Below are 72,089 nucleotides of genomic sequence, written 5' to 3' on the forward strand. Positions count from 1 at the left end.
GCACATGCTGTGTGGGCCAGAAGAGGCCCAAATGTCATAAGCCGGGCTTGACTTTAGTTAAGGCACATGCTGTGTGGGCCAGGAGAGGCCCAAATGTCATGACCTGTGGCTGAGTTGAGGCAGCCACACTCACCCTGAGTCAACGCCGTCATCCAAGGAACCGTGAGATAACTGCGGACGTGGGCCATATTTGGGCCGAAGATTGTTTGCTATCTGGTTTTAAAGGGACTAAAACGGCCGTCTCTTCTGGACTTCCGTCCTTCATCTGTGCTGGTTGTATGTAAATGTATGAAGCGCAGCATCACAGGCAGTGGCGATGAAGCCGGTTAAGAGGCCATATACGCTTTAGGAGAGACCGATGCTAAACCACTCCATCATCACTATAAGAGATTTTTTGTGAAGGTCAAACTTTAAGGTTGACACACTTAACCGGCCTCGGTGCCTTAATTTTGACTGTTCTCTGTAATATTCAAACATCATGGACTGATGACATGGATGGATTTTGAGGCGTTCGCTAACATTCAACTATTTGTCACACATTTTTGGCGACTATTCGAATTTAGAATATCCACTTTGACACAACGTATTAGATGTACATGCTGTTCGGGCATCCGTGTAGCTTGGCGGTTATTCCGTTGCCTACCAAGATGGGGACCGCCAGTTCGAATCTCCCCCAGGTAATATCCGGATGTTGGCCACTTCAGGCACTGATGGTCTTCTTCTGGCCCTGACAAAATGGATGGGAGCATAAAGTGGCCCACATGTATCATGGCAAATATGTCAAATCAAATGTGGCCTTTTTTGGCAAAGATGCGGTGCTCTGGGCAACATGTGATCTGGATGTGACCCTGAAGTGGCCCGTGTGCTAAATGGTGAATATGGCCCAAATATCACAGAACAAATATGGCCACCTTTGGAAAATATGTGGCACATGCGGTATTGGTATGGCTTGGCTCTGGCCCAGATCTGGCAAACAGGAGCAGGGCCGGCCGGCTTGGTCAGGTGTCCCTACAGACACAACTGGCCGTGCCTGCAGGTGAGAAGCCGGATGTGGGTGTGTGTCCTGGTCTAGCACCTCCTCTGGTTGGTCGGGGCGCCTGTTCGGGGAGGAGGGGGAACTGGGGGAAACGGCGTGATCCTCCCACACGCTCCGTCCCCTTGGTGAAACTCCTCACTGTCCTGGTCGCTGCACTAGCGCCTCCTCTGGTCGGTCGGGGCACCTGTTCAGGGGGGGAGGAGGAACGGGGGGGGGCAGCGTGATCCTCCCATGTGCCCCCCCCCCCCCCCCCCCCGTTGAAACTCCTCACTGTCAGGTGAAAAGAAGCGGCTGGTGACTCCACATGTATGGGAGGAGGCATGTGGTAGTCTGCAGCCCTCCCCGGATCGGCAGAGAGGGTGGAGCAGCGACCGGGACGGCCCGGAAGAGTGGGGTAATTGGCCGGATCCAGTTGAGAGAAAGGGTGAAAAAAAAAGAGATGTACATGCTATTCCTGCCCCATTCGACCATGGTCAATAAATGAAATCAGCGAGAAATTTGTCATTTCTTCCGATAGTTACTGTAAAGTAAGTTCTTTCACCCCAGCACAACCTAACCTGGGCCGAGAAGGGGAAACACATGACACTGTTCTGCTTGGTTCTCAGAGACTTTGAATGCATGTGAAGGTATGTGGATCAGAGTCTATTTTTAAAGCATCCTGGGAATTGAATTAGGCCATGAGGCTGCATGATTTCACCCATCAGAGGAAAAACATCTAAGCAGGTTGGTAACATCGGGAGGGGGGGTGAGTCAAGAGAGGGAACAGCACTCTCTTGTCAGGGAGCGGTCACAGTCACAAGTCACGACCGATGTGGCGGCAGGGTCATGTGAATGTCAATCAAGCACATTGGCTTCCTTGTTGAAGAAGTCCATCCACTACAACTTGGGTTCAGAGGGATGTGCGTCCATGCTACTGCAACAATGCACTCTGTGCATGTGCAGCTGCATTTACAGCAGGTTGCACTGCGTGCATACCGGTATAATTTGATAATGCGTGTCGTAATTTAAAGTCCTATTCAAACATGACCTAAACCTCTCGTTCAGTCAGAAGGACTGGGACCACATCTGTCAGAACTCCAAGAAAATGTCTGGGGATATTAGGATCAGACTTATTCAATTCAAAATACTTAACCGGTTCTATTGCACTCCAGCAAGGTTGCATAGACTAGGGCTGGAAGACACAGCAGACTGGGGGAGGTGCCAGAGGTCAGTGGGTACTTTTACATGAGTTATGGGCATGCCCTCTTCTCCAAGACTTCTGGCTCCAAGTTCACAAGAAGATCTGTGACATTATGAATGGTGATTTTACTTTCAGCCCTAGACTTTGTGTTGGGGGACCCTCTGCTGCTCACCCACTGTGTGGGGCCTGTTGCAGACTGGATCCAGACTAGCATCATGGTGGGGGGGCAGATCGTCATGACAGGGTGGAAGACAACAGGGGGACCTTCCGTGTAGAAATGGATCACGGAACTGGGAAGCATTGCGGCGTATGAGTGTGTCTTACGGGATGCATAACAGATCAGAGGATCGTGCATTGAAATGGGGACATTTCTAGCCTATATTAATAACTGAGGAAGTCTCGTATGGACAGCGTGGCACAGCAGTCTGTTAGAGGAGCAGACTGGACGGGCCGAGAGAGAGCTACATATAGATTTCTGACTGGTGCAAATGCAAGAGTGTGTGTTTCTATTATTATTCTGTGTATATTGTGGTGTGGTGTGTTTTTATTTTATGTTTCTTGTTGTTTTGTTTTTCTTCCGTGTCTTTTTATCGCGTGCTGTTATTTGAGTATATGTCTGTTACACTTCTGTATTGAAAAAGTTGAATAAACTATGAATCCTAAAAAAAGAAAGTCCTATTCACAGGAAGCATGCTGATGTTTTCACGATTGTGTTGGCACATTTCTTGCAGAGTGACCAAACTGTGTGTTCACTCTGACAGAGCGGAGGACTCGACACTGGCAGTAAATCACACTCAATACTCTGTATTGATCTGCTGTTCAATCCGGCACCGAGGACTGCCTCCCCACCGACCAATGAGGCTTTGGTCACCGGGAGATAAATTTCCCCCTCTCTCCTCTTCCCTGGGCAGTTTCCTCAGTGAGGTGCAAACGGAGGACTTGTGCGTATCCACCACACATCTCGTCACATAAACTTGCAGTGAAGAACAATGAGGAAGGACCACCACAACGCACGCCCCCCTGCACGTGAATATGAATGAGACGTTACAGCGTGTGAAACAGTGCAGAGCCGGGAGAGTCGGTACCTCCCCCCCCCCCTACACAAATCACACAGGGACAGCGGCTGACAGCTCTGTGCAGTGGCATGGATGGAGCGTATAGGGCGGACGGGGAGGGCTGTCTGAAAGAGGTGGGGTCTGTCCCATGTGTCTGCTCGTCTGATGGAGAAAAGAGCAGCAGCACGGCACAGTGAATATGAGAGGACGGAGAGCGCTGCGTAGAGAGACTGCAGGCATGCAGCAATGTGGAGCATCATCCGGGCTTAAAATTCTGGGACGGCTGCAGCGCAGCGGACAGTTTACGAGTTAGGGACCCCCGAAACAAGACAGACTACAAAAGAAAAGGAAAGAGAGGTTAGAAAGGTAAGAAACAGTCTTTTTTTTTACCCTCGTCTTTCTTTTTTCCCCTAGTTTAAGCGTCTGTTATGCTTGTAATGTGCGCATGTGAGTGTGTTGGACGACTGTAATGAGATTTTGGTGTCGGCGTGAAGGAGAGAGTGAAGCAAACAAGCACATCCTTCATTGTTTTCAGAAAACTTAATCAGAATCAGAATACTTTGTTCCTCCCCGAGGAGAAATTGCGTACCTGAACAACAAAGGAGGCTCGTCTGGTTGACCGTTTCATCCCCACACCATGTTCCAAGCTGCCAGAGCTTCCACATTGTTTTGTCCTTGGTATGAGAAATGCTTCTTTCTTCCAGGTGAGTCAGGAACAAAATCCTTCAAGATCTGCGGTCACAGACTTGTCAGCCATGTGACTGTCCAGTCCTCTTCACACCTACAGCATGTGACTTCGCAGAGGACCGTACAAGACCTCCGCCATGCCCTCTCTGTGGAATCTTTATCTCGTCTTCTCCCTCGCCTCGCCTCTCCCGCCTCACGTCGCTGCTTCAACCGGGGAAGATGTCAAGGGAACGCCACAGCCAGACCCAGACACAATCTCACAGGGTCTCACGAAGCCCTCACAGAGCCCTCGTGGACCCGACGTCCTGCCTTTCCATTCTACGTTGGGTCCAAAAACAGCCGAGATCCTGTCCCTGCCTCTGAGTTGGCCCACGTCGTCATCTGAGGAGGCTGACAGACAAGGAGTCATTGGGGAATACGCCGATATGCAAGACACTTCAGAGATATATTCGTCGAGAAGTGAACAAGTGTTCCCGCCACTCGGCACGACAGAGAGAGCCACGGAGGTCTCTACTTCCAAGGAGGATGCCAGACTAATAAGAGCTTCATCAGAGAAAAAAACAGGCCAAGAGCCAGCTCCTCGATATGAGCCAGCCAAGACCAGTACGTGGGACATGCATGGCCCTGCACAGCACACCACACAGACGGGAACGGGTCAGCCCACCCTCCCAGCCCCACAGAACGACACCTTTCATGGCCCAGAACACGTTCTCCTCTCTGACACACCTTCAGCATACAGGCCGACCTCCGAAACTTCAACACTCTCTACTGGATCCAGGCCACTTTCTGGAGCCTTTACTCCTCCACTAGAAAAGGACAAGTTGGGTGGCCAGACCACGGGGTCTTGGGTCACTATGCAGGGAGGGCTGCAAAAAGAGGATAACCTACAGAGAGGAAATGAAGATGGGATGCACAATTACACAAATGGTCGGTTACACGGAGGAAATGACAGCAGTAAGACGGAGAAAGGTAAGAATCACACGAATTCTTCTTCAGCAAATAAACAGAATTTGCAGTTTAATGCTTGAAACATCATTTTTTTACATAATTGATGCCATACTTAATGGTAGCAGTTTCTTGTGAATGGCAGTATACCATCCTTCTGGTTTTTGTTTGTTCATTTGTTTTGGTTTTCTTTGGCAGCACTTTGGTGGACACGGTATTGTAGTTTTGTGTCAAACCGGTTTATTACCCAAAATTGCCAGACTACGAGTCTGTAGCTGCAGTATCTGTGATATGTATTCTGCTGGCAAACACGGTCGTTTTACATTCACGGAGCGGTTTTGCATCACTCCACCCCTCCCAATCTCCCATTCTCTTTTAAAATCTCTCCCTCGCTCTCCTCTGCCCCTCTTCTCCTTTATCTTTCCCGTTCAATCATGTCATCAGACATTTTCCTGCTCAATTCCCTGCTCTCTCTCTCTCTCTCTCTCTCTCTCTCTCTCTCGATGCAGAAGAGAAATTAAAGGCATTCCCTTTGCAGTCTGTATGCATTAACTACCTCTCGAAGACCACGAGATTGATTGGACATTAGATAATGATCACACACACATGCATGTATGTACACACACACACACACAAGCACATGCACACACACGTATGCATCTGTCAAGGGTAAATAATGAGTTGTGCCCACCCACCAGCAGTGAGGATAACACTGAGAGAACAATGTCCGACACTGCCCCTTCTCCACTGCATGGTACTGGTTCTACTCTACTCTACTGGACTCTACTCGCTTTACTTTTTGGGATTTGGTTTCCCACGGCAGATAGTATCCCCTCACAGCGAAGCCCCCGCTGGTCATTTGTGAGTGTGTTGACTAGTTTTTCCTCCCTTGTCTACCAGCGCCCCACACAAGTGTTTTATCCATCCATCCATCCATCCTTTATCCAAACCGCTTATCCTGCTCTCAGGGTGGCGGGGGTGCTGGAGCCTATCCCAGCAGTCACCGGGCAGCAGGCAGGCGGGGAGACACCCTGGACAGGCCGCCAGGCCATCACAGGGCAACAGACAACTAAGCACACCTCTCTGAAATATGAGAGACCAATAGTGACATTCTCATACTTGATTCCAGAGATAAATCCCTCCCTAAACAAACTAACAACACTTTCTTAATGCATTTCCTTCTCTAGGCTGTTTTATCACAGCGTTGTGTTTTATTTTCAAGACCAACTCTAAATGTGCGCTTCAGATGAACAATATTACTGGAACTAAGAGATTCACTGACAACAAATAATTTTTTACAGGTTATCAACTATAACACAAGTTTTATAAGACTCACCTTGGCATTTCCTGGTTATAAACACAGCTGTTCAATTTTTCTCTGACCAATCGGTGTTCAGATTTGATTCATATTTAAATATAAATAAATGTTATTTATATTTTATTTTTGTTTATATTTTATTTATATTTAAATTCAAATATTTTTATTTATTTATTTTATAAGATTTTTTATATTTAAATAAATTTTATTAATTTATTTTCATTTATATTTAAATATTTTTTTATTTATTTGTTTTATAAGATTTTATTTGTATTTAAATAAATATAAATAAGCATATATATCTATATTTATTTGATTTTATTTATGTATTTATAGTGGTATTTTCATGTCACCTTTTAGTATGGGCTCAGCTCACTTGGGACCTCGACAGAGGTGGTACCAACAAAAGTACCTGGTACCGGGTACCTGGTCCCTAACTTCTGCCCAATGGAAAACCAAAAAGCAAGTTGAGTGGAGTCGAGCCGGTACCATGCAGTGGAAAAGGGGCACTACATTGGCAGTCTGATGCAGGTAGTGTTCAAATCCAGGGGTTTGACACTTTTTAAGACCAGGGCTTAAGTTAAGGTGAGTGGTTTCAGAATCACCTTGGAAAAGGAGCTCTTTAAAACACCCCTGCACCCTAGTTATTCAGGGCACATGCCAATAAACCCGCCAACCCAAAGCAGAAGGATTTCTGTGTGTTAACTGCTGCCGCTTTACTGTTGAGGTAAAGACCTTCACGACCGGCCAGACCGTGAGCACAGCTTCCCCTCTGCTGGCCATCAGCTCCCTGGTTTGGCTCCATTTGCAGTAGAAGTATATTTACTCTGGCTGTACTTTCACCTGGAGATCAGGATGCGTACATTATTCATTGGTCACACAGTCACAGCCAGATGTTGAAGTTCCACATAAACTTTATTTGCACAGTCCCAATAGAACGACACAATATGAGCGATAGCAACATACCGTTTGACCACGATTATAAATAGTCCCACCAAATGGGAGCAGCAATGAGGTCAATAGCACCTAATCACACACACATATCTCTCTCTCCGTCTCTCTCTCTCTCGCTCACTCTCCCCCTATCTCCTTCTCTCCCCCTCCCCTCTCTTTCTCTCTCTCCCCCTCCCCTATCTCTTTTTAATGAATGCTTTTTAAAAATCAAATCAAATCCCCTTTCTCTCTCTCCCCCCTATCACTTTCTCTCGCTCTCCCCTCTCTCTCCCCTATCTTTATCTCTCCCCCCTCCCCTCTCTCTCTCGCTCACTCTCCCCCTATCTCCTTCTCTCCCCCTCCCCTCTCTTTCTCTCTCTCCCCCTCCCCTATCTCTTTTTAATGAATGCTTTTTAAAAATCAAATCAAATCCCCTTTCTCTCTCTCCCCCCTATCACTTTCTCTCGCTCTCCCCTCTCTCTCCCCTATCTTTATCTCTCCCCCCTCCCCTCTCTCTCCCCTATCTTTCTCTCTCTCTCTCCCTCCCCCCCCCCACACACACACAGACACACACTCGCTCGCTCTTGCTCCCACTCTCTCTGACCCACTTACAGACTCCCAGTTACGAGCTTGTTCTGTTTTATTATAGATTAACTCATCTCACACACTGCAGACTCCCCCCTGCTCCCTATACGTCCCCGTGTGTTGACGTGGACCGCGCGCTCTGGCCAACACTAATTCTCTACAACGTCGGACATAAACGAATAAGAAGCGGTAAACTGATTTCATCATTATCATCATAGCTGATGAATTACACAACACCGCGGAAGTGTCCTTCGCTAAGATTACATTAGTCTCTACTGGGAATCCCTCTCTGTCACGCTGCAGTGCCGGTTTACTTAACAGTGGATCTTGTCAAATCTGTCGGTAACGTTAGGATGTGCCACATGGTGTTTGATGGCTTGCCCATTTCCAAGAGGCGCTGTGGTGTGGAATATCAAAAGCTTGAACAGGTTTGTTTTGTATCGTTCCCCTTGTTGCTTGACACACTTGGGTGGCACGGTGGCCCAGCGGTTAGCGCTGTCGCCTCACAGCAAGAAGGTCCTGGGTTCGAACCCAAACTTGGGGGTGGGGGGGGTCATCCCACGTCGTCCTCTGTGTGGAGTTTGCATGTTCTCCCCGTGTCCGTGGTGGGATTTCTCCGGGTGCTCCGGTTTCCCCCACCATCAAAAGAAACATGCACGTTAGGGTTAATACTCCTGTCTGTGCCTCTGACCGAGGCCGGCCATGGGGAAAGAACTGGAGTTGGTCCCCGGGTGCAGCATGAAGGCGGCAGCCCACTGCTCCTAGCTACACAGATCCCAGCTAGGAGGGGTTAATTTGCAGTAACTTAATTTCCTCAAGGGGATTAAAAAAGGAAACTTAATCTAAAAGAGATGGTTAACATGTCTTTTGACCATTTTTTTTTTTTACAGACTGGCTTCCAGCTGAAGAGGAGCAGGACTCAGAGGGCAGTGGGATGTTCTCTCACCCAGACTGTAGCACAGACCCTACCGCCAAGCCCTGCAAGACCGAAAACCAATCCTGCACTCCCACTTACCCGGATGACTTCACATCTGACGAATCCCTGCACCCTGCTACGGCCCTCAGCCCTCCACTCTTTGTCCCTCTGTACACAGACTGGAACTCTGCCCTTGCTACATGGGGACTCGCCTGGGAAGCACATATCTATGGCCTGGGCTCCATCTTCGCTGTGTTTGGCTTCATGTCTGTTATCTGCTTGTTAGGCCTGCCCCTGCGTTGCCCCCCAGGAGTCCCTTATTTCACCCTGCTGCACCTGTTCCTCCTTGCCTTCGGAGGGATGCGCGCATTCTCCCTGCTTTATGATGCCTATGGTTACCAAGACCGCCTTCCACCCCTGTGCTCCCTCCTCCTCTCTGAGCTGCCCTTCCCCTGCCTTACCTCAGCCTTCTCCCTGGCCTTCCTCCTTCTTTCCCTACACTCACGCATGTCTCTATCCCTCACCACCTCCTCGCCCGGCTTGCCCAGACCGTGCCTCCTGTTCTGCCTCTCCCTGCTGCATTTTGGGCTCTCTCTGGGCTGTGTGGGCCTCTTGGAATTCCTAAAAATCTTCCCTGTCCTCCTCCTCCTCATCCCGCAGGGCTTGTTTGTGTGCCTCTCAATCCTTCTGTCATGCTCCCACCTCATTTACTACTGCTTTGTCCGAGCGGACACGAAACACATCTACAGGCTGAATGACAGTGGCGAGGAAGGCGGGTCTCCTGAGGTGATGCGTCCTTCAGGTTGTCCCTTTGCCAAGGTGGAGGACTGGGGGAGGGCAGCAGGGGCTGGTGTAGGAGCCTCCCTGTGTTTGTTAGGGTGTGGAGGGCTGCAGCTCTATGGAATCCTTCATGCCCTTGGTCTGGGTGGAGTCAGTGATTATGGGTTCCAGCCCTGGCCATGGTGGGGCTACCAGGTGGGCTGTAGGGCCTGTGAGGCAGGGGTGTGTCTGGGTCTATTACTCATTGGTACACAGCCATTATTCTGTCACACTAAGACTTCCATCAAGGCTATGGCTCATCCTCGGCCAGGGTCTTGGTCCCGTTTGTCCTGCGGCTCTCCCTCTGGAGGGCCATCCCTGCCCCTTCAGCCAGCAGAAAAGCCTCCTGTCCTCCCTTCTAACTGTACTTGGTCCCGAGGCAAGCAGGAAAAGCTAGTTCTCTGTGAAGTGATCACTAAGGGAAAATCCGAAGTTCTTCCTCTTTGCTCAATGGTTGACCCGCCTCAAAACGGACTAGACTCTGTTCCCCGTCCTAGCCACACCATGATCTCTGTAATCCCACTACCTACACCCCCTGACCCGCCATATAGACCTAAATGTGGTGTTGAATCTCAGCTGTCCTCACTTGATAGCCTGGGTCTGGATACAGACTCTACAGTAGACCTGCGCCCCCCATCTCCCATCGATTTGTCTCGAAGCATTGACCAGGCCTTGTTCAGCGAGGCTCTTTTCGCTCAAAGCCTCTTTGGTCCATCAGGGCTGCACCAGGCCTCATCCAGCCTTTCTTTAAACTCTCCCAGCCGAGGTACTTCAAAACAAGGCTACAGCTCTTTGGAGAGCGCCTTTTACCGAACATCCTCCTGTGGGGACCTGGATCAGGACAACCCTCTGGCCAAGTCACGACCTTCCCAGCAAGGTGGCACGCTCTCATGCCAGGGCGAGCATTCCCCATCACCTGAGCGATGGAGCTGGAAGCAAAGTACCTCGGGCTCGTTGTGCCAGGCCTCTATAAACGGATCCTCCCAGGGCCTCTGCTGCAGCCCCAGGGAAACAGGGACGACGTGTTCAAATTCTCGGGTCAACAAAGGGCAGAACTTTGCCCAAAACAGTCTTCCACGAGCGATACCCCACCTGCCTTATCAAAGGCGTTACCGAACCCTGAGTTTAGCCTCCCAGGACAGCCAGGGATCTGGCAGACTGGCAGGGACTGAACAGTTGAGTGAAAGCAAACAGCTGGAACAGGACCTGGCTGTACAAGCAGAATTTATAAATGTTTGCCGACAAATTGACGCCCTGAGCGTATGCAGCGACACTATTGAACTGTAGGCAGCTACTGTAAAGGTCCAACTCTAACTGGACTGATAATGACATTGTAAAATTACACATAATCGCTGGTAGAGATTAAGTTTTGTTCAAGGACTTTGTGTATCATTTTATGCAGATGAAAATAATGAACTGAATAAGGTAAGGTAAAACATTTTAACTTAAGACGAATAATGGACAATGATATTTGTCGATCTATATATATATATATGTATATATATATATCAAACGAAACACTTCTCATTTTGCACAGATGAAACTACAGAGATTAGAAATGAGATTTTTAAGCAGACTTTGTAGCCATCACACTTTTCTCTCAACAGCAACGTCGGTTTTAAACATGGCATGACAGCCTCGCAAGAACATTTATCTTCATCGGCATCTGTCGAGGTAACATTTAAATAAATACTCACCTAAAACGAATGTTTTAAATTATCTTGAAGGGAAAAAAAAGGCAACCAAACTTCCCCAAATGCAGTCTTCTTTATCGCATTTTATTATTATAAATACAAGGTATGTTATGTCATAGTTTTGTTTTGTTTTGTTTTTTTTGGGGGGGGGGTATTCTCCCCCTTTTTCTCCCCAATTGTACCTGGCCAATTACCCCACTCTTCTGAGCCATCCCAGTTGCTGCTCCACCCCCTCCACCGATCCGGGGAGGGCTGCAGACTACCACATGCCTCCTCCCATACATGTGGAGTCACCAGCCGCTTCTTTTCACCTGACAGTGAGGAGTTTCACCAGGGGGACGTAGCGCGTGGGAGGATCACGCTATTCCCCCCAGTTCCCCCTCCCCCCTGAACAGGCGCCCCGACCAACCAGAGGAGGCGCTAGTGCAGCAACCAGGACACACACCCACATCCGGCTCCCTACACGAGGCCCAACCAAGCCGGAGGTAACACAGGGATTCGAACCGGCGATCCCCATGTTGGTAGGCAATGGAACAGACCGCCAGACGCCCGATGTCATAGTTTTTTTTATCTGTAAGGACAGTTTATGAAGAGGAAATATGAAAAGGGGCCGTGCGGTAGAAAATGGCAAAAAGACTTTACTGCCATCTGCTGGCAATATTTCTAACAACTCTCAGAGCATGCAGGACTATATATAACCAGTATTTCCCCAGGGGCAACAAAACATGTCATAATAACAGGCTGTGGTGCAGATTTTCTTTATTTACCTTCATTCAGCCATATATATATATATATATATATATATATATATATATATATATATATATATATATATATATATATAAAAAGGTAAAATAATTACGAAGCCCCGCTGTGGAAGTGATAATGACAGTACTGTAAAGGAGTTCTTCACTAAGTCACCTGTCAGATGAGAGTACTGTAAAGGAGTTCTTCACTAAGTCACCTGTCAGATGACAGTACTGTAAAGTAGTTCTTCACTAAGTCACCTGTCAGATGAGAGTACTGTAAAGGAGTTCTTCACTAAGTCACCTGTCAGATGAGAGTACTGTAAAGGAGTTCTTCACTAGGTCACCTGTCAGATGAGAGTACTGTAAAGGAGTTCTTCACTAAGTCACTTGTCAGATGACAGTACTGTAAAGGACTTCTTCACTAAGTCACCTGTCAGATGACAGTACTGTAAAGGAGTTCTTCACTAAGTCACTTGTCAGATGACAGTACTGTAAAGTAGTTCTTCACTAAGTCACCTGTAAGATGAGAGTACTGTAAAGGAGTTCTTCACTAAGTCACCTGTCAGATGAGAGTACTGTAAAGGAGTTCTTCACTAAATCACCTGTCAGATGACAGTACTGTAAAGGAGTTCTTCACTAAGTCACCTGTCAGATGAGAGTACTGTAAAGGAGTTCTTCACTAAGTCACCTGTCAGATGAGAGTACTGTAAAGGAGTTCTTCACTAGGTCACCTGTCAGATGACAGTACTGTAAAGGAGTTCTTCACTAGGTCACCTGTCAGATGAGAGTACTGTAAAGGAGTTCTTCACTAAGTCACTTGTCAGATGACAGTACTGTAAAGGAGTTCTTCACTAAGTCACCTGTCAGATGACAGTACTGTAAAGTAGTTCTTCACTAAGTCACCGGTCAGATGACATTACTGTAAAGGAGTTCTTCACTAAGTCACCTGTCAGATGACAGTACTGTAAAGGAGTTCTTCACTAAGTCACCTGTCAGCTGAGAGTACTGTAAAGGAGTTCTTCACTAAGTCACCTGTCAGATGACAGTACTGTAAAGGAGTTCTTCACTAAGTCACCTGTCAGACACTTTTCTCAACCCATTTGTAGAAAATATTTTGCAGACTTCAACCTTACTGATGAACAAATCAGTTCAGTGACTAAAAGGGCAGCCTGGATTTGACTGAATACTCCAAAAAAACAAAAACAAAACTAAATCACATGCATCCTTTGTATTATTTACAGACTTTTAACGTGTGAACACAAGTGATGTTTGTGTAAAGTAGTGTTGTGGAACAGGAACTTCATAAGGAAATGGTCCAAACAAAATAACGTGTCTTATTTGTCCTTTTAGCAGAATTGAAATTATTTAACACATTATATATATATATATATATATATATATATATATATATACACACACACACACATACACTGATAAACTTATATACGTCATATCATTATATACTGATAAACTTTATATGAAATTACATATATACAGTTTAGCAGTATATATATATATATATATGTATGTCATCCTTTTGTACAGCATACACTTCATCACACAATCGGCCCATCATCAGAAATCAGTAACAGAATAACGTTCAATTTAACACTTGTAACACAAAATGCGACATTTTGTCATCCAGAGTTTTTCTTTCTACTATGAATGAGCTGAACAGAAGTAAATCCGAACTATGAGATCACTTCTTCTTGACGTACACATAAGGCGCTCCGGTTAGATACATGAAATCTTCGATTAAGGCTAACGCTTAGGTTTGGTTTCCTCTGCACTAGTGCACCACATACCCAGAGCTCACCATAGGACATGGCGGTGATGAGCTAAACCGTCACCGGGCGCATACCTTTCAAGGGATCGTGGTTGCTGTCATATTGTAGACCTGCTGGACTACAGATGCTGAATACCCCTACCATCTACATTATGACTGTAACACGGTACAGAGATCACAGACAGAGCCAAGGCTGCCACACCATAGAAGCGAATGAGCCAACATGTACTACATTAAGGAACTAAGGAGACGTATAGGTAGATATGATCTATGACCCTCTTACACTTCCAGAGTATGCTATTTATTTGTACACACATTGTGTATACCTTTAATCCACTCTGTGCATAACTGCAGTCCACTGACTTCCGGTTTCTACTGCAGCAGTCATACCGGTTTCCTGTTTGTTGGCGTGTGCTATTGATGATGGCATATTTCTCGAGACGCCTGCAAGATTTACCATGGATAAATGTCAACCACATGCACAGAATTGTCCACAAACTTTCACCTGCACCTACCAGCAAACGGGTGCAAAGTGTAAAGTTGTACATATCAAGTTACATGTACAACTTGAAACTTTTGGTAAACCTAATGGTAAATCTTGCAGTTGGGTGGCACTGTGATGCAGTGGTTAGCATGGTTGCCTCGCAGCAAGAAGGTCCTGGGTTCGAGCCCCGGGTAGTTCAACCTTGGGGGTCGTCCCGTGTTGTCCTGTGTGGAGTTTGCATGTTCTCCCCGTGTCTGCGTGGGTTTCCTCCGGTTGCTCCAGTTTCCTCCCACAGTCCAAAGACATGTAGCTCATATGAATCGGCTGTACTAAACTGTCCCTAGGTGTGAATGTGTGTGTGTGTATGTGGTGGCCTGGCAGCCTGTCCAGGGTGTCTCCCTGCCTGCCACTCAATGACTGCTGGGATAGACTCCAGCATCCCCACACAACCCTGAGAGCAGGATAAACGGTTGGGATAATGGATGGAATCTTGCAGGCATCGTGAAAAATATGCCATTGTCAATAGCGCACACCAAGAAACAGGAAACTGGTATGACCGCTGTAGTAGAAACCAGAAGCCAGTGGACTACAGTTATGTACAGAGCTGACTGTACTCCTTAGTATGACCCTATTCAGCTTGGACTTCAAGGACAAATAATGACTCTAACTCGAGTCCCAGACGGGGCCACAGACGAGCGACTAACCAGTAGAAGAGAAGGACTGAAAGTGGCGCTGGGTCACAGCACTGCCAGTGTGTTTTCACAGTAACTTTGTGTTTACAGCTTGATCACATGCATCCGTTGTATCTGCTGGTAGCCGTGGGAGTTGGTACATCGGGTGCGGGTCGACTGCTCCCTCCCCCCATCTCAGTAAAGCCGCTTCTCGTAACTGCCGTTAGAAAAACAGAATCCATCAGTAATTCCTTCATCAGCGAATACATTTGATCGCAGCACAAGACAACGCTGGACAGAGATGAATGGGATAGGATGAATAGGATGGGGATGTGACGACAGGATGGATGTACTTACATGGCACAAAAGAATAGCTAAAATGAGAGCATGAGTAAAAGAGGAAAGAAAGAATACAATTTGCTTTGCTACCCTTCGAAACATGGAAATTCATTTGACAATAGAAAGGAAAACAAGGATAGTACAAAAAGTTTCTGCCTGGGATTGAATCCCAGATAGCATCCGGATGTGGGCCACTTCAGACAATGATGCGGCACTGATGGTCTTCTTCTGGCCCTGACAAAATGGATGTGAGCCTGAAGTGGCCCACATGTATAATAGCAAATATGGCCCAAATATACCAAATCACATGTGGGTCTTTGTTGGCAAAGATGCGGTGCTCTGGGCAACATGTGATCTGGATGTGACCCTGAAGTGGCCCGTGTGGTAAATGGTGAATATGGCCCAAATATCACAAAAAAAAATATGGGCCACCTTTGGCAAATACGTGGCACATGCAGCATTGCTATGGCTTGGTTCTGGCCCAGGAGCCGACCGCCCAAGTGCCATCATTCAGCGCAGTATGTGGGCCGGATGAAGTGTCGTGTGTGGGGCGGGTCCAGGCCATGGCAATTTTGATATCTGGGAACAGTGTACTGAACACTGCAGAAACTACAAGTGCCATGAGTTTGCAGCAGTGTCTTGGTAGTTACCATACAACACATGTCTCATCTTAAGAGAGGGTACACACAATTGGTAACAGCTTTTATTAATCCATCAATGCAATCACCAACGTAACGCACAAGCAAAAAAAGATAGTGGCAGTAGACAACGCCGAAAACAAGATCATGAGAAATAACAAGCACACAAGAAGCGAAGGAATCATAGAGGAAGTGAGGAGGTCACTGAAGTGACCAGATAGTAAAATTGCTGTAGCCCAGACCCGTCCCACACCCGACTCTTTCATCCGGCCCACATACCGCATGGAATGATGGGACTTGGGCGGTCCGTTCCTGTTTGCCAGATCTGGGCAAGAACCAAGCCATAGCAATGCCGCATGTGCCACATATTTACCAAAGGTGGTTGTGAGGGCAATTCATAGTTGATGTTTGCTTACTTGTGATCTTTCATCATGACCTTACATTGCTTAGAGAGATGCCTGAAGTCCATGTGTAACAGAACAAAGGTAGTCTTACAAAGTGTCTTCTCCAGGTGCACAAATAAGGGCCTGTTGTTAACTGTTGGCTGTATGGGAGACTCACTGAGTGTAGCAAGTGTGTACACACTAATCTCAGAAGTGGCCTTGGTGGATGAGAGCTGGAAGACATGAGATAAGGAGGGGAAGAACACACAACTGCCCTATAAGAGAGACTGTACTGTATTGATCGGTGCGCATTCAAGCACCTGGGCTTGGATGCATCTGTTCATTGAACATATATTAAAATCATGTGACAATACTTTAAGAAATTTTTGTCTCATTCCTCATGTGATGTCAGAGTGGAATTAAATAATTGCCACGATGGTGGCCCATATTTGTTCTGTGATATTTGGGCCATATTCACCATTTACCACACGGGCCACTTCAGGGTCACATCCAGATTACATGTTGCCGAGAGAACCACATGTTTGGCAGAAAAGACGCACATTTGATTTGGCATATTTGGGCCACATTTGCTATTATACACGTGGGCCACTTCAGGCTCACATACATTTTGTCAGGGCCAGAAGAAGACCATCAGTGCTGCATCACTGCCTGAAGTGGCCCACATCCGGATGCTATCTGGGGAGCCATTTAGGGGGTCAGACTTACGAGTGGAGGCCGTGAATTCCCCCCTCAACCTGAGCAGACATGGTTCTCTTCTCAAACTTCAGCTCCCCAGAGTACATCATGGACCTGGAACAAAAACAAACACAACAGGATGGATGTGCCAGTACACACACCCATAAAACAAAATGGGGACACACACGCATGCGCGTACGCACACAAACGTACATAAGGGCGTGGAAGAACGAGTCGAGAGGCAGAGATCTCTTTTTAATCGCAACTCCCGTGCCCCCATACACGGCACGACCCCGGGAGTGGTCTTTGATTCACACCGGCCAGAACGGACCAGACATCAGTCCCAGTCACGGTCCTACAGTCAGTTAGTCAGCAAACGGTCTCCTACTTGGTCTGAGTCGAACCCCCAAAACAACAACACAAGAATGACCACAACATGAACACCGCATCATTAAAACACCATTTTAAATCTAACACTAACAGTCCCATCAGCCATTGGGCTCCCCCGGTGCAGAACCGCCGACAGTCAGAGCGACCGCCTCCCCCGGGCGCTACAGCATGACGTCATTGTTTGTTTGTAAAGTGAATGGAGCCTTTACTCACTTTATGATTAAACGTGTACTTTCCACGCAGCCCCGCCCACTGTTTAAGATAAAGGTATTGTAGCGAATTCAGGGGCAGCCGGGAACCGAACCCGGGTCTCCTGCACCACGGGCGACCAATGCCCCTTTTCCACTACACGGTACCGGCTCAACTCTACTCGCTTCTGTGTCGTTTTCCATTACCGTAATCCACGGCGTGGATTTTCGGTGCTCCATTTTATTCAATTTCCAAATGTACTTTTAAGATAACTCCGCTTCGACCGCTTCGGTATTTAAAAAATGCCGGGCGGTATCCCATGCGCGCATTGATGACGCAGTGGCGCAAAATGATGTAGTGACGCGTTTCTCTGACCAATCGGAGGGCTGCATTGATTTTGGTACCCGTTCCAGTTTTTTTGGAACCTCGACAAAGGTGGTACCAGAAAAGTGGTGACGGTTACCAAAATGCCGGTACTTTCCGGTAATGGAAAACAAAAAAAGGGTGAGTTGAGTTGAGCCGGTCCCATGTAGTGGAAAGGGGGCATAAAGTTAACCAGTCGACTAAAAAGAGTCCGAGCCGTTAGCCCACCGGCTAGCGAGTCTATTCATCCGTGGTCTTTACAGTATGTTTTATTTTATTTTATTTTTTTGTATTTGTATGTTAGGAAAAGTTAAGCATACTGTTGGGTCTAAGATGTTACTCAGCCACCTGCCCCTACTGGGGGGAGCTGCACCCACCACCAGGAGGAGCTGCAGCCTCCCCAGCCCGAGCTAATACATAAGGACATTCAATTCAATAAAGCTTTATTGGCATGACCTGCTTTGGCCAAAGCAGGTGACAGTGAAACAGGTTAATAGAGTATTAAACAAAAACGAAAATTAAAATAAATGGTAAAAGGAATAGGTAGAACTGGTAGAAATATAGAATAGTATTTGAACAGTAATTGACAGTAGTTGGAACAGTAATTGACAGTAATTAAGAGTGTTTTGGTCACTCACTGACTCTTAGGCTATGGCATTCTGACACATGTTGTGCCGTAAGGTGTGACCTTTGACCCTCTCCTAAAATAAGTGGCCATTGTTCTTTCTCATCCAGGAGTAGAACATTTGGAATCTGGTTTTCAAATTTCTCCTGGAATTTCTCACAATTTAGCAGGAAGTGCATCTCTGTCTCCACCTCACCTGCCGTATAGTTACCACATATTCTTTGCTCTTTTGGTAGCCAAGATGTTTTGTGTGTCTGGCGTTTTCCATGGCCAGACTGTGGGTGGTCAGTAGCCTGACATACTCACCGCAGTATGGACAAACTCTTGGCTCCGATGTCCTGACAGCCATGCTGAATACCAGCGATGAGGTAAGGAACAAACTTATGGATGGAACCTTTATCTTGTACTGATCCTGAAACACCTTGGGCCACCTTCACCTTATCTCCTTCACTGGAAACACACACACACACACACACACACACACACACACACACACACACACACACACACACACACACACACAGCTACTATCATGCTAAAATCAGAAGACTTGTACTGTATTACATCTTAATCCGTGACAGTAATTATTTTCTGCTAATTGAAAGATTTGGAGAGAATCCCTGTTCCTTGCCCCCCCCCATCACTATCAGGCACACACACACACACACACACACATCTCTTTCTCCACCTGAAGTAGCGTTTCTGACTGTTGTTGTTTTTCTCCATTGCGTCCAAAGAGCCCATGCCGCGGTACTTTTTCAGGCGTACGCCGTCTGAAAAGAAATACTCTCCCGGAGCCTCTGTTGTTGCCGCGAGCAACGACCCCATCATCACTGAAGGTAGCAACATCAGAGGTCAAAATGTAGAAAGGAGAAAGATGTGGTGTGAAAGGCTGTGTAAAATGATGATATGCATAGCACAGATAAACTGTCATGCAGAAACTCTGGATTTGGGAAAATTCCGAGAGGTTTCCTACCGGTGGACGCTCCCAGCGCCAGGGCCTTCACCACGTGTCCAACAGTCTGAATCCCTCCATCAGCAATAACTGGGACGCCAAAACGCCGGGCATACTCTGCCACCTTATATACCGATGTACCCTGAGGCCGTCCACATGCCATCACTGAGATGCAAGAGCATGATGCAGATTGTTGGCAACATAGCACGTAACCCAACTCAAATGAGTTTGTTTCTGTCAGAGGAAATCCTCATGAATATGTCTGTAAATGTTCTCATTCATTGGATACTCATGAATATGATTTAATAAAGTTATTTTGTTTGTTATTTTTTGTCTCGTTTTGATTTTAGGTTTGTTTGTTTTTTGTTTTTGTTTTTTTGCACTTCACCCCTTTGGATGGGATGAAGTGCAGACGTTCAAAACTTCTATGGGAGGGCATCCGGGTGGCGTGGCGGTCTAGTCCGTTGCTTACCAACACGGGGATCGCCACTTTGAATCCCCATGTTACCTACAGATGCAATTGGCCGTGTCTGCGGGTGGGAAGCCGGATGTGGATATGTGTCCTGGTCTCTGCACTAGCGCCCCCTCTGGTCGGTGGGTCGGGGGTCGGGGGGGGGCTGGGGGGAATAGCGTGATCCTCCCACACACCACGTCCCCCTGGTGAAACTCCACACTGTCAGGTGAAAAGAAGCGGCTGGTGACTCCACATGTATCGGAGGAGACATGTGGTAGTCTGCAGCCCTCCCCGGATTGGCAGAGGGGGTGGAGCAGCAACTAGGGCGGCTCAGAAGAGTGGGGTAATTGGCCGGGTACAATTGAGGAAATAAGAGGGGGGGGAAATCCCCCCGCAAAAGAAAAAAAAACTTCCTATAGGAAAATCAGGCACCTGTTAACCCCTGAAAATCCTGACTTTTGGAAATAGGAGCTTTTCCTCTGCATGCAACAGCCCCTTGATGCATCTGTTTATCATACCTTCCTGGGTGATACAGATCGAGCCACAGCCCATGCCCACCCTCAGGGCATCCACACCAGCGTCTATCAGGTTCTTGGCCTGGGCCGCGGTCACCACTGCAGAGACAGAGACACAGTAAAGGAGCTGAGCCGAGGAGAGATGGCTGAAACAACACAATCCTGACAGCACAAATGTAGAAAAGAGATGCATGAAATGCAGAAAAAAAAAATACAAATGCAGAAAATCCATCGATCCATCCATCATTCAAGCCGCTTATCCTGCTCTCAGGGTCGCTGGAGCCTATCCCAGCAGTCATTGGGCGGCAGGCGGGGAGACACCCTGGACAGGGTGAAACACACACACACACACACATTCACACCTAGGGACAATTTAGTATGGCCGATTCACCTGACCTACATGTCTTTGGACTGTGGGAGGAAACCGGAGCACCCGGAGGAAACCCACGCAGACACAGACAGCACATGCAAACTCCACACAGAGGACGACCCGGGATGACCCCCAAGGCTGGACAACCCCGGGGTTCGAACCCAGGACCTTCTTGCTGTGAGGCGACCGCGCTACCCACTGCGCCACTGTACAGAAAATGGAGTAGATAAAATATGAGCTCACCGTTTCCCCCCACGACCTGAAGCTCAGGGTATTTTTGCTTGATGTAGTTGATCATGTTGATCTGATAGACAGAGTTTCCTTGCGAGGAGTCCTGAAATTCAAATACCCAGATATATGATCATTTCAATAAGAAGCCAAGCAACAGCTATCCACGAGCTTCCTGGGGGGAGGGGTCACTGGGGAGACGATTATGGGTAATACTTCCGGTGTTCGGCGGAAGCAGTATCAGAGACCGGTGGCAGATTTGGCTGAAGAAGTGTTAGCTATTGCTGTTCGTGTTGAAAAAAAGACGATAAAAGTTGCTCACCTATATATAAAATGTCATTACGGAGCTCGGGGACAACATGTGCTGTTCGTGGCACCAAGTATAGTATAGTATAGTATAAAATGTAAATACTCAAGTAACGTATAAGTACCTCAAGCACAGTACTTGACTAAATGTACGTAGTTAGTTGTGAGATTTGAGGTTGTGTGCAACAACAAAATATTAAGCAGTGAATTAATTGAAGTACAGTATAATTTTCGGTTCAGTAAATTTATTTGTAAAAAATGATATCCATTAAATCAAATTTTTCATATCTTTTCATGTCATTACTTTACTGACCTTCCACAGAACTGCTGCTGCATGACTACAAGAGCGTCCCGGCCCTGCAACACATGAGCAACCCGCTGTCTGTATGTCACCTGCCACTGACGCTCACACCCAGGGCTCATGATGAGACACGTGCAGGCTCTGACTCGGCTCTATGTCTGCTTTTAGGTAGACAAAGTCGTTTCCAACATCCTTAAATAACACCCAGCTGACTTTATTGCTGTGTAGATATTGGTACGCCTCCAAGCTTTTTAAATTGCTCATCGCCTCACCATCACAGACAATGGACTCAACAAAATAGCTAAAAATGCTACCGTATGTGATACGGGGCCACTTCTTCACGTCATCTTCCAAACCATCTATTACAGATGGCAAAGGTGTTCTTACTTCGCCTGTGTCGAGCTCAGTGAGGTGGTGTTCCCACATCATTAGCTGATGTAGCTGGCTAGATCTTCAAGAATGAGCGAGACGCCATACAAATCGTTCTAAGAAAGACGTTTAGCGTGACGTTACCATGGAAAACGCCGGTTCCGGTTCAGTGACAGGACGCGCCGGAAGTCGCGCCCATAATTCACGCAAGGTATCATGGGGGCTAGGAATAAGGTGCATTACAAAATGTGTTTCAGGTGGTTATGGTTCATTTAATATATCAGTGACCACAGACCTTACTGGGCAGACACGGGTCACACTCGACTAAAGACGTTACACACAACATGATCTTCATCAGCGGTTTGTCATCCCTTCTTGTTACACTTGTGATCTAAACCCAAACAGAGTTTGCAAGACAAGAATGAAGACCCACCAGCACTACAACATCCACACCGGCTTGCATGAGGAGGTCCAGTCTGTACTTGTTGTCGTCCCTGGTGCCGATAGCAGCCCCACACAGCAACTGTTTACGGGAGTCCTTAGAGGCCAGGGGGTAATCCCTATTCTTTTTCAGGTCAGTCCTGGCAATGATGGCCACCAGCTCATCGCTATTGTTCACTATGGGCAGTTTACCTGAAAGAGAGTCAGGGTGTAAGTCTGCACAGAGTCCCAATCCGAGGCAGGATGTGAGCAAGCATAAGTCCAGTGTAAGTAGATATCCAGGGATGTCTGAATGTGAGTCCAATAACTACCCTGTATGTGCATCCACAGGTGTCTGGTTGAGTCGGGATGGGAAGGGATGTGTGTTCCTGTTCTACAGTAGTGTGACCTCCTCGACAAACGTACCTTTTTTGCTGCGTTGCAGTATATCATTGGCCTCTTTTAGTGTGACACCAGCAGGTGCAACAACTAAATCTTCCCTTTTTGTCATTGCCTAAATCAGAGATTGAATTATTTGAGAAAAAAAATGAATTTCCTGTCACCCCAAGTGTTTACTCCACTCACTTATTTTGACAATAGAAATATAGTGTAAAAGTTTGCCTCTCGGACATACAAACACATAGAAATGTTTGCATACCCACACACATAAATACACAGGCACGCACCTCTTCAAGGGGTCTCTCGTGGTCCTTCTCAGACAGGAAGTCTATATCTCGAGAGGTGACGATGCCGACCAGCTTGCTGCCCATCTTCCCCGTCTCTGTAACAGGGATCCCAGAGAAGCCATGGCGCAACTTGGCTGAGAACACATCCCCCACCGTGTGACTGGGACTCATTACCACCGGGTCTGTGATGAAGCCCTGCTCAAATTTCTAACAATACCAATGGTTACAAAAGGGGAAGAGCGGGGTTACGACACTGTGATGTGAGGTTTTTCAGCATGACCGTAACTGTGGAAGTGCTTTTTTCCCCTATCTTTTAACCGAAGTTGTTGTGATCGTTGACTAGGTCCATCTTACCTTGACTTTGCGCACCTCATTGGCCTGAAACTCAGCTGTGCAGTTATGGTGGATTATTCCAATCCCACCCATCAGCTGAAACACATATAAACTGACCGGTCAGAGTAGGTGACCCTAGACACTAACTGATAAATAACATTCAAAAATTTCACCAGAACATGCTGAGGAGGATATAATTGTGCGTCAGTAGGCATAATAATGTCCTGAGAGATGTGTTCGGAAGAGCAGTAGGATCTAACGGAAGCCCAATATCAGACTAAGCAAGCAAAGAGGTTTGAAAAATGATGGGGGTGTGTTGCAGCAACACTTACCGCCATGGCGATGGCCATGGACGACTCAGTGACTGTGTCCATGGGAGACGAGATGAGAGGCGTTTTCAGGGTTATCTTCCGTGTCAGTGCTGATGTTAGATCCTTATCATTTGGATGGATGTAGAAAAATAAGAGACGTGATGCTGTGAGTTTCTACAGAACGTTAGATAATATTAAGTTTCCTTCATTAATCTGGGAAATTCAGTTACTGCAAATTAACCCATCCTAGCTGTGATCTGTGTAGCTAGGAGCAGCGGGTTGCTGCCTTCATGCTGCGCCCGGGGACCAACTCTAGTTCTTTTCCCATGGCCTTGGTCAGGGGCACAGGCAGGAAGGAGTATTAACCCTAACATGCATTTGATGGTGGGGGAAACCGGTGCACCCGGAGAAAACCCACCGCAGACTTGGGGAGAACATGCAAATTCCACACAGAGGACAACCTGGGATGACCCCCCCAGGTTGGACAACCCCGGGGTTCAAACCCAGGACCTTCTTGCTGTGAGGCGACAATGCTAACCACTGCGCCACCGTGCCGCCCAATATATATCCAGATAGCAGACACATTTGGGTCTAATCTGGGGCACTTTTGGTACTTACGGCTCAGTTACGGCACCGGCAACTGTTGTGTGGGCCAGATGTGGCCCAAATGTAATGAACAGGGCATGATTTGGGTTACAGCACATACTATGTGGGCCAGATTTGGGCCATATAAGGTGGACCTGTGGCTGAGTTGAGGCAGCCAAACTCACCCTGAGTCAACACTGTCATTCAAGGCCAAATGTGGGCCATAAGATAACTGCAGATGTGGGCCATATTTGGGCCAAAGATCCTTTGCTAAATGCATCGAAGACATGAACTAAAAGATTTTCATCAATGCAAAATACTCAACAGTGGGGTTTTTTTTGTTTTTCTCCAGTGGATGTGTGCAATTGAAAAAAATATATGATAAAAAAAATGTAACAAGATGTCAACTTATATTGACAATTCCTCACTTTTTCCCCCAAGGAACATCCACCACATTTACATTTCCCTGGTTCAGCTCTTTCTTCATCACGTGACTATCACTACCACTACTACTACTACTTTCAGCTGCTCCCGTTAGGGGTCGCCACAGCGGATCACCCGTTTCCATCTCTTCCTGTTCTCTGCATCTTCCTCTGTCACACCAGCTACCTGCATGTCCTCCCTCACCAGATCCATAAACCTCCTCTTTGGTCTTTCTCTTTTCCTCTTCCCTGGAAATTCTTCCCTGAACATGTTTCAAATTTTTTGAAATTTTCTGGATATTTTGGAAACTTTCCCTGGAAATTATTTACATTTCCCTGGTTCAGCTCTGTCTTTGTCATGTGACCAACTAGCAGATATACTCTTCTATCGCACATAGGCGAAGAAATTCTGAAATCTGCAGATGGGGTTTGTGTTTATCGTGCGTGCAACAAACGATTTAAAAGCCAGACTTGTTTACATTGTGTGCTGATGACCTGTTGAATTCACCCGCTGAGAGTGACGCAGGTGTTTGTCTGTTTACTGAGCACCTGCTATCCAGTAATAACGCTGTGACCTCAGCAAGAAATTAATTAAATGTACCCGCAGAGCTCACAAAGAGAAAAACAGAACAACAACGTAATAGAGCAAGCCCGAGTCCTCTCCGCAGAGAAACCCAGACATGAATTTGGGATCGACCTTTCACCAAAGACGAGACAACCCTTTGCTGAATGAGACGCGTTACGTTGTTGGTTTGACAGAATGGAGGCGGGTGGACAACTGGAGAGAGGTGTGGAGAAAAGAAGAGAAGATGTGTTTTCAGCTCTCGAAGACAGCACCGAGTTTAGGAGGTCAAGGGCGTGAATACATATGAAAATATCCATAACATGGAGACGGGGGGGGGGTACATCAGACATGCAACCCCTCACCCTATGTTCTAATCTTATAGGATGGGTGGGTTGCAGTAAATCAATTCACACAGATAAACACGTACACACACACACAAGCACACTCTATGATAAAGTGATAAAGTGCACCATTCTGGTCACGTGTGGGCTACTCACCACCTCATCAGAGGTAAAATCTATGAACCCAGGCAGAATCAGGAAGTCACTGAGGAGACAGAGAGAAAACAGATTCGTGGCTTGTAGACAGAGAGCAGAATGGGAGAACAGAGCACTGTGGTGGAAAAACAAGCAGGTTGTAAAACTGAACTGATGGTAGTGATAGTAGCAGTCGTAGTGTAACAGGGTAACAACCACGGGTGTGTGGACTCGCTAGCCCATGGCTGACGGGTCAGACCCTTTAGTTGACTGGTTAGTGTCGTCACCCGTGGTGCGGGTAACCCAGGTTCAATTCCCGCCTGCCCCCTGAATTTGCGCTACATTTGGTGGCAGCAGTGGGACGCATATGCGCTCAGAGGCATGAGCTGGTATGCAGAGAAGGAGGGTGTACTAATGTGTCGTAGGGTAGTTTACATTATTACGACAGCGACCCCCAGAGTAGTAAAAAACTATATCCTGATTTACGGCAGTGCCTAGCAGAGCATGAATAAAGCATGGTAAATGGCTTCTCTGTGTTGAGTCATTTATGGTTAGTTTAGCCAGCCAATACAGAGTATACCAGAGTATACCAGCTAGCGAGTATACCAGCTAGTGAGTATACCAAGTCCAGCTGCACTTGATTCAACTCCTTTGGATAACCATGACCTGGATGAATGAGAACATTCACAGACAGCCAATACAGAGGCAGGTACCCAGATAGCACCCGGATGTGGGCCACTTCAGGCAACGATGCGGCACTGATGGCCTTCTTCTGGCCCTGACAAAACGGATGTATGTGGGCTGGATGAAAGTGTTGGGTGTGGGACGGGTCCAGGCCACACCAATTTTGCTATCTGGGTAGTGTAACAGTGTACAACAATGGATGTGTAGACTCGCTAGCCTGTTGGCTAACAGGTCAGACCCTTTAATTGACTGGCTAGCGCAGTTCGATTCCCGCCTGCCCCCTGAACTTAAAGGTGGGAATCAAACCTGGGTTCCCCGCACCACGGGCGACTACGCTAACCAGTCAACTAAAGGGTCCAACCCGTTAGACAAGGGCTAGCGAGTCTAAACATCCATGGTCGTACACTGTTACAGTGGTAATGATAATAGTAGGTGTACCAGTCATACTCACACTCTCTGCTGTAGGTGAATCCATAGTCATTACATTAGGAATCATTTGTCATCATTTTAGTTGTCATAGTAATATTAGTAGTAATACTTATGCTGGTCATCACCGGAAGTATTAACAAGAGTAGTAATGTAGTTTTTGTAGCTGTCATCTCCATAGCTATCCCAGATAGCAAAATTGCTGTGGCCGGGACCCGTCCCAAACCCGACTCTTTCATCCAGCCCACATACCACGCGGAATGATGGCACTTAGGCGGTCCACTCCTGTTTGCCAGATCTGGGCCAGAACCAAGCCATAGCAATGCCGCATGTTCCACATATTTGCCAAAGGTGGCTCATATTTGTTTTGTGATATTAGGGCCATATTCACCATTTACCACACGGGCAACTTCAGGGTCACATCCAGATTACATGTTGCCCACAGCACCGCATCTTTGCCAGAAAAGGCCCACATCTGATTTGGCATATTTGGGCCATATTTGCTGTTATACATGTGGGCGACTTCAGGCTCACATCCATTTTGTCAGGGCCAGAAGAAGGCCGTCAGTGCTGCATCATTGCCTGAAGTGGCCCACATCCGGATGCTGTCTGGGATAACTGTAGTATTAGTGGTAATCACTGATAAAGGCTCGTTTGATGTAGGGTCCAAAGTGTGTGTGCAGTGTACATGCAAACCCGTTCCCTCCAAGCAGTGGCTCACTGACTTATCTGACCGTGAGCCGGGATAATCTGCTGACCTCTCTATTCTGAAAAGTCTACCACACTTTATCCCCCACCATCAGATAAAACCTGCACATCAGTCTCCATTAAGGAGGCCACACAGATGCCCACTGACACACCGATGCATCCACTGACGCTTATGTGTACAGATGCGCAAGCATACACAAACACACGCCCCTGGTCCACCACACTTTTAATGGCAGATGTCTGAGCAACCATTCAGAAACCTCCCGATAAAGTGGTATTACTGATACTAATCCTCCAAAGAAAGCCCCAGCACATGTGTCCTCACCGATATCACCACCAACCACTTCATGGGTGGGGGGTATAGACATTTCATAGATCAGAAATGTGTGCGTACATGCATCAACGGGCATGTGTGTATGTGTGCAACCTCGTGTGCGTGATGAGTCTGAAGAGTATGTCTCTATTTTTTTTTCCGATCAGCACATCTTACTTGTATGTGAGTCCATCGCCGATGGCAAACAGTTGTTGTGCCGTTAGTCCGTCTTCAGGGACATACCCTGTGCCTCCACTGATCAAGTAGTCAGCCATGCTGCAACACACACACACACAATGATTGCTGCAGTATATGAGTTACCAGGAATCATTACTTGCTCACTGAAAGGTTGAGTTAACTTAGCACATGTGCAGATAACTCTGCAACATTTCAAACCAAAAGTCTGCCTGCATGGTTCATTACTGCTCCTCGCTCTTACATTAAATTAATTTTAGATCATTCCATTGAACCGTCTGCATTTTAGTCCGTTATTATTGCTTTATTTTATTATTTTCCTTTTTTTTAATCTCATTAGACATTACACGCTGTTGAACCAGTGTGATTTATGTTCTCGTCATTCTGTTGTTGCATCACTCAACCCTCCAAAAACCTCCCTCACATATGCAAAAACAGCTTTAGGTGTTGCCACCTAAAGTTGGAAATGGCAGTGGACACAATCCAGCCTCGTCAATGGAAACTCGTCTCAGACGTGTGTGACGGCAGTGTGGTAGGTAGCTAAGCGGATTTGGCTGTATTCCCCTATGGTAACAGATAACCGGGCTTTTAAAAGCCCGCAGCCAGCGTCACTAGAAAGTGAAAACCACTCAGCCACCACAGGGGACGCACGTCAACTCGGTGTTAGTTCATTATGAAGGCTTTCACTCCGTGAGTTTTTAACGTTAACTGGTTCAAGGAACGTTGGGGATGTGCCAAGCTTTCAGAGCCTGTGCCGTCTAGGGTGAGATTCGCACCATGGGACTGACCTCTCGGGTTCGTATCCAGCTTGGATGCGTGTGGCGCTGTACCGCTGCGCTGCGGTCTCGTGGCCGTGGCCGTGAGGACTGCTGTGGGCCGAGGGTCCGTAGGGGTAGGTCTGTTCCCCGTCTCTTTCCGAGCTGCGAGGCCGCGCGGGTTCCGTATCCCCTACGATCCTCCGGTAGTCGATTTGGTAGTTGTCCCTCTCACCGACCCCGAACCGGTCATAACCATGACCTTCCATCTCTGGGAAATCCAGGGCTAAAACCTCCAGGGTCGCAAGTGCACACACACACACACACACACACACACACAATTTGAGCTCTTCTGGCTTCTGATGTACACACAAAAACACACTCACGGCACACTCAAACTGTTCCAACGACAATCACTCATAAACACCTGATGCTGGTAAGACTCTCAGAAAAGGAAAAAAAAAAAGAGACATTTCACACACACCTGATGTGGCAGTGAGAACCCTGAGCTATCTGTTCTTAAACCAATGCAGTGTTTCACCCAGAGTGCACAAAACTACAAATTTGCACCACCTGAAGTGGCCAGTTTCTCTCTTAGTAACGTCACAAAAAAGTCTTTCTGTACCCTCGTGATCCAGTCAAGAGCAACAGACAGCCACAGAAGCAAAAAAAAATATCCCTTTGCCTGGATGAGGGTTCCCTTTGCAGGGGTTTCACCTGCTCTAAGAACACATCCCTGAAGACGGAGGGCACCAAGGCGCCCCTGGCCTGGGCGTACGGGGCTGGAGCTTACTGGCTGACCTGGGGGTAAAGTCGGATGTCTAGGTTCGGCTCATTCACTTATTTCCTGAATGTGTCCCGGCCGAAGCCATGCAGGAAGTCACCAGCAGCCACGCAGGGGAGTCGGGGCCGGGTTAGGCGACAGTGGCGCGTCCCTCCGGAGGCTCATATAGCTGCTCCGCCTGATTATTCCTGAGGCTGGGAGCCTCTCTGCTCTCCTCTCCTGGAGCCTGCTGAGCTTAACTCTGTTTCTGACAGTAGCAGACGTCACTGTCCCACAAAGAGGATTGGGAGCATTAATACAGGAATGGGTGGGGTAGGACGGGGAGCTATACGTCGGGGTGGGGTAAAGGAGCAGGACTCAGGAAGAGAGGGAAGGGTCGGGTGACACTTTGAACCCACTTTCCCCTCGGAGGATTAGCTTAGTCAGAAGGTGTGTTTTTGTGGTGCGTGCTCCAGGAGACAGAACTTTAATTGAGGCAAACAAAGGTCAAATTCCCAGGATACTGTTCGGCATCAAGCTTTTCTCCCTCGAGACAGGCAGAGATAGAGGGAGGAAGTGTGTGCAGGTGTCCTTTTGCAATGGCGGGAGGAATAAAAACTTGAATTTACTTCTGATCTCCTATATATATATCTATATAGATATAGATATAGATATATATAGATATAGATATATATATGCACACATTTATTCACTTAATCAATTTATTCCAAATGTCCAAATGTGGCGCCCTTATATTCAGGAGGGGGGGGGTGTTTCCTAAAGTGCTCTACGGACCTGTCATATTAACAACTTAATCTCAGCATACTGATATTATATTACACTGTTGTTACTTTGTTACTGTGCAACAATGTTATTGAAATACAATTATTGCACGCTCATGTTATTTAAGTTGTTTTGTCTTTCATATTCGGATGAAGCTTTTCTCAAAAACACAGAGCTAAGAAAAGAAAAACCACACCCAAGTCTGTATAGCAGTCTATTCTGTGACTGGAAAGGGCCAGCCTTTTTCTTTTTTTACTCCTTCGTGACGGTTGAAGTAGTTTTCTTTAACGAATGGGTGTCACTTGAGTGAAAGTGAGCCCCTGAGACGTGAGAGGAAGTGTGTTGCCAGGGATGGCCTCAGCAACATCACCTGCAGGTGACTGACTGACTGCTTGTGACAGTTACTGAGGGATTGAACCAAAGCCTCTTACCCTCTTACCAGTCTCTCCCCTCTCTTTCTCTCTCTCGCTTGTGTGTCTGTGTCTCTTCCCCTCACTCTCTCATTACTGTTCTGCCATCTCCTGGTAGACCTCAGCAGCAGCACCTCGTTATCCTAACGGCAAAAACGTAGAATGAGCATGAAGGCACAGCCTGCCCAAAAGTCTAACCTGTAACACCATCATCCTACCACACGCCCGAAAAAGATGTCAGGCGACATGACTTTGTTTGGAAAGTCAATAAGTAGAACAGTTGTTACAGATCTTTGTTATTATTATTTGCATAATATCAAAAAAAATACTTCCAAAAAAAAAAACACACACAGCCAACTCACAGCAAAGGCGGCACGGTGGCGCAGTGGTTAGCACAGTGGCCTCACAGCAAGAAGGTCCTGGGTTCGAACCCCGGGGTTGTCCAACCCTTGGGGGTCACCCCAGGTTGTCCTCTGTGTGGAGTTTGCGTGTTCTCCCCATGTCTGTGTGGGTTTCCTCCAGAGGCTCCGGTTTCCCCCCACAGTCCAAAGACATGTAGGTCAGGTGAACTGGCCGTACTAAATTGTCCCTAGGTGTGAATGTGTCGGCCCTGTGATGGACTGGCGACCTGTCTAGGGTGTCTCCCTGCCTGCCGCCCAATGACTGCTGGGGGACAGGCTCCAGCATCCCATGACCCGACTTCGGATAAGCAGCTTGGATAATGGATGGATGGATGGACTTCTAAAAAAGACAAAGACACTTTATTCGGCGTTGTATATATATATACACAACGAAATTCCTCTCTGCATGTAACCATCCTGTTGTACAGGAGCAGTCGGCAGCTGCAGCACCCGGGGACCAACTCCAGTTTTTCTTTCCATCACCTTGCTCAGGGGCACAGGCAGGAGTATTAACCCAAACATGCATGTCTTTTTGATGGCGGAAGGACACCGGAGCACCCGGAGGAAACCCACGCAGACACAGGGAGAACATGCAAATTCCACACAGAAAGGACCTGGGCCGGCCTGGGGTTTGAACCCAGGACCTTCTTACTGTGAGGCAACAGTGCTAACCACTGGGCCACCGTGCCACCCAAACAGTAATTACAATTTTAATAAGCAGTAAAATTTTGTAGTGGATAAAACACATTTCTTGAGAGAGTAACAGCAACACATAATGGCACAGATGTGACTCACAACTGTCGTGTGACTTTATGGTGAACATAACGATAAGGGATCATTGACCAGTTTGTAATTGGAAGCACGCCTTGCATTGATGCACATTTACAAATGAGTAGCTAAAGTTACGTATTGGAAATGGTAAATGGACTGCATTTATTTTGTACGTTTCTAGTCTACCGACCACTCAGAGAGCTTTACAGTGGATGCCTCACATTCACACATTTACATACACATTCATACACACATTCATACACTGCTGGCGGAGGCTGCCATGCAAGGCGCTAAGCTGCTCATCAGGAGCAGTTAGGGTTCAGGGTCTTACTCAAGGACACTTCGACACGCTCTCTGGAGGATCGAACCAGCGACCTTCCGATTACTAGATGAACCGCTCTACCTCCTGAACCATGCCGCCCCTAGGAAGGACTCTGTCACCGGTTCAAGAGCTAAACTTAGCTCATCTGAATAATGCTTAAGCTAACCAACAACCCGGAAATCAAGGCAACACATCAGAAACACTTTCATCAAGAGGTTGAGGAGCTCATCTTACTTGCATTTCTGTCAATGGCGTTTCTGTGAAATCCTCACTCAGGTGAAACTGCGTGTTCAATACCAAATGATAGTATACATGGGAGAGGCTAGGAAAGAATAGGGGTGGGGATGCAGAAAGAATAAATTGCACCAATTTTCTAACCCCAAGGTGTCTCCTCGCCTGCCGTCCAATGACTGCTGGGATAGGCTCCAGCATCCCCGCAACCCTGAGAGCAGGATAAGCGGTTTGGACAATGGATGGATGGATGGATATAATATATAGCTTTCTACAGTCCAAGGTGTTTGTATAATCATCATGAATTGATCAAGTGCAGGTTTGATACCTGAAAGTCAAATGTTTTGATCCATGTAAACAAGAGGTTGAAACCCTGACATTGGGGTTTCCGGTAGGCAGAACATCTGGAATCAACAACCTGAAGGAAAAAACACAAATCCAATTAGTACCTTGTCCTCAGTCAAACTTTCATGACTGGTCATTTCAAGAGCAAAACCTACCAAGCCTGTACATTAGATCAGGCTCGTATTTCCTGCGGGGATTGTAGAAGACTGCTTTGACTGTTTCCATCTCCTCAGCCTAATGTGATTGAATGTAGCTCCCTCATTTTCTCCTAGTTTGTCTCTTTCACATCATCCCGAGAGTACCCCTCAGGGTGGACAATGTCCCTAAGGTCTTCCACTACGGCCGTGACCTCGGAAACTTCTTGAATCAATTTTGGCCAGTGATCATCGACAAAATGTGCTGCTTGCAAACGAAAAGGTAAAGGGTCAGAAGTAGATAACAGTAAATTACAGGATCTCTTTCTGATAATGACCCTGGGTGGTAATCAATAGCATGTGTATTTATTTTTCCTGTGCTCAGATAAACACTTAAATCCATTTTCACCTCATACAGGTACGGGATATTGAAGTGGACAGAGAGAGCGCCTACAAAGGATATAAATTTAAAAAAAAAAAACTCACCTTCACCTGCATCACTTAAGTTTGTAGTCAGGCTTGCCTACCAACATGGGGATCGCCTGTTCGAATCCCCGTGTTACCGCCGGCCGGCTTGGTCGGGCGTCCCTTCAGACACAATTGGCCGTGTCTACAGGTGGGAAGCCGGATGTGGGTATGTGTCCTGGTTGCTGCACTAGCCCCTCCTGTGGTCTGTCAGGGCACCTGTTCAGGGGGGAGGGGGAACTGGGGGGAATAGTGTGATCCTCCCACGCGCCACGTCCCCCTGGTGAAACTCCTCACTGTCAGGTGAAAAGAAGTGGCTGGCAACTCAACATGTATTGGAGGAGGCATGTGGTAGTCTGCAGCCCTCCCCGGATCGGCAGAGGGGGTGGAGCAGCAACTGGGGTGGCTCGTAAGGGTGGGGTGATTGGGTTGGGGAGAAAAAGGGGGAAAATTCCACAAAAAGAAAAAAGAGGTCAGTTATTCCAACATTATACAACACTATTTAAAAGTTTTGCAATGCTATGATGCTGGTTATAGGAAGTGTGTACAAAGCCCTTCTGTACGTATACCAAATCCCCTGAGATACACGTTTGACATTTTGTTGCCATCTTTTATCTGATTTACAAAAGGATATATTGTTATGGTGGGGTTAGAATAAAATCAATCCATCCAACCATTATAAAACACCGATTCTCATCAGTTGGATTTTTTTGATGTTTCCTCCAAAGCAATATCTAACTGGGTTACGTAAATGTTAACTTGAGCTATCCCCTGCATACTGAAGAGCACTGGGTTCCCCTTACAAAGAGCAGTATCAGGAGCCGTGGAATGAAACTCCAAAATCTCCCTGAAATAAACGTCAGCCTGCATCACCTGTTCTGAGTAATCTCCATATTTTCCATGATCCACTGTGTCATTTGTGTGTGCTGTCAAAATGAGTGCTTGTATCTTACACAGTAGGCAACAAAGCGTGAGATGTTTGCAGACCTCCATTCTGGCTCATAATGTTCAGAAGACGTACCTGGTGGCTGGATGGGGGAAGGGGATGACAAGGAGCTGCTTGATGGCTCACATACTTTTTTCGGATCATGAGCAGGTGATTTTATAGGAATACGAGAGGGTGACTATTTGGGAGAGAGGTAAACAACCTCAGCTAAATAAAGAGTCAGATGTATTATTCATGAATTCACGCACCGGCCCTGACAACACTTGAGTGACGGCATCGCAAATACCCTCCTTATGTTTTGAAAACACACGGCAAGTGACTTCATTGCAATCTGTAAGACAAAAAAAAAACAACAATGCAAATTACTGAATTGACCTGCAACATAACACCAAGATATTTTACATTAAAAGATAGAGCCATCCATCCATCATCCAAACCGCTTATCCTGCTCAGGGTCACGGGGATGCTGGAGCCTATCACAGCAGTCACTGGGCGGCAGGCGGGGAGACACCCTGGACAGGCTGCCAGTCCATCACAGGGCGCACACACACACACACACACACAAACAAACTCATATTCACACCTAGGGACAATTTAGTACGGCCGATTCACCTGACCTACATGTCTTTGGACTGTGGGAGAAAACCCACGCAGACACGGGGAGAACATGCAAACTCCACACAGAGGACGACCCCCAAGGTTGAACTACCCCGGGGCTCGAACCCAGGACCTTCTTGCTGTGAGGCGACTGCACTAACCACTGCGCCACCGTGCTGCCCCTAAAAGATAGATTAAAAGTTTAAAAAAAAAACAAAAAAACACTAACCCAAAAAGGAAGGCAGGTCTCTTAGTGGGCTCTGTGTCCCAGAATCTCTTCATGAGTTCAGCAAGCTCTCCTAACCCATCTGGTCTTCTCCTGATCAACCACTTCGAATTCAGGTCCGTCTCCCCTTGGGATCCGCAGCACCACCAAACTGGATTTGACATCTGTGTGAGATACAGAGAAGACGTGCACGCAGACAAAACCACATTCAAGAGCTACAAGAACACACATTCAAACTAACACATACATCCAAACCAAAAAACAAATAAATAAAAAAAATCACTGTCCAAGGGAACAAATACCGGCCAGGATGACTGTCGGAACCGCCGGTCTGCATAGGCCGTGTTTCCTCCTCGGCACAGCTCCGGGCAGGGGCCGTGGCCCCTGTGGCAACCGGATGAAGCCGACCGAGCCCTCCCAGCCGATCCAGCGCCAGGTCTCCCAGCCGATCCAGCGCCAGCCCTCCCAGCCGATCCAGCGCCAGCCCTCCCAGCCAGCCACCCTCGACACACCTCCCCGCACTCCGCACGACGACATCAAAAACGCCACAGTCAACGCCGGGTGAGGCCGCCGCCGGACCGCCCTCGGTGTAACCGGAACTGCCGGTCTGCATGGGCTAGCAGTTAGCTTAGCATGCGCCGCTTCCGCGTCCTGTCAGACCGCCCTCGGTGTTACCGGAACTGCCGGTCTGCATGGGCTAGCAGTTAGCTTAGCATGCGCCGCTTCCGCGTCCTGTCAGACCGCCCTCGGTGTTCCCTCCTCGGGTGCAGCTCCGGGCAAGGCCGCGGTCCCTGGGCCCACAGCGCAGCGGACCAAGCTCTCGCAGCCGATCCAGCGCCAGCTCTCGCAGCCAGCAAACCAAGACAAAACCTTAGACGTGGACAAAGACCACCGCATCGACGGTACTGGGTGAGGCCGCCGCAAACGTGAATTCGCGCCGCCATCTTCCCGACCCGGTACTGGGTCAGGCCGCTACGAACGTGAATTCGCGCCGCCATCTTCTCACACCGGAAGCGGTGAGCCCACACCGGAAGCGGTGAGCGTCAGCATGCGTATTCGTTGTTTTGGAGTTACTAAGGCACTCCGTCGCCTCTGCAAGGGTTTCTACTGGGGCCAGTGCAGGAGTGACATGGAAGATTTTTGCCGGCGCTGTCACCCCTGTACAGCACGTAAGCGTCCCCCCGGTCATTCCCATGCTCAACGTCAACAGTTTCCAGTGAGGGCCCCGATGGAAAGAGTGGCAGTGGATGTAGTGGGTCTGCTACCTCGCTCAGACAAGGGTAACTGCTATGTCCTTTCCACCATAGACTATTTCACAAAATGGCCAGAGGCATACGCGCTGCCAGACTAGGAGGAAGTGCGTATGGGGACGGGTGTGCTGCTTAACTATTGGACGCTGAAAGCTCAACCTCGCTCAACCATTGGTTCAGTTGAGGGAACCTCGCTCAACCATTGGTCTGGTCGAGGGCCGATAAGGACTTGGAGGAGCTTTCGCTTGAATACCGAGTTGCTGCTGGAAGTGGTGTTGATGGGCCAATAGGGGGCAGTCTTCCCCCTGGTCCTAATAAAAGAACAAAAAATCCCCATCCTCCAGTGCAGTGACGGGGACACTGTGCTGTACGAGATGCCGTCCTTCGGATGAGACGTCAAACTGAGGTCCTGACTCACTGTGGTCATTAAAGATCCCATGGCACTTATCACAAAGGGTAGGGGGTCCCCTGTTGTCCTGGCAAAATTCCCAACCTGGCTCTCTCCATCTGGCCACCTGATCATCTTCCTGTGTAATTTGCTCAGTCACTCCTCCCTCTCCACCTCAAGCTGAGGTGTGGTGAGTGTTGTGGCTGCCGTGCATCACCCAGGTGGTGCTACGCATTGGTGGCGGTTGAGGTGAGTTACCCCCTTCACTGTGAAGCGCTTTGGTGTCTAGATAAAGCACTATAAATGTAACCCATTCTTATTGTTGTTTCTTATCAAAGAGTGAAGTGATTAGTCATAATCAAATTTGTAACTAGTGCTTACTCCAATAGAACTAGCATCTAATTTTCAGCAGCTAGCGACTTTATGATAGCGACTTGTGACAGTCAGAATAGTGACGAGTGTTTAAAAAATAAGTACTTGTATCGGATTTTTAGAGATTAGTATACTAGTGATTTAGAATTAATAAGTTATAAAATGGCCTGCCATATAAAAGTAAAATATATAGGGCGGGTTAGGGTGGTGCAGTGGTTAGTGCGGTCGCCTCACAGCAAGAAGGCTCTGGGTTCGAGCCCCGGGGTAGTCCAACCTTGAGGGTCGTCCCGGGTCGTCCTCTGTGTGGAGTTTGCATGTTCTCCCCGTGTCTGTGGTGGGTTTTCTGCGGGTGCTCTGGTTTCCCCCACCATCAAAAAGACATGCATGTTAGGGTTAATACTCCTGTGGGCCTCCCACAGTCCAAAGACATGTAGGTCAGGTGAAATTGTCACTAGGTATGTGTGTGTGTTGTGTGTGGGCCCTGTGTGAGGGCCTGGCGGCCTGTCCAGGGTGTCTCCCCGCCCGCTGCCCAATGACTGCCGGGACAGGCCCCAGCATCCTCGTGACCCTGGTGGTTCGAATAATGGAGGATGGCCTGCCATATAGGTCATACTTTGATGATTAATACTAGTGCTAATGCTAATACTAATAATATCAATACTTGGGTTTTGCTCCAATGTTGTTTGCGGTTTAAGACTTAACGGTACCTCCTGCACGGCCGGGCGTCGCTGGGAAGCGTCACTGTTAGTGGCTCTGGATACAAGCCATCTGAATGTATAATGTTATATAGCACCTTACCATTTGTTTAATTCTTAAAAAAAAAATTTAATTAAAGCCAAATTCTATCCCCCACCAAGTCCACTAGATGGCAGTGTGACTTTATCAGTCAGCCCAATAACGCATGCCATATATATATATATATATATATATATATATATATATATATATAAAATCATCTTTTACTTGAGTCAGTAACGACATGTAATGAGATTGGTGTGATGACTACAAAATGCAAAATAATCAGGCTGCAGACACTAATGAAATGATGAATTTCTAGCCCAGCAATACGTATATGATATTATGAGTTCTCACTGGAACATTGTGGATACAATTGCATAAAAATCATGAAATAATAATGGTTGCAGTAACAGTTGTAAATGGTACGACAAAACAAATAACCAATTACTTCATCGGTTGAGTTACTGATCTCACATAATGATTATATGTGATAAGATTAGAGCAAATATTTACTCATCTTTGACAGAACAGCCTCTGACTGATTCAATGTGTACACACATATACACACACATAGACACACACAAGCAAATATGCAATGCAATTGCATGTAATACAATTACAAAATAGACAGAAGCTTAGTTATTGTGTTAATGTCTTCCCATATCTCCTTCTCATCATATTTCTTTTTAGTTTTTTTTTTTATTTGGGATCACATATTAACAGCATTTTTACATAATCATCTTTAGTTAGATAGTTTTACCAAGTGATCCATCTTTTCTGCATTTTACAGAGTAATTATAGAACACAAAAATAGAACATGGGGTGTTTTTCCATTTGCAATAAAAGATAAAAAAGTACAAAAGTCATACTTAACATAAACAAATTTAAACAAAAGAAGGAGGTTTTGGGAAAAAATAAAATGTCCACGGCCTGTCCAGGGTGTCTCCCTGCCTGGAGCCCAAAGACTGCTGGGATAGGCTCCAGCATCCCTGCGACCCTGAGAGCAGGATAAGCGGTTCGGATGATGGATGGATGGATGGTCCTCTATAGATGGGCTGCCTGGCTTAAGCCTTTTCTTTGTCATTGCTTTTCTAGCAGCTACACTCAGTATTCCAAACAAGTAACTTGTATTCATGTTTGTGGGTGTTGCGAGTTCATCCCAATTAAAAGTAATTTTTGTCCCAAATATAGTCCCTAATTCTATATAGATCTTACGCCAAAAGGTTTTTACTTTTGGGCAGGTCCAGGCCTGACCCATGACTAAAAAAAGCCACTCGGATGCACAGAGCCACCGTCACTGCAGCTGCAGCAGTAACCTGTAATGCAACTACAGTATAGACAGAATCTTATTTATTGTGTTAATGTCCGCCCATATCTCCTTCTCATCATAGCCCTTTGTCTCTCTCTCTCTCGCTCTCTCTCACTCTCTCTCTCTTGATCTCCACTCTCGCTCTTTCTCGCTTTCTCTCACTCTCTCTCTCTTGATCTCCACTCTCGCTCTTTCTCGCTTTCTCTCACTCTCTCTCTCGATCTGTCACTCTCGCTCTCTTGATCTCTCTCTCTCTCGCTCTCTCTCTTGATCTCTCTGTCACTCACATCCACCACTTTCTCACCCACACAACACACACAGCTGTGCTGAGACAGCGTCTGTATAAATTATTCATGTCCAAAGCTGGTTTTACGTCTCAAATCTGTAAAGTCTAGACTGGAGCTTCTACAGTATGTGTGTGTCTATCTATCTATCTATCTATCTATCTATCTATCTATCTATCTATCTATCTATCTATCTATCTATCTATCTATCTATCTATCTATCTATCTATCTATCTATCTATCTATCTATCTATCTATCTATCTATCTATCTATCTATCTATATACTATATATACACACTTATATACACGTAGCCCATCTCCACATCTGCGCACACACACCATTCATGAAGTGAGCCGTGGCTGATTTACCCACATCCCATGCTCCTCGGCTGTTGCTTAATGTGCTCCCTGTCGGCGTCAATAGGCGCGGTCTGCTCCCACTCTCTCCATTCCCCTCACCGTCTCCCCTCCCTCCCTCCTCCCCACCCACCATCGTTTACGGTCTTCACAGCGTGGATCTTTCTCACACAGTAGCGGCTCTCTCCACTGTATCTCTCTCTTTATCTCCCCTACTTGCTGCTCCTCAGCTCATCCTCACCTCCTCTGTCTCCCTCCCTTCTCTCTCTCTCCCTCTTCCCTCATTTCCTCTCCTCGTTTCAGGTGCTGATGTATGAGTCCGGGATTAGAGTGAGAGGGGACTCTCTGTGCTGCGGCAGTCTGCATCTCTGAGGGGAAGGAGGTGAGCTTCTTGTCTCGGCGTCTGCCCGGCAAGAAGCGTCTCACACTAGGGAAGCACCACGGACGCAGACCAGGTCCCAGGGAAGAACAACGAGAGAGTCCCGGACAGAGAACCACGTGCAAAACGACAACGAGTGTCTGAAAGCTTGATGCATTTTGTGTTGTGAGCAGAGCCAACCAGGAAGGGAGACAAGAGGGAAGGGGAGCACGTTTTCCAGGGTGTGCAGGAATCATAGGGGGGGGGGGTGGTTTGGGGAGGAGGTTGTGTGGGATCCGCAAGGAGTGTCAAAAGTGCAAAAAGGGAGGGTGGGGATTTTCTCCACTCTCGGATCAAAGGACTGGAAGAGAGGCGGTGATTTTTCCTCGATCTGAGAAGATTAGGGAGTTGGAAGCTCTCCAGAGGCTGTAGCACTACTGTTAAAGACTAATAGGGTGTCTGCTGCACATACACACGCACGTGCATGTGTGCACACACACAAACATACACACACACACATGCGCACAGAGAAGAAGACGGAGAGAGGAGGTAATTAACACAGAGTGGCCACACTGGTCAGGAGAATCCTCATCTGGACACCGAGAAGCTTGTGCTCTAAGTAAGGACGGAGGTGTAGGAAGCGGCGGAAAAGAGGGTTCCACCAAGATCTTGGTGTCTTCCCGTCTTGAGACCCTACAGGAGGACCCCATCATGGCCATCCAACTCATGCCAGAATCGGCCGTATGTCTGCTTATGGTGAGTAAGCCCAGTATATCCCCTCTCTATAGGTACGTGCATTGCACTGATCTCTGAATCTCGTGCCGTCTCTCTCCGTCTCTCCTCCGCTACTCCCTCTCTCCTCCTGTCTTTCTAACTTTACTGTAACTACCTAGCAGCTTAAAAGGTCGTTGCTTGTGTGCGCTGTCGTTTTGGTGTTTGTCGAGCATCCTCAGATCTTCCATTCACTTCTTCGAGAGCGGCAGCATCTTACTTCCTGCACGTGAAAAAATGTGCAGGCTATTTTCCACCGCAACTGTAGTTTCACCTTTGTCTAAATGCCCCCACATGAACAATGACACCTTACTGCGGTGGCTCACTGTCAGAGGAATTCCACACACGAGGAGGCAGGGTGGAGTGCCAGGCATGGTGTCTATAATATATACACACACATACACACACATACATATATATATATATATATATATGTATATGTATGTGTGTGTGTGAGTGTTTGAGATGGGAGCAATTAGTGTAAGGTGTATTTATTTTGAACATGAGGCATGTCCAACAGCGTGCCTGCATGCATGCACATGTGAGCGTGTGCATGCAATACATGCGATCAAGTGGCCAAAAGAAGGTGCTTTGTGTGTGTGTTTGTGTGATCAATGTGTGGTCATTTTCCCTTTTGCAGAATGGATTAGAAACAGTGTGTAGGTGGACAGAGAGCGATGGAAGGACTTGGGGTTTGACAATAAAAGCAGTAAACAGCATTATGGGGGAGCACCGGGGTAATTTCGTTATTGACTAAAGCATTTTAAAACATCTGCTAAGCATGCCGAAGCAACAAGAAGGGCAGTGTGGAGTCAAAGTATTCTTGTATTTCTAATAAAGCCTGTTATGTTAATCAGTTAGAAAGAGTGTGGTATTGAGAAGAAAAGACTTTCTCCGGGCCACAGTGGGATATTTATTGGACCTTGTCAGCATCAAATACAGCCCCTGCATGACATGACACAGATTGTCTCAGCTTGGCCTGGTTCATATCGGGCCATAGAGGGCGACCGGATAGAAACACCGAACATGCCGGAATCCGTCGGCTTTCACCGTGTCCGGTTTGAACGGTGGGGGGAAAAAATAACATAATGCCAGCGCTGCATGTTTGGGAATACAGATAAGGCACGGACTGCTCTCATGACAAGCCGTGCCGAACTGAGCACTTCGGCACACCCCCGAACGGAGAGGGGGGCTTTGCATGGGAGAGCGCGTTCTGCTCATTCTCATTCTATGGTGTTGGTTTGTTCTGCAGTCCCAGAGGGTGTCATGCATCGCCGCACTACCTGCTATTTCCACCTGTCATGACTGTCTGTTACTATGGCGATAGGCCATGCAACCCACCCAGGGCCAAGGCAGGGGAAGGGAGCGAGCTGCTTGTAAGCGGAGCGCGGAAAGATGACGGACAGGGCGAGAGCGTGGACGGAATAAAAGCAATGAATGACGGGCAAGGATAGGAATGGGAGGAAGTAGGGCAAATGGACGAGAGAGGAAGGGAGGCAGTGGGAGTTAGGCGCCTTTTGTTTTCATGGGTATTGTCCGACTAGAGGAAAACTTATTCAGATTGAGTATTAGGGCCTTTTCTCAGCCTTGTATAGTGGGGAGATATGAGCGGGCTTAGCTGCCGTGCAGAATATCCGCTGACTGGCAGACTCTATTCCCCGGAGTACATTTTACCCCGTCTCTGTGCATGTTAGCATTAGCATAGAGGGCGTTTCCTGACAATCGCTTTAACCGTCTGTGCCGACTGTCCTCAAATGTCAAGCTGTCAACACAGCCGGCGGTGCAATATGAGCTTACCGTCACAACACTTCCTGCTGCTGTTCAGGTTTGATTATCGCTCTGAATCTCATCCCTGAGTCGCTCGCCCACGAGAAACAAAATTCATTCACCCTCGCCGTATCCCCCGGGACCCACGACTGTTGTTTAGCAGGGATTTGTACGCGCTCATTAGTATACACAAGGCCACAAGAAGACATGAGTAGAGTTTGGTTTCATGTGGGACTTTCATTTAAATATAATGAAACTAGAACTAATAAACTACAGAAGCATGTCATTAATTTAAAAGCTTGGTGATTTGTGCATGAAATCCACAGCGTTGGTATTCACACCAGCAAGTCCAGAGCTTAAACAGGCTTTAATCATTCATGTGACTTTCTAGTGTGTGTGTGTGTGTGTGTATTGTGCATGCTTGTACATGTGCTATGAAAATTATTGATGGTCCCCCCCCCCCCCCCACGGAGTATGTATAAATATTTCAGGTGAAGAAGTGATTATCTCCTGTAGTAATCACAAGAAATACTTTTAATAATTCACACTGATCTGACAGCAAATAACCCATGTTCACTTCAGCCAGCGGTAAAACACACGGATCATGCAAAATAAAACAGACAGGTAGACAGATAGATAGAGAGAGGGGAGGGAGGGAGGGATGGGTGGATGGATGGATGGATGGATAGAGAGAGAGAGAGAAAGAGGGAGGATAGATAAATAGATAGATAGATAGATAGATAGATAGATAGATAGATAGATAGATAGATAGATAGATAGATAGATAGATAGATAGATAGATAGATAGATAGATAGATAGATAGATAGATAGATAGATAGACAGGTAGATAGATAGACAGGTAGAGGGATGATGGATGGCGAGAGAGAGAGGGATGATGGATGGATGAATAGCGAGAGAGGGAGGGGTGGATGGATGGATGGATGGAGAGAGAGATAGGTAGGTAGATAGATGGATAGATAGATACATAGATAGACAGATAGACATACAGTCAGCTCAACGTACATTTATTTGTGTGTGTGTGGGTGGGTGGGCCCTGTGATGGCCTGGCGGCCTGTCCAGGGTGTCTCCCTGCCTGCTGCCTATTGACTGCTGGGATAGGCTCCAGCATCCCCCGTGACCCTGAGAGCAGGATAAGCAGTTTGGATAATGAAAGGATGGATGGATGGAGTGGTCAAGGTAAACAGTGTGAAAGTGATAGCACCTATTGACCAGACAGTGATGGCGAAACAACGTAAAAGGGAAGTTTTCCTCTGAACGTGACCAGAAAACAGCACTCTCCCATGCAGTATCGTCATTCATCATTGCATATTTTCACTTTTCTTTTTTTTTTGTGGCCCCCCCCCCTCCCTTTTCTCCTCAACTGTATTCGGCCAATTACCCCGCTCTTCCGAGCCGCCCCGATCGCTGCTCCACCCCCTCTGCTGATCCGGGGAGGGCTGCAGCCTACCACATGTCTCCTCTGATACATGTGGAGTTGCCAGCCGCTTCTTTTCACCTGACAGTGAGGAGTTTCGCCAGGGGGATGTAGCGCGTGGGGGATCACGCTACTCTCCCCAGTTCCCCCTCCCCCCCTGAACAGGCGCCCTGACTGACCAGAGGAGACGCTAGTGCAGTGACCAGGACACATACCCACATCCGGTTTCCCACCCGCAGACACGGCCAATTGTGTCTGTAGGGACGCCCGACCAAGTCGGAGGTAACTAGGGGATTCAAACCAGCGATCCCCGTGTTGGTAGGCAATGGAATAGACTGCTACACTTCCCGGACATCCACATATTTTCACTTTAACCCATTTAATTGACACCATCCCTTTACACACAGAGAGAGAAAAAAGAATAGACTCAGACAGCCTCTTGCCATGTGCATATGCAATTATTTGGCAGGAAGTGACTTTATTTAATTACCACAAACAGGAAAGTGACATTTGTGCCCAGGCACAAATTGGGTAGGGGTCTGGTGTGCGGGGGTAAATAAATATGTCATTGTTTTTTTGTGTTCCTGAGGGCTTTACTGGTCTGGAACTAATGTGATTGGCCCAGACACTGAGTAGAGCAGCTATAAAACAGACTGGTCCCAGGCCTGTCGTAGAGACTAGGCCAGGTCGGGGAGAGTGCTGTCCATTATGATAGAGGATCATTGCCAACGTCTTCACATTGTTATGTATTGACTGGAACAGGACTAGATGAATGAGGGTGAGGAGATTTTATTGTGCACCCCTCTGCACTGTATCTTGAGTTATTACAATATCAGACTTAGCACCTTTTCGATATTTGATGAATTTGAGATGGTCCCTTGTTCTTGCCAAATAAGACTTGCGCTCACAAGGCTCACATTCCTGCAGAAGAATATTGGTTTGGATTTCCGAGCAGTTGTGCTGACAGGGAGACGATCTCGGAGCAGATGGGGTTTCTCTCTGTGCTGCTTAGTCTGCAGAGCTTCTGTTTTAGTCCAGGATCTGTGGATCAATAGCAAGCCTGTCTCCAGCTAACAGACACGAGCACCGAGACATGTTGTCATCTGATATTGGAACAGATAGGATCACGGCTATCTGGAATCATTTGACCTCAGCAGGACACACTGGAGCTTATCCGCTGAGATTCCTATCGCAGAGCTGTGCCTGATAGCTTTACCTTGGGACTCCCACTCAAGTTAGAAGCACATCCTTCCATCAGGGATATGCCAAAAAAATTTTTAATTTGAAACCCATGCAATTTCAGACGTTGCACTGGACTGTTGTGGTGAAGAGGGAGCTGAACTGGAAGGCAAAGCTCTCAATTTACCAGTCAATCTTCGTTCCAAACCCTCACCTATGGTCATGAGCTTTGGGTAGTGACTGAAAGGGTGAGATCATGGATACAAGTGGCTGCAATGAGTTTCCTCCATAGGGTGTCTGGGCTCAGCCTTAGAGATAGGGTGAGGAGCTCAGACATCCAGGGGGGGCTCGGAGTAGAGCCGCTGCGCCTTCGCATCGAAAGGAGCCAGTTGAGATGGTTCAGGCATCTGATCAGGATGCCTCCTGGGCACCTTCCTTTGGAGGTTTACCGGGCACGACCAACTGGGGGGAGACCCCGGGGTACACCCAGAACTCGCTGGAGGGACTACATGTCCAATCTGGCCTAAGAACTCCTTGGGATCCCCTGGGAGGAGCTGGAGGGCGTTGCTGGGGAGAGGGACGTCTGGAGTGCCCTACTTAGCTTGCTGCCACCACGAACCAACCCCGGAGAAGTGGCTGAAGATGAATGAATGAACCCATGCATGTGTGTATGCAGTTCATGTTGTACAGTTCAACGATGATGCTCATTTCTGATCAAGGTAATGCATGCCAACAAATGCCAAAGTCTTCTATAACCTTAATGGATTTGAGAGCATAAGTGGGGAAGCTGCGGGCTGCTGCCGGTCTCATCAATGGATTCGGAAACTGATTCGCTCCGCTCCTGAATGCAGAAGCAGATGGATGGAAAGCGATAGCATGGGAGTCACACTGAAATACAAAATTAAACAGAGCCACAGTACAAATTCGATATGGTCTTTGCAAGGAAAGGCTCCAAATCGTTATTTTAAAAATAAGCACAGGAGGAGGTGGAACAGCTTCCTCTGGGGTATTGACTTAACCAGGGAGATCTCACTGCTTTCAGTCAAAGGGCTTCATTTTCAGTGTTATATCAATTTCATTTTATTTGTCGATTTGTTTGTTTCTATTGGGCGAGCCTTCTTTTTGTTTCACTATGTTTCAAGAGGAAATAACCTTTTTGAATATATTTTTTTGAACTAAATACATGTTTGTATGACCCTAAGATGGTCGAACTGATTTCTCAGGTGGTAAATTCAACAAAAAACAGGAACGCATCACACGTCTGCTTTGAGGGAGAAGATTTACACTTTGTCTTTCTTCAGGGGGGTGTTACAATCAATCAATCAATCAATCAATCAATCAAGTTGCATTTTATATCACCCCCCCCCAAAAAAAACAAAAAAACCTGTGTATGGGGGCATCAGACACGCATGACACTAAGTGACGTTAGATAGCTAAACTCTCTGGGTAGACTTGTGAGAACAGGGCCGCCCATTGTGGGGGGGGCAGTTTTTGGGGCCCAGCCGTTGGAGGGGGCCATGGAGGCCAACAATATTCATGTTTATCTTAAATATAAGCAATGGCAGTGTGAACTGGCTGAACAGATGGACTTTAAAGACATTATAGGGGACTTTGCGTCCAGTAAGACGAGGAAGATGGCTGTATAAGAGGCAAAGGTGAAGCCACAAGGTAAGAAGGTAAGAAATTGCTAAGAGAAGTGTGGCGTAAGTGCAGCAGATCTTTGCTGACCTTGGTGTGTAAGTGTGTCAAAGAGTTCTGTTATGGCGTCCGGGTGGAGTAGTGGTCTGTTCCGTTGCCTACCAACACGGGGATTGCCGGTTCGATTCCCCGTGTTACCGCTGGCTTGGTCAGGTGTCCCTACAGACATAATTGGCCGTGTCTGTGGGTGGGAAGCTGGATGTGGGTGTGTGTCCTGGTCGCTGCATTAGGGCCTCCTCTGGTCGGTTGGGGTACCTGTTCGGGGGGGCTGGGGGGGAATAGTGTGAGCCTCCCATGCGCTACGTCCCCCTGGCGAAACTCCTCACTGTCAGGTGAAAAGAAGCGGCTGGTGACTCCACCTGTAACAGAGGAGGTAGTATGTGGTAGTCTGCAGCCTTCCCCGGGTCGGGAGAAGGGGTGGAGCAACGACCAGGACGGCTCCGAAGAGTGGCGTAATTGGTCAAGTGCAATTAGAGAGAAAGGGGGGGGAAATCCCCCCCCCCAAAAAAAGACTTGTATTACGGTGTGTGTGTGTGTGTGTGTGTGTACCTATGTACCCCCCCCCCCGTTAAGTAAGTCTCTCTCAGTTTACGTGTATGTGTTCAGTAGGAGAGAAAGTGCGTGTTGATATGAGTAAAGTGGAATTCGGGGGGGGGGGGTTCACTGGACCTTGTCAGGGGCCCAGACATTTCTGTACGCGGGCCTGGTGAGAAACTCAGTTGTGGCGTTCTTCTACAGCACTGCCACCTCCAGCCCCCCCCACACACACACACACCATCATCATTGTCTTACTAATCCACATCCTTCTTAATTTTCTTATCCTCTAAGTGCTAATTTAGTCTTTAACAAGCAGTTTTTAAAAATAAGGTGAACATTATTAATATTAATATTATTATTATTATTATTATTATTAGAGACTCGGGTCACTTGTGTGTTCTGTTTTGATCTAGCTTCACTGAAAATCTCCAGTGAAGTTTGAGCGGTCCTGTTTCTGCACAGGGTGGGTGTGTGGGGGGTGTGGGGGGGTGATCAGTATGTACAGTTTTGGGGTGCTGGCTGTTCCACTTGGTTCTACCGAAATAGCTGTGAGAAAGCAGGCCAAGTCAGTATCTCCACACACCGACAAGTTAAGCGGATTATCGTCACATTGCTCAAGGGCTCTGCTCTGCGTACGGAGCTGAAAGTGGGGGGACCGCAGCACGCCGCCGTTTCGCCCCAGTGGGAGAGGATCCTGCAGAGCCCCCCTCACCCCCTCACCCCCCCCCATGTTTCTTCTCTATCTTCTACCTTGAACACATGCATTCTCTGCACACCTTCCAATGCAGCAATCAGGGTGTGTGTGTGTGTGTGTGTGTGTGTGTGGCCTGCCCCTTGCTGTGAGTGTGTGTGTGTGTGTGTGTTTTTGTGGCCTGCCCCTTGCTGTGAGTGTGTGTGTGTTCGTGTGTGTGTGTGTGTGTGTGTGTGTGTGAGTGTGTGTGTGTGTGTGGCCTGCCCCTTGCTGTGTGTGTGTTTTTGTGGCCTGCCCCTTGCTGTGTGTGTGTGTGTGTGTGTGTGTGTGTGTGTGTGTGTGTTTTTGTGGCCTGCCCCTTGCTGTGAGTGAGTGTGTGTGTGTGTGTGTGTGTGTGTGTGTGTGTGTGTGTGTGTGTGTGTGTGTGGCCTGCCCCTTGCTGTGTGTGTGTTTTTGTGGCCTGCCCCTTGCTGTGTGTGTGAGTGTGTGTGTGTGTGTGTGTGTGTGTGTGTGTGTGTGTGTTTTTGTGGCCTGCCCCTTGCTGTGAGTGAGTGTGTGTGTGTGTGTGTGTGTGTGTGTGGCCTGCCCCTTGCTGTGTGTGTGTTTTTGTGGCCTGCCCCTTGCTGTGTGTGTGAGTGTGTGTGTGAGAGTGTGTGTGTGTGTGAAGTCATGCTGCCGCCTCTATAATGGAAGGGCTATTTATACCACTTGGCGAGCGGCTACCAAACCACCTCCGAATAAAGAGAGAAAAAAGCGGTGACCCCGTAACACGTGACCGACATCAGTCGTCATGTCTCCGTGGCTCTTCCTACCGTCCCTCATCCAATTACCCATCACGGGGGACGGAGTCCAGATGACTCCGATATGATGGAGCCAGGACATTCATTCACCCCTAATCCAATCACTGCTGTATGACGTGATGCCCTAAAAGTGGGCGTTATGCCCACGTGTTTGTGTGCGTCAGTGTGTTTGTGTGTTTATTTGTATCAGCTGACATTATTTTCAAAAGTAAAACAAACCTGCGTGTAAATGAGTACGGACGTGGAGGAAAGGGTTTACTTTCATCTAGAAATGTCTGTTCTCTCTTTTTTTATAGCAGATCTGACAGGCGTAAACAGAGCTGATGCTGTATGGATGGAGGGGGACAGTACTGTGGGGGAGGAGGGGGTGGGGGGGACAGACTACTGTGGGGTGTGGGGGAGGGATGGTACACACAGGAGCAGAATGACATCATGCTGAGATAATTGATTACTGCCCTGTAACAATGGCATGGAGGGAGAATCGTGTGTGTGTGTGTGTGTGTGTGTGTGTGTGTGTGTGTGTGTGTGTGTGTGTGTGAGGACTAACTGAGATTCATGGTTGTCCCATTATACGGACTCTCCAGCCTCTGGTATTCTTTCGTTGATGAACTCTGTATTTCAAGATGACCTCATGTCTACGGTTTTACAGGGAGGCTCGTCTATTGATTTTTGTTTAGGTGGCCAAACGGGCGCCCGCACGAAAGATGCGCCGGGTTGTCGGAATTCACGCCTGTCCATCTGCCCTCAGCCATTTTACCTGCAGAGTCAGAAGCGACGAGAGAACCTGTCACTTCACCTCTAATTACTGCTCCATGCTCATCTGTGTGGCATGTGCAGCACAACGCACACATATGGACACACACGCACACACACACACAGACACACACACACAGAGTTCCATATTACTGCAGGCAGTAGAGGTGATCAGTCCACCAGGCCTCTGCTGCTGAACTTCTTTACACCCTGTACAGATCTCCACGTCCTCCGGATGATTAGTTGGACTTGGAAGCGAAGGCACAGATGCCATTTAATTTCCTCTCCTCCTCGTTTATTTACGCTCCCTCTCCGTCCCGCTCTCTGTTCTCGTCACTTGATTAAATTATCATCCGTCCCACGGCAACATCCAAACGAACCGGGCGAGAAGATGAGCGGTGGCTGGTTGTGTAACACACTTCACCGAGGCGGATCTGCAGTTTGATGTCGTGTTTTGCTGCTGTTGGTTTTTCTTTTTGTGTTTTGCTTACCTGCGCTGTGCTAGTTTTTATGTAATGGGGAAAATGAATGATTTTCTAGTTCATCGTTCTGCAGACGCTGTGCCAAATGTGTGGAGTCAGACTGCAGAACCGTGCTTCTGTGCTGGTGCTGACGTCGGCAGCACGGAGCCACGGATGGACCCCTCTGGTTCTGTGCTGCTGCAGGGAGAGATTCAGCTCCCGCCGTACTCCAGGACAGGATGCAGTGCAACAAACACATGCACACATACCTGCATACCTGCATACATACATACATACATACCTACATACCTGCATACCTGCATACACACATACCTGCATACATACATGCAAAAATATTGAGTCTTACATTTCCAGAGCCCAAAATGAAAAAGAAACTTTAACTTCATCCGACAACGGCCAAGAACAGCCCCTCAGGTATTTCATAACGATATAAATCACAGGAAGGCAAGCAAGTCTTAGCATGTATGGAACTGCAACTAACAAATGAACAACTGAAAATAATAACCGACTCCCAAAACTGTGATTGAATAATTGGCTGTGGATCGACTAACTGATGAGTTGACTAATGGTTTCAGCACTACAGAGCTTATACAACAATATGATTTATTAGAACACGTGTTGTAGCATTATTATCATTACGCTATGTTATATTAGTGGTTCACACAGGCTAATCTCGACAAAGACCCGGCAGTGAACCCCTGTTCATGTGGCAACATTCAGCCTGTTAGTATAGCAAAAATAATGAAAAGAGCAGGTTTAATCCTCTCCCAACGTGCAGGGCTCAAAAGCAAAGGCCTTTGCCCAAAGTAATGACAATAGACATACTACGAGGCAATGTGCTAAACAGAAAAACTACTACTACTACTACTACTACTACTACTGCTGCTGCTGCTACTTTCGGCTGCTCCCGTTAGGGGGCGCCACAGCAGATCATCTGTTTCCATCTCTTCCTGTCCTCTGCATCTTCCTCTGTCACACCAGCCACCTGCATGTCCTCCCTCACCACATCCATAAACCTCCTCTTTGGCCTTCCTCTTCTCCTCTTCCCTGGCAGCTCCATATTCAGCATCCTTCTCCCAATATACCCAGCATCTCTCCTCCACACATGTCCACACCATCTCAATCTTGTCTCTCTTGCTTTGTCTCCGAACTGTCCAACCTGAGCTGTCCCTCTAATATACTCCTTCCTAATCCTGTCCTCCTTCATTACTCCCACTGAAAATCTTATCATCTTCAATTCTGCCACCTCCACCTCCTGTCTTTTCATCAGTACCACTGTCTCCAAACCATACAACATAGCTGGTCTCACCACCATCTTGTAAACCTTCCCTTTAACTCTTGCTGGCACCCTTCTGTCACACATCACTCCTGACACTCTTCTCCACCCACTCCACCCTGCCTGCACCCTCTTCTTCACCTCTCTTCTACACTCCCCGTTACTTTGGACAGTTGACCCCCAAGTATTTAAACTCATACGCTTTCGTCACCTCTACTCCTTGCATCCTCACCATTCCACTGTCCTCCCTCTCATTGATCTCATTTGTGGCACGGTGGCGCAGTGGTTTAGTACTGTCCTCACAGCAAGAAGGTCCTAGGTTCGAACCCCGGGGTTGTCCAACCTTGGGAGGTCATCCCAGGTCCTTTCTGTGTGGAGTTTGCATGTTCTCCTCATGTCTGCATGGGTTTTCACCGGGTGCTCCGGTTTCCCCCACCATCAAAAAGACATGCGTGTTAGGGTTAATACACCTGTCTGTGCCCCTGACCAAGGCATGGCAAGAGGAACTGGAGTTGGTCCCCAGGCGCTGCACAGCAGCTGCCCACTGCTCCTAGCTACACAGCTAGTATGGGTTAAATGCACAGGAAGAATTTCCCCACGGGGATCAATAAAGTAATAAAATAGATAAATAAATCCGCGTATAGGTATTCCGTCTTGCTCCTACTGACTTTCATTCCTCTTCTCTCCAGTGCATACCTCCACCTCTCCAAGCTCTCCTCAACCTACACCTTACTCTCGCTACAGATCCCAGTGTCATCCGCAAACATCATAGTCCACGGAGAGTCCTGCCTGATCTCATCCGTCAACCTGTCCATCACCATTGCAAACAAGAAAGGGCTCAGATGTAATCCCCTCTCCATCTTGATCCCATCTGTCATTCCAACCGCACACCTCACCACTGTCACACTGCCCTCATACATATCCTGCACCACTCCTACATACTTCTCTGCAACTCCCGCTAAGCAAAAAAAGGCGATAAATTTGCGTGAATCAGGGGCATTGCTAATGAACAGGAAATATGCAATGAAGTAGAATTTAGCTTTCAAACATGTCTAACAGGAATAGCAAATGCAATTCTATCTCAGAGGAAGCCCTCGATGATGTCATCACTGTTGTTTCAGTGGTGGTGCGGTGGTTAACGCGGTCGCCTCACAGCAGGAAGGTCCTGGGTTCGAGCCCCGGGGTAGTCCAACCTTTGGGGTCTTCTCGGGTCGTCCTCTGTGTGGAGTTTACATGTTCTCCCCGTGTCTGCGTGGGTTTCCTCCGGGGGCTCCGGTTTCCTCCCACAGTCCAAAGACATGTAGGTCAGGTGGATCAGCCGTACTAGATTGCCCCTAGGTATGAGTGTGTGTGTGTGTGTGTGTGTGTGTGTGTGTGTGTGTGTGTGTGTGGGTGTGGTTGTGGGTGTGGGTCCTGTGATGGCCCGGTGGCCTGTCCAGGGTGTCTCCTCACCTGCCACCCAGTGACTGCTGGGATAGGCTCCAGCATCCCCGCCACCCTGAGAGCAGGATAAGCGGTTTGGATGATGGATGGATGGATGTTGTTTCAGTGATGGTGAATATGAAAGTATTGTGTTGAGTTGAGAGATGCGATGGACGTGTTGCGGTTCTGTAGGTCCATGCTTTGTCCTGCATTAGCAGATTTAATGTAAAACTCCTAAAAATGAACCCCCAGGGTCATGCACACATCTCAAATCCTATCGCATGATGATGTCACTCATGGAAGCCTCTGTTCTCTGGTCTCCCAGACGTTAACACTGAGCGTGCTCAGTGGTAATCGGCCCATCCAGGAGCGAGTGAGTAACATTGGTGACTTCTGTTTCGGGAAGATTTGGATTTAGCCTTTGGTGAATAATTCAGATTAAAGGTGTTAGCGGCTTTTTTTACTACTCTGCAGCAGCTAAGGGCTTCACTCACTGCAGAGAAGGGATGAGAGAGAGGGGCATTTAAAGCCAAACAGGATGAGAGAGAAAGAGAGAGAGAGAGAGAGACATCCTTACCAAGTACAGGCTCACTGACCACAGTCTGGCCATGGAAAAGGGCAGACACACAAAACATCTTGGCTACCAAAAGAGCAAAGAACATGTGGTCCCTGTACGGCAGGTGAGGTGCACTTCCTGCTAAATTGTGAGAAATTCCAGAACATAAGAGAAAAATACCAGGAGACATTTGAAAACCAGATTCCAAATGTTCTACTGCTGGATGAGAGAGAACAATGGCCACTTATTTTAGGAGAGGGTCAAAGGTCACACCTTGCGGCACAATATGTGTCAGAATGCCATAGCCTAAGAGTCAGTGAGCAACCAAAACACTGTCAGTTGCTGTTCCAGTTACTGTCAGTTGCTGTTCAAGTGCTGTTCTGTTTCTGCCAGTTCTAGATATTCCTTTTTCCATTTTATTTGTTTATTTGTTTGTTTATTTGTTTCTTTGTTTGTTTGGTACTATGTTGACCTGTTTTGCTGTCCCCTGCTTTGGCAACGTTGTAATTAATGCAGTAATGCCAATAAAGCATCACTGAATTGAACTGACAGAGAGAGAGAGAGAGAGAGAGAGAGAGAGAGAGCGAGAGAGAGAGAGAGAGAGAGAGAGGAGGGGGAGGTGAAAGGGAAATGGGTCTCACTCCTCAATACATGCATAAATGCATAAGGGCTGGTGTGTGTGTGTGTGTGTGTGTGTGTGTGTGTGTGTGTGTGTGTGTGTGTGTGTGTGTGTGTGTGTGTGTGTGTGTGTGTGTTCTTGGATCATTTGAATGTGCATTTGACCAGAACGCACCATTAGATCCTCTCGGTTGTTTACTCTGCAGCCTGTTTGGGGGATATTGATTCGCTGCAGAGGTGAAGGCACCTCAACTCTAATGGACTTCACTGGAGTGTCTATTTGCTCAACTGTGCTCATTTGTATATTTGTGTGTGAGAGAGATGGTCTCAGTGGTGTATACAGAGTACATATACAGTGTGTGCCGTGTTTGTGTGTGTGTGGGGGGGGGGTGTATGTGTTGGCAAATGGGAACTGTAAGAAAGCTATAACCAGCAGCACCACCCATTCAAGTCTAATACACAAATGTGTTGCTGCGCTGAAGTACCAAATGATCAGCGGCCAGAAATTCTGCTGCTGTAGGACATTTTTGGGCCCACAGATACACGATGGCTAAGACAGAAGTCGTGAGATCAGGAGCCGTCACGAGAAGATGTGCGTGCCATTCCCAGATAGCAAAATTGCTGTGGCCCGGACCCGTCCCACACCCAAAACTGCATCCGGCCCACATACCACATGGAATGATGGCACTTGGGTGGTCCACTCCTGTTTTCCAGATCTGGGCCAGAACCAAGCCACAGCAATGCTGCATGTGCCACATATTTGCCCAAGGTGGCCCATATGTGTTTTGTGATATTTGGGCCATATTCACCATTTACCACACGGGCCACTTCAGGGTCACATCCAGATCACATGTTGCCCAGAGCACCGCATCTTTGCCAAAAAAGGCCCACATGTGATTTGGCATATTTGGGCCATATTTGCTATTATACATGTGGGCCACTTCAGGCTCACATCCATTTTGTCAGGGCCAGAAGAAGACCATCGGTGCCGCATCACTGCCTGAAGTGGACCACATCCGGATGCTGTCTGGGAAAAGTGACACACCATCACCTCTAATTGATGGTGCCTAATTTGCGCTTCCGTTTACAAATTACAACTCGCCTTGGAATATGTCAACAGTTTTGTGGCGATAACTCAATTCATGAGCTCATGGAAAAATAATAAACTTCAAGCAATGGCACATGTATTAAGGCATCATTTCAGTCGATCTTGTTAAGTGTAGAGTAAAAATAGTAGAACATATTTGCGTCCAGGTAGCGTGGCGGTCTATTCCGTTGAACTAGCAACACGGGGATCACTGGTTCGAATCCCCGTGTTACCTCCGGCTTGGTCGGGCGTCCCTACAGACACAATTGGCCGTAGGCTGCGGGTGGTAAGCCGGATGTGGGTTTGTGTCCTGGTCGCTGCACTAGGGCCTCCTCTGGTCGGTCGGGGCACCTGTTCAGGGGGGAGGAGGAACGGGGGGGGGCAGCGTGATCCTCCCACGTGCCCCCCCCCCCCCCCCCGTTGAAACTCCTCACTGTCAGGTGAAAAGAAGCGGCTGGCGACTCCACATGTTTCGGAGGAGGCACGTGGTGGTAGCCTGCAGCCCTCCCTGGATCGGCAGAGGGGGGTGGAGCAGTGACGGGACGGCTCGGAAGAGTGGGGTGATTGACCGGAGTGCAGTTGCGGAGAGAGAAAAAGAAAACATGTTATTAATTTTGCAAGTATTTAAAGATCCTTAACTGGAAAGTGGATTTCATTGAGAGTGACATTCAGGCAAAAATTATTCAGCATCTGTTATCACAAAATCTCCTCATGAAATGATGCAGAAGCTTTTGCACTAATTGCCAAAAGCACAAGTAAACTAATTTTCCTTCGTGTATAATCGCGTACTGGTTTCCGTCAGTTTCTTATGCGTAACCATGCTGCTATCGCAACAAGTCCTCCAACCCGTACGGCCGCGTAGGTGGTTTGTTCCTACCCTCTAATATGACCCACAGGAGCGTTTTCTGGCCAGAGATGTGCCAACTTCATGCTTAACTTTAAAACGTAACCATAGGTCGTAATAAGCTGCTTTTACAAACAATCTATGGGGTGGTTTTTTTTGGTGGGGGACCGTCTCTGCTGTCGGCATATTGTCCAGTGCTAGCAATGGTCTAAGAGTCCTCACCTGACCTATCCCGTGACCTCTCGAGAGGTGACTGGGGCACCGCTGTTGAATCCGCAGTCAGTCCTCGCCATCTCTGTCTGTCCTCAACTGCCCTCTGTAAGCTGGCAAAGTCCAGGCCTGTCCCCTCTCTGACGTTACACAGCCATGGCTTCTTCTGTCTGCCTCGTCTTCGCCCGCCCCTCACTGTGCCTTGCATGAGGGTCTTGGCAAGGCCGGAACTTCTCGAGGTGTGACCATACCATTTCAGTTTTCTCTTCTTGACCACTGTCAGCAAGTCTGCATGTTTTCCAGTGGCTTGTGTCATCCTTCTTCTCACCTCTTCATTCGTATATGAGAGGCCTAGAACCTCTCTGCAGCACCCCATCTCCATTCTGCTTATTCTTCTTTGGAGCTGTGCTGCGAGTGTCCGAGTTTCACATGCATATAAAAAGATGGAGTCTAAAAGTCAATTTTCCAACCAAAAAAAAAAAAGGTTATCCCATTTCTAGGCTATTGAATCGATACACACCAAACAAATCATTACAAACTAAATGTAGGGCCTATAACTTGCATCAACAAAGAGCCAATGTATGTTGACCATGTTGGAGCACTCAATAAGAAGAGTGCCTATTTAGCGCCCATCACCTGTTTTTTATTTTTGGTACTTCACCCCTCGGAGGATTGTTGATTCCCCCGGTTTGCGCAGTGCAGTGCGAGGCAAGGCTCACCCCCCCCACCCCCACCCCGGCATGTTAATGTGTGGCAGGGCTTCAGTGGAGTGCGACAGCTTTCTTTGTGCGCCTCATGGCCGACTGGCTGTGGGCCTCAAGGTTATGGGCTGAGTGGAGTGCAGACAGATGATGCGGTGTAAGGACCTAATTAAACAGCCAATGACGAGCTGGACTTGACCCTCCCAGGTTTGCCTGGCAGATGCTCGTCGAAGGCTGCCAAGTCCTTCTTCGCTTATTTTTTTTCCCCTTCTTTTCCTTCATCTTGCCGTTGATGAGGCTCCTCCATCCATCCATCCTTTCGCTACCTCCGTAGTCGCATTAATATGCACTGAAATCGCTCAGATGAAACGAGGTTGGCTAATTTTAAGACTCTTGATTCCCAGCAGTCTAGGTGTGTTGATGCACATGTGTGCGTCTGTGTGTGAGTGTTTGGCGATGTGTACACAGATTTTTCTTCGCGTGCCGTTGCAGTTGCTTCGATGCACATGCAGGCCGTCTCGTTGATCTTAGAGGTGCTTGACAAAGAGAGACCAATCGCCCACACACACTCCCACGTTCCCATCTTACCGGCTCACGTGCACCTGACCCAAAGATGGCGCGGTCAGCTAATGATTTTGCAGTGGGGGTGAAATGCTTGGATGAAATTCATTCACCAGCTGCAAGAAATTCCTTTTCTATCTCGGGACTCGGTTTATATCCTACAGCAACATCCTGCACCAACCAACCTTTAAGTGACATTTATTTGACAAATATCCCGTGCAGAGGGTCAAGCCTCTGTAGACATGAACGTATCAGGCAAGAAGGATGAGGGTCTTCTGCTCAGCGTCGGAGCATCTTGATAGTGAAAGTTCACTTTAGTCCAGTTCAATCAGTCGTGATACGCCATGACTGAAGCGAGGCTGGGAGTCTGGAAGCCTCGACGGGTCCTGCTGTGGCAGAGGAAGCGATCTCTGAGTGCATCGCACTGGAAGGACTTGCGCAGTGGCAGTGTGACATTTGTGGGGCGCAACCTGTGTCCCGAGCCAGGGCGGAGGGTTTGCGGGGGAGACGGTGGGGCGGCAGTGAGAGGCGGAGGGGGAGCCGGGGCACCAGGCGGTTTGACAGGCTTACCATCTGTCTCCGGGACCGAGCAGATGTCTGAGCAGAAAGACCGATCCCTTCCCTGCTTCCCAGTTCACTTTCGCTTTCTTTGTCTCTGCGAGTGCACGTGCAATGTGCACGTGCAGGCGTCGTTGTGTGTGTGTGTGTGTGTGTGTGCGTGTGTGTGCACGTATTGCTGCCTCTGATTCTCAAGACTCTTGTAGGAAGCGGTCCCAGAGGAGCTGACTGGGGTCCATATGGAGCGAATTATACAGTGAATGACTGATTTTATGAATGACTGATTTTATTTCCAACATGTTAAAATAACAAAATAAGACATATAGGCAGGAATACAAGAACAAATGGAAATAACGGTGAACACATTTTGCAAACTCTCTGTAACAACACAAGTAATAACTGGTCCATGTTAGAAAAGGGTGTTGGATGAAGTAGAGAACTTTTCTGGTCCTGCCCCTTTCTTATACATTATCAGTCAAGTCAAACCAGAACAAAACTTTCAGGACAAAACAGCAGTGAAAAGGAAAAGAAACGCCACTGCCTAGAAACCAAAATAAACAAGACAGCACAAGTCAAACAAGGCGCCTTACACGTCCTGCATCATGTCTTGTTATTCCAGTCCACCTCTGCTCATCCATCCTACATCTGCTCAGTGTGTTCCTTCTGAAGAGTTGTTTAAACTTACTGAATGATGTGCACATCTTCGGTTCTTCTCTCCAGTTGTTCCACAGATTAACTCGACGTTTTGCACTTGCCCTCACTGATTGTTTTTTGAATTTGCATATTCCTCTGAGAATATGTGTTAATATGCACTGATTGGTTGGTTGGGCAGGTCCTTGTCGTGGTGAAGAGCTGTCTTGTTAGCGGCCCTTTTTTTTTTTCTCCCCAATGGTACTTGGCCAGTTACCCCACTCTTACCCACATCCGGCTCCCCACCCGCAGACACGGGCCAATTGTGTCTAGGGACACCCGACCAAGGCGGAGGTAACACGGGGATTCGAACCGGCGATCCCCATGTTGGTAGGCAACAGAATAGACCGCCACGCCACCCGGACGCCGTCTTGTTAGCAGCCCTTACAGGAGATTCGGCCTGACGAGTGACGGAGGACATGCAGACATAATACCCTTATAATACACTTAATACCCCTTTCTATGAGGGGGCATGAGGATGGGTCTTAACTGAGGTCAGGACACAACGCAGGGGTATGAAGTGAAATGCAAGTGAAAATAAGGAAGAAATTCATAATTGGGCTAAATTGCTTTGATTTCCTCTCATACCTGGCTACTCAGTACCCCTTGCCCCCCCTCTCTCGCTCTTTCTCTCTCTATATATATATATCTTGCGCTCTCTCTCTCTCTCTCTCTCTCTATATATATATATATATATATATATATCTTGCTCTCTCGCTCTCTATATCTCTCTCTCTCTCTCTCTCTCTCTCTCTCTCTCTCTCTATATATATATACACTACCGTTCAAAAGTTTGGGATCACCCAAACAATTTTGTGTTTTCCATGAAAAGTCACACTTATTCACCACCATATGTTGTGAAATGGATAGAAAATAGAGTCAAGACATTGACAAGGTTAGAAATAATGATTTGTATTTGAAATAAGATTTTTTTTACATCAAACTTTGCTTTCGTCAAAGAATCCTCCATTTGCAGCAATTACAGCATTGCAGACCTTTGGCATTCTAGCTGTTAATTTGTTGAGGTAATCTGGAGAAATTGCACCCCACGCTTCCAGAAGCAGCTCCCACAAGTTGGATTGGTTGGATGGGCACTTCTTTGAGCAGATTGAGTTTCTGGAGCATCACATTTGTGGGGTCAATTAAACGCTCAAAATGGCCAGAAAAAGAGAACTTTCATCTGAAACTCGACAGTCTATTCTTGTTCTTAGAAATGAAGGCTATTCCATGCGAGAAATTGCTAAGAAATTGAAGATTTCCTACACCGGTGTGTACTACTCCCTTCAGAGGACAGCACAAACAGGCTCTAACCAGAGTAGAAAAAGAAGTGGGAGGCCGCGTTGCACAACTGAGCAAGAAGATAAGTACATTAGAGTCTCTAGTTTGAGAAACAGACGCCTCACAGGTCCCCAACTGGCATCTTCATTAAATAGTACCTGTTAGAGCCTGTTTGTGCTGTCCTCTGAAGGGAGTAGTACACACCGGTGTAGGAAATCTTCAATTTCTTAGCAATTTCTCGCATGGAATAGCCTTCATTTCTAAGAACAAGAATAGACTGTCGAGTTTCAGATGAAAGTTCTCTTTTTCTGGCCATTTTGAGCGTTTCATTGACCCCACAAATGTGATGCTCCAGAAACTCAATCTGCTCAAAGAAGTGCCCATCCAACCAATCCAACTTGTGGGAGCTGCTTCTGGAAGCGTGGGGTGCAATTTCTCCAGATTACCTCAACAAATTAACAGCTAGAATGCCAAAGGTCTGCAATGCTGTAATTGCTGCAAATGGAGGATTCTTTGACGAAAGCAAAGTTTGATGTAAAAAAAATCTTATTTCAAATACAAATCATTATTTCTAACCTTGTCAATGTCTTGACTCTATTTTCTATTCATTTCACAACATATGGTGGTGAATAAGTGTGACTTTTCATGGAAAACACAAAATTGTTTGGGTGATCCCAAACTTTTGAACGGTAGTGTATATATATATCTTGCTCTCTCGCTCTCTATATCTATCTCTTTCGCTCTCTCTCTCTCTCTCTCTCTCTCTCTCTCTATATATATATATATATCTTGCTCTCTCTCTCTCTCTCTCTCTATATATATATATATATCTTGCTCTCTCGCTCTCTATATCTATCTCTCTCGCTCTCTATATATTTATCTCTCTCTCTCTCTCTCTCTCTCTCTCTCTCTATATATATATATATATATATATCTTGCTCTCTATATATTTATCTCTCTCTCTTCCTCTCTCTCTTGCATAAACACACACACACATGCAAACACACACACATACAAAGTACTCGTCAATCCGGGAACTAGTTTGCTTGTTTTTCTCCCTTATATGTTTTATATGTGTACCAGATGAGCTGAAGCTGGGGTAACAGTCCTCTACAGAGATGGGGGTGTAGGTGTTAGTCAGGCATGAGTGTTGCTGCAGCCCACATACGTAGCACTGTTTATGCTGCAGCTCCTCGTCTTTACAGCCGTCCCTTCAGACGGGAGAGCGCTTCACCTTGGTCGTCCTGGTAACAGACATCCCATTTAGAGGCCTTTTTAACAACAGACATCCCATTTAGAGGCCTTTTTAACAACAGACATCCCATTTAGAGGCCTTTTTAACAATAGACATCCCATTTAGAGGCCTTCTAAAAAGTCCCTTTTCTCTCCCACCTTCAGCGTGCGAGGTTTGACTGGAGAGCTGCTCAGTAGAAAGAGCACAGAGGTGTAAAAAATGATTTAAAGTTCCACATTTTCCCTCCAACATTTCCTGCTGCTCTTGAGGAAAGGGAAAAGGTTTGGATAATGGATGGATGGATGGATGGGAATGTATAATCCATGGTTTCCCACGAGGCTCTGCAATGAAAACATTCCATCTTTGGCGCTGGAATTCTCTGTTTTGGAAGTATTGGGCTTCAGGTGGCGGAAGCTCTGAAGCAACGGGCAGGTTTTGTCATGGAACTGGAAATGTCAACGTGGCACTGAATATGAAACTGGTAATGTGAATCTTCCCTACAGGTTTATCAGCTCCACTGGCTGCTCAGCAGAGACTGGGGGTTTGGGGGAAAAACTCGTATTTCATCATCATTTTCCCGATGACTCACTACATGGCAGCAAAGGACGGAGGATGATGAACGAGCAGAACACAGCAGGAGGGAGAAGAAGATCGGGAAGCGGCCAGAATCCCAGTTTTATTCCTGTTCATTTCGCGCTGCGCTTTTCTAGTCGGCCGCTAGAGGGCGATGAAGCATACTGAATCACTGAATCGCCGTGTGTGTGTGTGTGTGTGTGTGTGTGTGTGTGTGTGTGTGTGTGTGTGTGTCTATCAGTGGTATTTGTTTAATTTTGACTCTGTGCTCTTTGTTTTAAATGGTACCCCCGCCACCACCACCCTCCCCTGCTACGGGCCCATCAGGAAGCAGACAAGTTCCCCTCAGTGTGCTACTGAAAAGGTCGCCTCCCACTGAGTGCACAGCTGGTACCTTCAGTACAACACACACACACACACACACACTCGGAGGCCACCAGTAGGGGCTTGTCCTCAGTGTGTTACTATAAAGGGCAATTCTGCAGGAGTTTACAGTTCACATTTGTTCACAAACAGCCACACATCCGTCTTTATTTCTCTCATACACAACTGCCCTCCTCTCTCTCTCTCTCTCTCTCTCTCTCTCTCTCTCTCTCTCTCTCTCTCTCTCTCTCTCTCTCTCTCTCTCTCTCTCTCTCTCTCTCTCTCTCTCTCTCTCTCTCTCACACACACACAGACTCTCGGTCTATAACCAATTCATGACTGCCACTAATGAGTCACACTGGGCTGGGGGTGCGCTGCCCCACCGCTGCCATTGCTGTTGTGCGTTGTTAGTCCACGAGTGTCCTGGGATGGGGGCTGGGGGCTGGGGGGGTCCCTGGGGAAACGATACGGGTCATACTCCCGGTGTTCGGGGGGGAAGCAGCATCACAGACCGGCGGCAGACTTGGCTGAAGCGTTAGCTGTTGCTGTTCGTGTTTAAAAAGAGACGATAAAGTGGCTAACCCGCATATAAGATGTGGTTACGGAGCTCGGGGACGACACGCGCTGTTCGTGGCCGTGCGTACAACCGCACGAAACGTGACGAGCGGCTTAAACGGGAGTGCTTCCATCGTAAGCCGAAAACTAAACCAGACTGCCGCGCCCGCAATTCACGCAAGGTATCATGGGGGCTAGGAATAAGGTGGAAAGGCTGATAAGAGTCTGGTTGATGGCTGATATCAGAGCCGACGGTTTCCGGCATGCCAAGGCTTTATTCTTCTGTAGTGCGTATCTTATTACCCAGAGGACACAGTTCGGCCAACAGCCGGACCGAGTATCGCCTCATAAACACGTCGACGTGAGGTTTGCGCTCATGAGCACGTTTATACGGCCTCTTTAAACTTCACTATAGTGACATCGCTCGTTCGAAATAAAGCACCGCGCAGACTCCTGTAGTTACTCAACACTACCGTTCTCTCTGAATGACGCTTTTTATTCAGCCGTTGGTGACGTTCACCACTGCCGGTGTGGGAAAACGGCAGCGCGAACTCACGTTTGCAGCAGCCTCGCCCAGTAGCGACTACGCAGTGTCTTTGTCCACGTTTGCATCTAATTTTGTGTCATCGTGTGAAGTTTTTTTTTTTTTGTTTTATTTTGAAAGTCAGCAGCAGCAAGACGGAATACCTATGCATGAATGAGAGGGAGGACAGTGGAATGGTGAGGATGCAAGGAGTGGAGGTGACGAAGGTGTCTGAGTTTAAATACTTGGGGTCAACTGTCCAAAGTAACGTGGAGTGCAGGAGAGAGGTGAAGAAGAGAGTGCAGGCAGGGTGGAGTGGGTGGAGAAGAGTGTCAGGAGTGATTTGTGACAGAAGGGTACCAGCAAGAGTTAAAGGGAAAGTTTACAAGATGGTTCTGAGACCAGCTATGTTGTATGGTTTGGAGACAGTGGCACTGATGAAAAGACAGGTGGAGCTGGAGGAGGCAGAGATGAAGATGATAAGATTTTCATTGGGAGTGATGAAGAAGGACAGGATTAGGAACCAGTATATTAGAGGGACAACTCAGGTTGGACGGTTTGGAGACAAAGCAAGAGAGACAAGATGGAGATGGTTTGGACATGTGTGGAGGAGAGATGCTGGGTATACTGGGAGAAGGATGCTGAATATGGAGCTGCCAGGGAAGAGGAGAAGAGGAAGGCCAAAGAGGAGGTTTATGGATGTGGTGAGGGAGGACATGCAGGTGGCTGGTGTGAGAGAGGAAGATGCAGAGGACAGGAAGAGATGGAAACGGATGATCCGCTGTGGCGCCCCCTAACGGGAACAGCCGACAGTAGTAGTAGTAGTAGTAGTAGTAGTGGTAGTAGTAGTAGTGTAGCAGTAGTTTAGTAGTAGTAGTGTAGCAGTAGTAGTATTAGTAGTAGTGATAGTAGTAGTATTAGCAGAAGTAGTAGTAGTAGTAGTAGTGATAGTAGTAGTTTAGTAGTAGTAGTGTAGCAGTAGTAGTAGTGGTAGTAGTAGTATTAGCAGTAGTAGTAGTAGTAGTTGTGGTTGTAGTAGTGTGAAGTTTTTATTTTGATCGGCCATTTTTTTCGCTTAATGGCTGGGAGAGCTGGCGTCGGATCGGCTGAGGGAGCCTGGTCTGCTGCGTCCAGTGGGCCCAGAGAGGAAACACCGAGGCGGTCTGGCGGCGGCCTTGCGTAGCGTCGACTGTGCAGTGTTTCTGTCTGCGCCTGCGTTTGTGTCGTCGTGTGGAGTGCGGGGAGGCGTGTCGAGGGTATCTGGCTGGGAGAGCTGGCGTTGGATCGGCTGAGGGAGCCCCGTCTGCTACGTCCCGTGGGCCCAATGACCACGGCCCTGCCCGGAGCCGTGCCCGAAGTGGAAACCCCAAGGGCGGTCTGACGCGGGGCAGGCTAGGCTAACTGCTAGCCTGTGCAGACCGGCGGTTCCGACAGTCGTCCTGGCTGGCGTTCGCTCTCTGGACAGAGGAATTTTTGGACTGTGTTGCACTGAATGGACTGTGTTGTTACCTGTTTGTGTGTTTTTGGTTGTGTTTTTTTTTTTGCTTTGTCCTCTCTGTTTGTATGTTTTTTTGGCGGTGTCGTTTTGGAAAGTTTTGGATGTGTGTTATTATCTTTTGTGTTGCACCGTTGTGGGCTGGGAGAAACGAAATTCCGTTTCTTTCGTGTACACAAGTACATGATCGAAATGACAATAAATTGGTCCCTATTCCTGATCTCTGTAGAAATTACCATGCAAACGGTTGCCAGGTCCGCCGCAGCCAGGGCTTGGGGAATGGCATTCACGTCGGCAACAATAGCATGTTCAGATTTTTGAGCAAAATCATGATTTTGCGCAAGTACTACTGGTGGCTGACTTTCAATTATGCTCATACGGCTGCTGTTTGAAAACCCAGCCATGCGTTCCAGTTTCATTTGGTGCCTCAACTGCTCGAGAGGTGAAAACACAATCTTCCCACACATCAAATCAGAATAACAGGGATCGTCTGCCCCACCGTGTATTTCACAGTGTCAGACACCATGAAGCAGCCGGACAGGTTTCAGACAGATAACGGTTGGAATATTGCTCCCTTGTCTAGTTGCTCATCACACCGCGCGGCGCGGCCGTAATCTCACTCCAGGAAATCACAGCAGTGTCTGCGTGGCATGTTAGCGGATGCGTTTCGTAGGATGAAGCGTGAATGAGCTTCTTCTTTCTGTTTATACCGAGGTCTTCTAGGGAAGAATTAAATTAAAGTCAGATTAACGATAAAAGACAAAAGGCGGCTCAGTCTCATTTCTGGACGGGGCCCCTTTTCCAGACGTAATTCGCCAGGACTTTTATTATGCGGATAGAAGCCTTGGTGTTTTCTGAGTCACCTGTATTATTCAGGTGTCTGTCCCGTCCGCCTCGCCCGTTAGTCTCCATTTGCATGTTTATAGATGAAAAGTGGAAATGTTTTCACCAGAAATCAAAAATAAGACAAAGAGAATAAGTTAGTTATCAGATAAATGTAGACAAACAGTGGCGGCACGGTGGTTAGCATGGTCGCCTCACAGCAAGAAGGTCCTGGGTTCGAGCCCTGGGGTAGTCCAGCCTTGGGGGCCGTCCCGGGTCGTCCTCTGTGTGGAGTTTGCATGTTCTCCCCGTGTCTGTGTGGGTTTCCTCTGGGGGCTCCGGTTTCCTCCCACAGTCCAAAGACATGGAGGTCAGGTGAATCAGCCGTACTAAATTGTCCCTAGGTGTGTGTGTGTGTGTGTGTGTGTGTGTGTGTGTTTGTTTGTGATGGCCTGGTGGCCTGTCCAGGGTGTCTCCCCGCCTGCTGCCCAATGACTGCTGAGATAGGCTCCAGCATCCCCGTGACCCTGAGAAGAGGATAAGCGGTTTGGATAATGGATGGATGGATGGATGTAGATAAACAGTGTTCCACCACTGATTATTGGTAATTAAATATGTCAAATTATTGCCCACAATGAATAAAGGATGATGTTTATTTCATATGTTTCGCCCTGTGAAGGACATGCATGCATTTCAACTTGAATTAAGGTGAAATATGTAATGTTTGTCTCAGGTTCACCAGTAGAGGGCAGTGTGTGAATGTGGGAGAGGCCTCTGGATTGTGGATTAATACACGGTGTTGGTGAGAGTTAGGACTTTTGAGTAGAGCATATGTGTCAGAAATACAAAAATTGGTCACAGTCACGCAGCTGTCTACATGATCTTGCAGAGTTAGCATGCCACACATTCATGCCCAATGCATTATGGGTATGTCAATGGTAGATGGTGAATCTGGGTTTGGACCAGGGTGGCAGTGTGATGGCAGGGCTACACAGACACCTAGCAATGAAACGCAACTGCTGTCAGCTCTCTCTCATCCTGTTTTTCCTCACTATCTCTCCTTCCACTTTTCTCCCTCCATCTCTCCCTCTCTCCTATTTTCTCCCTCCATCTCTCCCTCACTATCTCTCCATCTCTACTTTTCTCCCTCCAGCTCTCCCTCTCTCCTATTTTCTCCCTCCATCTCTCCCTCCAGCTCTCCCTCTCTCCTATTTTCTCCCTCCATCTCTCCCTCACTATCTCTCCCTCTCCATTTTTCTCCCTCCATCTCTCCCCATCTCTCCCTCTCTCCACTTTTCTCCCTCCAGCTCTCTCTCTCACCATCTCTCCTCTCTCCACTTTTCTCCCTCCATCTCTCCCTCACCATCTCTCCCTCGCTCCACTTTTCTCCCTCATCTCTCACCATCTCTCCCTCTCTCCACTTTTCTCCCACTGTCTTGCCCTCTCTCTACTTTTCTCCCTCTCTCCACTTTTCTCCCTCACTATCTCTCCTCTCTCCACTTTTCTCCCTCCATCTCTCCCTCACTATCTCTCCCTCTCTCCCCTTTTCTCCCTCCATCTCTCCCTCTCGCCCCTTTTCTCTCTGCATCTCTCCCTCACTATCTCTCACTCTCTCCACTGTTCTCCCTCCAGCTCTCCCTCACTATCTCTCCTCTCTCCCCTTTTCTCCCTCCATCTCTCCCTCTCGCCCCTTTTCTCTCTGCATCTCTCCCTCACTATCTCTCACTCTCTCCACTGTTCTCCCTCCAGCTCTCCCTCACCATCTCTCCCTCTCTCCACTTTTCTCCCTCCATCTCTCCCTCACTATCTCTCCCTCTCTCCACTTTTCTCCCTCCAGCTCACCCTCACTATCTCTCTCTCCACTTTTCTCCCTCCATCTCTCCCTCACTCTCTCCCTCTCCCCACTTTTCTCCCTCCAGCTCTCCTTCACCATCTCCCCCTCTCTCCACTTTTCTCCCTCCATCTCTCCCTCGCACATGCATGCAAAGCTACCACAGCTGCAAAGCTCACTGCGTCCTCTGCAGAGAATGTGGGTTGCCCATGACAACAGTTGCTAGGAGACCATGCTGGAGTGACTTCATCGCATCGGGGAACTGAGTCCGTGGCTCACAATGAATAAAAACCCTTTCTTGCACAGAAATGTGTTTTTAAAGAAGGAAAATGCTACTTTTATTGCACCTATATTAATGTGGAAGCGTGCTCAGAAAGGAAGGTGGGACGGCTATAAACATGGCGGATGAGACAATCTGTGACTTCCTCGAGCTGAAACAACTCTTCCATCATCAGCACAGCTAAAAAGCCTGTTTCTGTTGAGGATGAAAGTTATGGAAATGAGATTGATTAATAATTCTCTCTCTCGTTGTTTCTCTCTCTCTCTCATTTTGTCTATCTCTTTCTCGATCCCTCATGCCCTTTCACTCCAAACCCTCCCCTGTCTTGTTGCCCTCTCTCTGTCTCTCTCTCATGCGTCTTTCTCTCCCTCTAATGCTCCCTCTCTCTCTGCAGCCATGAGATAAGATGCTCCTTCCTATTAGCTGTGCAGGGCTTTAAGGGAAGAGGGGCTCTTGTTCCCTTTAACTACCTCCAGACAAGGGCAGAAACTCATAGAGGATATATGAGTGTTTCTTTTAACAAAGTTATATATATATATATATATATATATATATATGTATGTATGTATGTATGTATGTGTGTGTGTGTGTGTGTGTGTGTGTGTGTGTGTGTGTGTGTGTGAGAGAGAGATTTCTTTGTTTCTGTGAGTGTGTACTGCGTGTGTTGCATTTAAAGCCTGGTCCAAGGGATTGCTATTTAATGAACTTTAGATTGGATGTCAGACACGTCCCCTCTGGCAACGATCAGCCAGGTTCTCCCCAACATGGCCGGGCCCTCTGCTCTGGGAGTGGCTGCGTTCACTGTCATACTGAAATATATCAAACTAAATACCTCATCATAAATATATCATCATACATATATCATCATACATATATCATCATAAATGGGGGCTTTGGTCATGAGTCTGGCTCCAGATAGTTGCCCACTGGGACAAAATACTGTTGGGACACTGCTCAAACGTGCACGTGTGTGTGTGTGAGTGTGTGTGTGTGTGTGCGTGTGTGTGTGTGTTAGTGTTATATATTGCTGCCTATCTCTACTTTGGCGGTTCCTGGATTAACCCATTAATGCGGTACTACCTCCAGTCTCCAGCAGGAGAGAGGATTATTAAACTAGATGATCATGTGGTTAATTGATTTCGACAGAAATCAAGCGTCTCCTTAGTTTACCACTTTAATCCCACAGATACGAGACACGCTGCAGTGATACGTCAATATTCTTTCAGTGGCTTGGCCTGCTGGCTCTATAAATGCTTTAATCTGGGTGTGTGCAGAGGAGAAAACATCATCTCAGAAGACCCTGGGTGGAGTGTGGTCTCCTATGAATTATGTATATACTGATAAAAAAAACCCTGATTACTGTATACTGTATCCCTCCACACCGGAAAACAAGTGCAACCCAACATGTGCATGTTGCAAATTACATAGCTTTTCAGTTGTGGATTTAATTTTACAGTCTCGCATCTCCACCCCCAGATAGCATCCGGCTGTGGGCCACTTCAGGCAGTGATGTGGCACTGATGGTCTTCTTCTGGTCCTGACAAAATGGATGTGAGCCTGAAGTGGCCCACATGTATAATAGCAAATATGCCAAATCACATGTGGGCCTTTTTTTGCAAAGAATCGGTGCTCTGGGCAACATGTGATCTGGATGTGACCCTGAAGTGACCCGTGTGGTAAATGGTGAATATGGCCCAAATATCACAAAACAAATATGGGCCACCTTTGGCAAATATGTGGCACATGCAGCATTGCTATGGCTTGGTTCTGGCCCAGATCTGGCAAACAGGAGCGGACCGCCCAAGTGCCATCATTCCACGCGGTATGTGGGCCGGATGAAGGTGTCGGGTGTGGGACGGGTCCGGGCCACAGCAATTTTGCTATCTGTGCCTGCTTCTCTGCCAACCCCTCACCCCGACTGACGGTGATCGTTAACGGGCACACGTCGTCTCGCCTCACCTCCCTCCTGAGACCCGGGTTATGGTGTGACCCTGTGCTGGGTAGTGAGAGCAAACAGCGGCTCCCTCTCCAGCGGCATTAATTCAACTGTAATGCTGTGACAGGGCTGCCCGTTGACTTATAGGCCCCTGTGTTCCCAACCACACACCTGTGCACACACAGTGAATAAACAGGAATATTACTCCCCCCCCCCCTCTCTGTTGCTCTCTCTCTTTCCTTGTCTTTCTGCCCTCATGCCTTCGTTTAATAATATCACGAGACTGGCCTCCACCCAAATATGACCCCGTAGGTGGTTTGTACGAGCAGCTTATTAGGACCTATAGTGAGGGTTTAAGCTCCTTCCTCGCGCTCCTCCATAATTATAACACGTTACTTCCCCTGTAACAATAAGCACCTCCTTCCATGAGCTGTCGTGAGAAGGAATATTAATAAAAGCAAAGTTTAACGTCACATAGCGGTTATAATGTCCACGCTAGCTGACTTGCTAACTTGTGGCTAACGTTAAGTTAGCTCTTATGACGTCATTCATAGGTAAACATACTGCCAATAGCAATCTTAGTCACTATACTAGACGGCCAAACAACACAAAAACACACTGACACCATATTCTATTGTTCTCACGTTGTTTAAAAAACCCACAATGCACAGAGGCGAGAAGTATCTGTGGCATACCTCCTGCCGCCGGTAGGGGGCGCTAATTTAGGAAACGCTCCTGTGGGTCGTATTAAAGGCCAAACGACCTGTGTGGTGGAGTGGGGGGGAGGACTTGTTGTTATAATATCGGTTGCCTGCTCAGGTAAAGCTTTTCATGCTCGCTGGTTAAGCGGCTTGGATAATGGGTGGCACTGAAGTCCACTGACTTCCGGTTTCTGCTGCAGAGGTCATACCAGTTTCCTGTCTGTTGGCGTGTGCTGTTGACAGTGGCATATTTTTCGTGATGCCTGCAAGATTTAGCATGGACAAATGTCAACCGCATGCACACAAGTGCCGACAAACTTTCACCTGCACCTACCAGCAAACGGGTGAGAAGTTTCAAGTTGTACATATCGAGTTACGTCCACAATTCCGTCCGTCCGCTCGTCCTCATAATTGTGGACGTAACTTGATATGTCGAAACTTCTCCCCCGTTTGCTGGTTGGTGCAGGTGAAGGTTGGTCGACAGTTGTGTGCATGTGGTTGACACTGATCCATGGTAAATCTTGCAGGCATTGCGAAAAGTATGCTAATGTCAACAGCACACGCCAACAAACAGGAAACTGGTATGCCTGCTGCAGTAGGAACCGGAAGTGAGTATGCACAGAGTGGGAAGCCGGATGTGGGTATGTGTCCTGGTCGCTACACTAGCGCCTCCTCTGGTCGGTCGGGGCGCCTGTTCGGGGGAACTGGGGGGAATAGCGTGACCCTCCCACGCACTACGTCCCCCTGGTGAAACTCCTCACTGCCAGGTGAAAGGAAGCAGCTGGCGACTCCACATGTATCAGAGGAGGCATGTGATGGATTTATTATTATCGTGTGGTAGTCTGCAGCCCTCCCCACATCGGCAGAGGGGGTGGAGCAGCAACCGGGACGGAGTGGGGTAATTTGCCAAGTACCACTGGTGGAGACAAGGGGGGGGGGGGTACCCCCCCCAAATAAATAAAAAAAGGCAACCTAAAGTTTGACATTGAACAATGGAGTATTGCACCACTCACACGCATAGCAAACAGATAAGAGCTCAGTGATGCTGGAACACCTGGGAACAACGTCACGTGACTCCCCTCTCCGTCCCATGATGTGCTTTAATTGATAATCAGTGCAATTAATTCCCTTGCTTCCCTGTGAAGTTGCAGTCTGTTTAGCAGCGGCTAATTACTGCAGCCCACTGGATGTCTGTTATTTGTGGTGTAATTGTGGTGTAATTGCAGCACTCCGTACAAGTGCAACCGCAAGGGGAAATGACAATACGCTGTGGTTCACGTACGTGTTTTGTGCTTGACTTTCCCCTCCACCTCTTGGATCTCTGCACGTCCTTTTTATACGTTTACGTGTGACTACGTACTTGTGGAAAATATATTCATGATTCGTATAAAATATAAAAAGTATATAAAAATACAAATAAAATGAATAAATACTAAATCAGTAATAAAAATATATTGTAAAATATATTCTTGATTAACATAAAATGTAAAAATATAAATAAATAAATAATGAAAACATATCATAAAATATATTCACGACTCAAGATGTCCAT

At 47.5% G+C, this 72,089-nt stretch overlaps 2 protein-coding genes across 2 annotated transcripts; one reads left to right on the top strand and one right to left on the bottom strand.

Annotated features, from left to right (window-relative positions):
- The first annotated feature begins 4,095 nt into the window (after positions 1-4,095).
- prrt4a (proline rich transmembrane protein 4a) lies at positions 4,096-10,761 on the top strand. The gene is made up of 2 exons (XM_056282500.1): positions 4,096-4,927; positions 8,630-10,761. The coding sequence occupies exons 1-2, from the start codon at positions 4,096-4,098 to the stop codon at positions 10,759-10,761; spliced, it is 2,964 nt and encodes a 987-aa protein (XP_056138475.1).
- Positions 10,762-15,053: 4,292 nt separating this feature from the next.
- On the bottom strand, positions 15,054-29,127 carry LOC130113938 (inosine-5'-monophosphate dehydrogenase 1b-like). The gene is made up of 15 exons (XM_056281646.1): positions 28,892-29,127; positions 28,086-28,184; positions 25,799-25,847; positions 23,751-23,852; positions 23,440-23,514; positions 23,086-23,292; positions 22,826-22,913; positions 22,413-22,612; positions 21,019-21,109; positions 20,409-20,504; positions 19,458-19,601; positions 19,170-19,314; positions 18,788-18,931; positions 16,945-17,028; positions 15,054-15,075 (listed from the first exon to the last, which is right to left on the bottom strand). Exons 1-15 carry the CDS (start codon positions 29,125-29,127, stop codon positions 15,054-15,056), a joined length of 1,782 nt encoding a protein of 593 aa, XP_056137621.1.
- Between the last annotated feature and the right edge of the window lie 42,962 nt (positions 29,128-72,089).

This window comes from Lampris incognitus, chromosome 6 (assembly GCF_029633865.1).
Source record: "Lampris incognitus isolate fLamInc1 chromosome 6, fLamInc1.hap2, whole genome shotgun sequence".
NCBI lineage: Eukaryota > Metazoa > Chordata > Actinopteri > Lampriformes > Lampridae > Lampris > Lampris incognitus.

Coding starts and splice junctions, on each gene's coding strand:
- prrt4a (XM_056282500.1), top strand. CDS start 4,096: ATGCCCTCTCTGTGGAATCTTTATCTCGTCTTCTCCCTCGCCTCGCCT. Junction 4,928..8,629: donor CAGCAGTAAGACGGAGAAAG/GTAAGAATCACA, acceptor TTTTTTTTACAG/ACTGGCTTCCAGCTGAAGAG.
- LOC130113938 (XM_056281646.1), bottom strand. CDS start 29,127: ATGGAAGGTCATGGTTATGACCGGTTCGGGGTCGGTGAGAGGGACAAC. Junction 22,613..22,825: donor ACTGCAACGCAGCAAAAAAG/GTACGTTTGTCG, acceptor ACTCTCTTTCAG/GTAAACTGCCCATAGTGAAC. Junction 18,932..19,169: donor AGTCAGAAACGCTACTTCAG/GTGGAGAAAGAG, acceptor GTGTGTTTCCAG/TGAAGGAGATAAGGTGAAGG.